General features: G+C 41.2%; 1 protein-coding gene across 1 annotated transcript; it reads left to right on the top strand.

Annotated features, from left to right (window-relative positions):
• Positions 1–15,146: 15,146 nt before the first annotated feature.
• On the top strand, positions 15,147–54,136 carry LOC147889923 (uncharacterized). The gene is made up of 22 exons (XM_087390691.1): positions 15,147–15,288; positions 15,523–16,347; positions 21,794–22,068; positions 22,360–22,449; positions 22,804–22,938; positions 23,040–23,158; positions 23,352–23,513; positions 44,330–44,417; positions 44,524–44,629; positions 44,714–44,827; positions 45,025–45,188; positions 45,361–45,478; positions 45,613–45,841; positions 50,603–50,789; positions 51,012–51,179; positions 51,440–51,545; positions 51,937–52,074; positions 52,178–52,342; positions 52,436–52,642; positions 52,992–53,186; positions 53,447–53,518; positions 53,635–54,136. Exons 1-22 carry the CDS (start codon positions 15,241–15,243, stop codon positions 53,791–53,793), a joined length of 3,870 nt encoding a protein of 1,289 aa, XP_087246817.1. The 5' UTR covers positions 15,147–15,240; the 3' UTR covers positions 53,794–54,136.
• Positions 54,137–72,089: the final 17,953 nt, after the last annotated feature.

The following is a 72,089-nucleotide window of genomic DNA, read 5'->3' as shown; positions in this document are numbered from 1 at the left end:
TCTCTCTCTCTCTCTCTCTCTCTCTCTCTCTCTCTCTCTCTCTCTCTTTGACAAAATGCAAGCTATAGGGATGGAATTACAGCAACTAAGAGACATGCAAGGAGCACTGGAAGGGGCACACAAGGCAATGGAAGATCTGAAATCTGAGAATGAGAAGCTCAGAAAGGAGATGGCATCCTTGCAGACAACCATCCAAGGGAAACATGCTAAATTTACACAACAAATCACCGAAGGGAATGCATATACGTTGGAATGGAAGAATGTGATTAAAAAAGGTGCAATAGCCCCTAAGAAAGAGATCATTTTTGAGGCTATGGAGGAAGAAAAGAAAAGGAGCAGGGCCTAATAGTGGGAGATACCCCTATGTCAGATGCCAAAACCTTGTTCCCCAACCTCACATGTGAAACATCATGGAGAGTTGGCAAGGCTGAGACTCCAACAAGACCCCTCATAATGAAAGTCCAAACAGTGAGCTACTTTCCTCCAGACACATCATCCTATGCATGAGAAGTCACCATTGATGGGCACAACCAATATGAGACTATTCACGATGACATCACAGAGCTCTCTAGACAGGGGGACACTCTCCTCCTTGGTGACTTCAATGCATGTACTAGAAACAGATTGGTTGGCCTGCCAGATTTCAAGGATGATTCCCTCATAGTATCGCAGATGGATGTAGTAGAGCTAGGGATTGTGAGGCAGTCACCAGATGCAGATGCACCAGTGATAGCATACGGGAGGCATATACTCAAGTTGGGGGCTATCCATGACTTGATCATATATGATAGTTTTTGGAGATGGCCATCATCTAGGGGGCTCACTTGTTTTCCACATGGCAGAGGGAGAAGCATAGTGGACTACCTGTTGGCCCCACTAGCCTCTGCCTCATGAATACGTGACTTTATTGTGCCTTGTCCTCCACTCGGTGCCAACCACTCATACCTTGCTTTTTGTATCTCGGCTGCCATGCCAGCCATGAGGAGGGCCCCACTGCCACCCACTCACATTTAGATCAATTTTGACCGTGCTCTTGACCTGGTGTACATGAGCCACTTGGCCTTGGAGCTTCCAGTCTTACTTGGATATGATATGGACCTCGCCCATGCCTCAGATACCCTTGTCTCAACGATACATGATGTTGCCGTTAGATCCTTTCCCATGACTTGACCTGCACGTGTCCCAAATGGTAAGATGCCTACAAACCCCTAGTTTGATGATGAGTATAGAGAGATGAGATCCTACCTCACACGTGAGTGAGCACTGGGACATTTGTCTTCACTAGAGGCACAGCGGGTCTCACATCGAGTGACACTGCACAAGAAGTGGGATTTTCTCATACACAGGATGGATGAGGTGGTCGGATCCACTACAAGTTGGGGGCGCCTGTCGAGGGAGAAGCCACCCATCCCCATCACAGATCCAGTAGTTTGGCATAGATATGCATGCTCCCTCTATGATGTCCCAGGGCAGGCACCACCTGATATATCCTCTATGCCCAGACCCACAACACGTCACTTTTTTATTGCACAAAATGCATGGGCTATCTAGAGATCACCAGATCATGAGGGACTACGCACTGAGCACTTTGCACATGGACATGAGGTTTCCCCAGTTCTAGCACATTTATTCAACCATGTTGTATGCCATGGCTTCTTGCCTACCTGGAGCACTACCACCATAATATTGATACATAAGGCACTTAGGTGATCCTGTGGACATTGGGAACTACCATACTCTTATGATTGGCCACACTCTTGCTAAGATATATGGGTCGCGATACTAGAGAGGGTCACGAGCAGGTAGATTTTCGGAGACAGCACTCCACCCTGGACCACATTTTCACCTTAAGGGCTATCATTGAGGAGGCAAAGTCGAGGCACCAGAAAGTCTACGCTTGCTTTGTAGACGTTCATAAGGCATTTGATACTATCCCATGTTCCCAACTGATTAGGACGCTAAAGAGCTACATCTCCTAGAGATCATGATCTGAGAGTTTATCTGAGTCCATTAGAGGGAGGGTATGTGCCCCAGGTCTATCAGATTGGGTTGAGAGCACTATTAGAGTGAAGCAAGGCTACCCCCCCTCACTGGGGCTCTATATTGATGAGATCGCATCCTTTCAAGTATGAAGAGGGTTCAATTCTAGTTGACCTGATGGTGTAGATACTGCTTTACACAGATGACATAGTCCTCATATCATCCTCAGTGGAGGGAGTGTAGAAACATCTAGAGGCCCTGGAGGTGTTCTACACATAGAGACTTGACAGTTAACCTTGGAAAAATCAAGATTATGATCTTCAACACCTCACGAGCAGTGTCCCATCACCATAGCTTCACGTACGAAGATGATCTAGTGGAGATAGTTCAGTCTTACACATATTAGGGGGGTAGTGTTCATCAAACTAGGTTTCATGATGATTCATGCATATATAGCACGACTCACACGAGGATGGGGTGCCCTGGCCTGGCTAGAGAGGCGATGCAGCATGTACACTTACAAGACCCTCTGACAAAGGGTTGTATTTTTGACACCCTGGTGAGGCCGACTACCATGCATGCAACACCTTTCTTGGGGAGTGACATTTCAATGACAGAGTGGAAGAGATTTGTTCATTGGGGAGATAGTGTTCATCAGACTAGGTTTCATGATGATTCATGCAGATATAGCACGACTCACACGAGGATGGGGTGCCCTAGCCTGGCTAGAGAGGCGATGTTTCCATGTACACTTCCAAGACCCTCCGACGAAGGGTTGGATTTTTGACACCCTGGTGAGGTTGACTACCATGCATGCAACACCTTTCTTGGGGAGTGACATTTCAGTGATAAAGTAGAAGAGATTTGTGAGGCTACAAGTGACTATGGGTTCCAGGATGATTTGAACTAAGCCCTCGGTCCCCCATCAGATTATACAGGCAGAGTTTGCCATGATGCCTCTCTAGGTTGATGCCCCCTTTCAAAGAATGACTTTCCTCCACAGATTCTGGGCCTTACCCCACAGCTACTAGCGAGCGGTGTTGATACAGCATGGTATGCACGGGTATCCACATGGTTTGGTAGTCGCGGCATTCAGATGGACATACTTCCCCCTTTCAGTGCAGCATGGATGCACCACCTGAGATGATCCCATGGATGAGATCAACCATATATATAGTTGGACCTCCTCCAGCTCCACACGTCTAGGGACTGGGGGGAGAGGAATTCCCCACCAAGATACAGTTCTACCATGACCACTTCCTAAGGGTCTCGGATCATGGTGTCGTCATTAGACCTCACTATTTTGAGGACATAAGAGTCTCACATGCACTGAGGATTACCATTGGGTAGTTGCGAGTCTCATCACATCAGCTGAGGATTGAGGTAGGGAGAGCTGCAAGCATACCCTAAGAGGAGGATATGCATACTATGCTAGATGGGAGAGGTCAAGATAGAGGAGCACTTCTTATGTGTCTGCCCAGCCTACTATGAGATCCGAGGGCAATATCACTGCCTCTTTCAAAAGGGGCATGGTTTTGGTCGGCTTACATGGTTGATCCATTTTCTCGATGAGGTTTGTGTTGGGCTCTATCTGATGGAGTTACGATGATAGAGAGATACACTGATGTGACATACCAAAGAGCAGTAGGGATGCCTTAGGTCCCTGAGATCGACAGAGCACATACAAGTGTTAAAGATTTCTATGCATCTAAGTCAGCTACCGAGGAGGGTGAGGGAGAGGAGCTTGATGAGATGAGAGCATCATGGACCAACAGTGAGATTCTCCACCATGATGCTACCAGACGAGAGGCATACACTCCACATGCTACATGGAGAGTGAATAGACCATGCATGATTGAGGTCCGCCGGTCTATTTCAACCCTCCTCAAAGAAGACCACCAAAGATGAGGCATCACCCTTGATGTAGCCCATTGGATATTAAGATAGAGGAGACCATGCCCTCCACCACATCGAGAGACAACTTGATAGATGCTAATACGAAAGCTCCTTACATCCCATCAAAGAACCTCCAGGGTACCTAGATATGTGGAGCCTAGGCATGTACAAGGAGCTTTAGCTCTGAGCACCTAATACTCTTCTGCTTTTTTTTGCTACTCTACTATTTTGCTTACTAGTTTAGCACTTTAGCTTTCAACAAGGGCCTTAGTGAGCCCTTTGCTTCAGCCCACAGTGGCGTATGAGTTACTTTTGGTTTTGTACTTTTGTCTCATAGGTCTACAAAGCCTCCCGTATGTTAAAACATCTTTGTAGGCCTCCCGTACGTTGAAACATCTTTCTCTCTCTCTCTCTCTCTCTCTCTCTCTCTCTCTCTCTCTCCCTCCCTCAAATTGTAAGAACCCTTATTACTTCAAAACTCTAGCCTATGCAAATTGCAAGCTAATAATGCATTTAGATGATTGCGGTGTTTTGCTAATAAGAGTGTTTAATCTCTCTCTCTCTCTCTCTCTCTCTCTCAATATATGTTGATCAATGCAAAGTAAACGGAATGTGAAAAAGATGGGGAGGGAAAGCGAATTCAATTTGTGAGTTATAAAAAGAAAAGAAAAGAAACTCTAAACAAGAAGAAATTCAGAGTAGCTAAATGCAACAAAGTGCATTCAAATATAACTAAACTTACATGGCATTATCAAGCCTATGCTCCTTTAGGAGATCTTGCATCTGTATGAGAAAGTGCAATGTGGCTCCAATATATACCAAACTCTTTCTCCAGCTAAGTGACTCTTTTGACTATTGTGACTCTAGTCACAATGTGAGGGTAAAGATGATGTTATTAATGAGTAGATGATGTGGGATATTCGTCCAAAATTATCTAAGATATTTCCAAATTCTTTTAATGTTGCAAGCAACTACTCCAATTTTAGGATCAAGGGGAATATAATGGGTCCAATGGATGTCTACATTCTTGTAGATAACTATAGTGCTAAGCCATAGACAATGCCACTTTACAGTACTTGATGAACCAAGAACATAAAAAATGAGGTATAAAATGTGATAGACATAACCCCCTTTGCAAAAGGACACAACAAGCATTGTAGAAGTGTTTATTTATGATGTAAGATTACACTATTGAATGGAGCTAGCCATGTAATCACTAGTATTCATTTAATTTTCTCATCTAACTTAACTAGCCTTGGTATTCGAATCATTCTCCTTTCTAGAACTTTCAGCATGAAATGGGAATTTTTAAAATTATTTGGCCATATGGGGTGAGTAGATACCATGCAATAAGCTAGTGAATGCACATCATGCTAGGCGTTGATAGGGTCAAGCAAGGTCGTTTAACTACTAGAGTTAATTTGTCTTCCAATCCAACAATTACTAGACGAACAAGCTAGTCTTCACTAAATTGCACATAGGGAGTAGGTATTATAGGATCAAGGTTGGTATAAAGCCAATCAATCATTCAAATCCATTTCCCTCCCTAATTCAATCAATCGTTATCTTTTCTAGCACTTTTCATAACAACCATCCAATTTTCATTAGAGTTGCCATATGGGAGGTTACCATCCTCTTGGTTAATGGGTATACAAGGACCATCCACTTAGGAAATGGGTATACAAGGACCTAGGCCTTGAAAAGATTACCAAGGCCACTTAACCATTAGAATATATTTGCCTCTCCAACCAACCATCGTCTTTTATATCTCTTTTTAGGTTAAGTGAACCAATTTTCATAAAGTTGGCCATATTGGGCAAATAGATACCATCTAGCTAGTCTATATGGGGGTAGGTAAGTAGCATCTAGCTAGAAACAAGCGAAAAAATCCCTAGGCCTTAATGGGACCAAGGCCATTCATAAAGTGCCTCTACCCTTCAATTTAACCCCTATTTAACCATTCATGATCTTTAATAGTCCCAAGAGGAACTCCATTCGCCCAATGCAAGTATTAAAGAGCTCACCTTTGATCCTCTTTAAAGGATTCCTATCTTAAGCGACACTCTCCCTTCCATTGGCCTCATCATTTCAATTCCCTCTATTATCTCTCCACTCCATTTCCTTACCCTTCCCTTAGGTTGTTACCCTGCCCTCTATTGCCTCTCCCCTTCCTTCTTTCCATTTCTCTCCCCTGCCTCTCTCCCTTTCCCTCTCCCATTATATTCCTCTACCTTTTCTCATCCCTCACCTCTTCAATCTATTCCTTCTCTATTCCCTTGTGTCAATTGCACACTCTCCCCTTTCCATTCCATCCCTCTTACATGTCCCACTTCTTTCTAATTCCTCTGCCTCTCCCTATTCATTCTATCCCTCATATTTCCAAACCTCTCCTCTCTCTTCAATCATGGGTAATACTTCAAGCCAGGGAAAGAGTGAAAATAAAACCTTGATGATATTATCCCTTTAGATGAAGTGACAACATCAAGCCTCTATACCCTCATAGTGCCTTTCCTTGATATTAAAAATTTTAGTACGCTCATGTACTAGATGAAAGCACACATTGAAGCCCATCCACACATCAAGATGGATGAGTATGAAAGGAAAAAGGGGAGAAGCATGGTAAGGAATCTCCCCTTGTTGATCAATAACATATGTGCATGTTTTTTTCTAACTCATGCACTCTCTCATTCATTAATAGTGTTTATTGCATTAATATATAGCTTGCATTCATGCATTCATGCTTTGACAAAAATAATTAAAGCTACATTTCCATGGGCATTGAAACCAAAGCTACATCGACATGAGCATTGCAATTTAATACGACTAAATTGGCATGAATAATGAAAATTGAAAATTTATCCACATGGGAATAGGCATTGCATTGGATGGTCATTGCGTTAGCATGAGTTGTGAAATCGAAGCTACATGGGCATGGATGTTGTATTGGCATGAGCTTGCACTAGTATTGGCATGGCCATGGGCACAAGCATTAGCATTGCATGGGAATGGGCATAGGCATTAGCATTACATGGGCATGGGCATGGGATAGGCATTAGCAAGGGAATGGTTGTGGGCGTGGACACCGTGTTGTTGGGCATGGGCGTTGGCATTGGCAAAGGAATGGGCATGGGCATGGGCAATGCTACATGCCATGTGGACATTGTAATTGCATTGGCATGGCATGGGACAACATTTTGCACTAACATTTTGTTCATGAATTTGGTCTATATATAAGTTTAGTTTTAATTATCAAATGAAACTTCTGAATGGCTAGCTCGTTCATAAGTGCATTATTACCATCCATGAGCTTTGTTGTGTCCATTCTAAAAATCCAACTTTGGATTGGGAAAAGATATTCAAACCACCTCAAAGCCAACAATGGCCTTGGCATTAATTAAGCATGGACAAAGTTTTGAATGGCATAGTATGTGAAGCATCAATGTGACAAGTCGATGCAATCCATGGTTAAGATCCTAGAGCATGAAGCTTGATGATATTACCTAGCATGTCTAGAGAAAGTGCTAGTGGATCACCAACATGGAGGGAAATAATACAAAGCAACAAAAGGATGCAGCATGAATTGCAAACGTGATAGAAATAGTTACAAGGTAGTAAGATGCCACTTGGAGCCAACTAGAAAAATAAAATTTATGCACATTTTGTATTGATCATCCCATTCATTTCATGTCCATGGTTGCCATTCTTTTTTCTTATAATTTACTCAATTTGTTCAATTGTACCTTGCATGATTGTATTAGAAGAAGGTTTTTGGATATGAACTACTTACATATATACATATGAAAATGGGTATGATGCATTAAAGAGCTTCTTAGGTGTTAATGACAAATTACCTTGCACAATATGGTAAACAATTCAATGAGTAATTGGATAATATTTTGATATTTTGTGCTTTATGACTTAATCCTTTGCATCTCACTCAATAATCTTTCTTTGTGGTAGGATAAAACCTGAGGGTGTTTTGATTAGTGACAATGTTGATGCTAGTGATGAAGTTCTAACTGGATGTCCATTTTCTGTTCTATGCTCAGAACTTTTGCATACCCCTTCTCTATCTTGCTGTCCATGGCTAGCATTTTCTAGGTCATCTCATTCATGTTTTTCTTCAATTGTTGAACCATCTTGACCATCTTGACCATAGTCTCGTACATTTGCCTTCTTGTAGACTTGTAAAAACTGGAAAATGGGGGCATTAGGGGCCCAAACCTCAAAGGGGATCTTCTGGGAGTGAACATTTTAGAAGTTGGGGTATGCGGGAGTGGAGAAGGCTTGATTGCAGGCACTTCAACAATGGGTGCAAAAATAACAAGCTCAATTCAATGCTCAGAAGCAAGCACAAGATCTAAACCCTAAACTTGGCCCCACCAAGTATTGACACTGTACTCGAGCCTCTGTTCAACCACAACATAATGTACTGCCATGCCAAGTTGAAGGTGTTGAACTCTCTAGCATTCGAAGTTGCCCTATGTCCATTCCCATTGGAATCCTTTTACAAAATTGTCCCAATCTCTGGGAGAGTTTCAAAAGATGGATTGAATTAGCAAATCCCCCTCCACCTATGGAAGACATAAAAGATATCTCTGTGTGGATGGGTGAAAGAGATGACGTATACAACATCACCGTGCCTTTGATCCATAAAGCATTTGATGAATTCCAAGCCATTGTGGATGGTGGAGCAGGTGTGAATATCCTATCCAAGGATCTCTATGATGAATGGGGTCTCCCACCAATGTAAAAGGCTCATTTCAACATTTGCCTTGCAGGTGATTCATGTGTGCAAAACCCTTGGATATAGTGAATGGAGTATCCACAAAAGTAGCAGGAGTCTACTTTCCTCTTTAGTTCACAATCTTGGATCTCCCAAAGAAATTCTGTCAAATCTTGCTTGGACATCCTTGGTTGCGTGAAGGATCAATCCTCCATGATTGGGGAACTAATAGACTGATAATACAAAATCGTGACACCATAGTAAGATTCTGTGGGGATAGGAGCAATAAAACCCATTGTGCCTAGAGCTCTGGATGACACCTCTTCAACCACAATCTTAAGCAAATTAGCCCTCCTGCAACAACATGCCTGTTGAGAGTTGTGGTGCCATGAGCACTTGTACAGCAAAGGTATGAGTAAAGGGCAAGCTGCCACATGGCACGGAGGAGATATCCCACATGTGAGCAAGCAAATGGATGTAAGTACCCTCACCTATAAAAGGGAGGTTCATTTGAAGTAATATCAATCAAGCACTTTGCACTATCTCAAGATTCTCTTTATGAGTCCAAGCTAATCTATCTTGGAACCTAATTGACTTGAGGTACATGTCATGAGCACTCTCTTCATCATGTTTTCACATAGTCCTCGTTTCTCTGTCAAGAAACCCAACTGAAAGATAGCCATGCCCAGTGGGAAATCCACAACCCCCTGTCCCTTGAGGTCCCAGCTAGTCCTCCATCATACGCAACACATCTGGTGCGTCATCATGACAGAGAAAAGCAAGGGGGTCCACTTTTCCTCTCCGGTGGAGGCAAAGTTGAAACCCCAACAAGGACGAGAGGGGAAACCAACTACTCCCATGGCCCTCCCCTTCTGGGACTGCAAGATCAAAACCGTCATTTCCAAGGCAAGAGGCTAGTCATCCGGGACGTTGGTAGGTGGTCCAGGCCTCGAGAACTCGCACTCAACAATCACCCTAAGGTGAGGGACTCCATTGTCTGTTAAAAGTGATGTTGTTGTGGTTGGTGGGGACTTGAGCACTGTGCCAAAACAATCTCAATGGAGGCTAAGATAGGCCAGTACTCCTTAGGGAGCCTTGGGAAGTAGAGCATCACCAAAAAAAGAGGCATGTGGTGCATTGTACCCATCTCATCAACCGTGAAACCATGATAGCAAGGGATGAAGTACCTCAAATGTGGGCCGAGGAAGAGCGGACTCTGCTCCAACAAAACCTGTGTGATGTCAGGGGAGTCAGCTGGAGAAGAAAGACTCCTCTCCCATAGATATTGACCTCGTGAATGTGGTCATCCTCTAAAGCTAGGCTCGCCTGGACCCAATCACGAACTTGGTTTCTCATGGGTGTGAGGCCAATGATATGCCCCACCAGTGCTGAGGTCAATGATATGCCCTACCAATGCTCTATCCTAAAAGGACTCAATTGTTGTCTTCAATTGCTCCTTGGTTTTAGGGGAAAAGAGGATCTCAATGGGGGAGAGTGGTGGCCATGATGGGTTGGTGACGATGATGATGAAATCAATAGATAGGAATTAAGGTAGATACCTTGTTTGTGCCTTTATATATCTTATGGGGATTGAGATGGTGCCTTATGGGTGCCTTTATGCATGTTGTGGTAATTGAGGCAAATGACTAATGAGACAATGCTGATACTGGCGGCGTGAGGATGGGGAGAGTGGTGGCCATGATGGGTTGGTGAGGATGATGATGAAATCAATAGATAGGAACTAAGGTAGATACCTTGTTTGTGCCTTTATATACCTTATGGGGATTGAGATGGTGCCTTATGGGTGCCTTTGTGCATATTGTGGGAATTGAGGCAAATGGCTAATGAATGCCTTTACATGTATTGTAAGAATTTTTATGTGTCTTGTAAGAATCATGGTGGATGTCTTTTGGGATTGTGGAATTTTATATACTTCTTGATATGGTCATAGATGGATGAGGACTAATCCCTCTCCCAAAACAATATCATTTCTCTATATAAGGTCTTATCTAAAATGTATCCAAAGTAGTAAAGTATACATATTTCATTCAATGGATCTATTATTCATTTTCCTTAATAATATCCTTTCATTCTACAAATTAAGCATTTCAATATTTTTTGGAATCCACATGGACCCCTAACGTGAATGGATTTAAGGATGTGTTGATGTGAGAACATTTAAAAAAAAGAGATGGGCATGTGTATTCCATCTTGCATTCAATCAACACCCACGTTTGCTCTAGATTTGTCACATCACAAAATTGTGTGTGTGTTTTTTCACCCTCTACAAAGACACCTCCAGACAATGTCACATGACTAACCACTTGTCCCGATAGATCCAAATGATTCCATAAAGAGATAATTTCGTGAACTTGTAAGAAGGATAGCTAGAGAAGAAGGGAATGGCAACCACATGTTAGGGAGGGGAATGGATGTGGCTTGCCATTTTCCCAATATCCCTGTAAGCCAATAACGCCTCCTTTGCAATTTTCCTTTTTTTTAAATAGTGTTTATGATAGAAAGAGCAACTCAAGATTTGGCATTAAAAATGTATTCCATTTACAAAGTTCTCCCTTAACAAGATTCCAAATCCTAGTATAGCTCCAAGAAGAGGGTCTATTACTTACCTCCATCCAATACACAAGCCATAATTCGACACATGTGTATGGATATTATAGGTGTCAATGTCCTTCCCCACGTGTTATTGATGTCAAGAGATATTCAAGGGAAAAAAATAGCTAAAGCATAATCAATTATATATTAAAAGGCTTCGATTAAAAACCCTCAATACTAATGATGCCAAGATATTCCACCTTTTGCATCATAAATGCACATTCAAAAGGCTTGGAATAAATATTTGCATAAAATGAGTACCAAGAGGTAAGAGTGCAAGCACAACACTACTGTTCTTTTGATAAAACCATTACTTGACATTGCCTTTAAAAAAATTTACATTACAAGCTTAACAACATATCAATTTGTCACATCACTTTTTCACCATGACTCTGAAGAGATTGCTTCCTACCCATGTGACCCATGTGATGATGTTCCTTTTGATTTTTGCATCAACATAATAGGATTGCTAAGTGGAATTACTCAAGTGTCTCATGTGTCCATTCTTTTGCGTTGACACATTAGCATTGATAAGTGCCATTCCTTAGATTTTGTTCCTTTCATTTCCTAGTAATTAGATGGAATTGAGGGTCACACCCCTAGCTTAGAGTGACCGCAGATGTTGGGTGCCTTGCAAGTGTCTAAAAATGTGCCATACTACATTTCTAGTGAGTGGCATTCAAGCTATGCATACATTTGCTGACCTAACACCCCAAGCTAAATGTCTAGACATGTGTTACATACATAAATAAGGTAGCCAATATCCTATTTGTAGTCTTACAAAAGCCCAATATGGTTTTGAATATGCCTACACTAGAGACCCCTCCAAAACATATGTATAAAGGATGTATTATTGAGAAAGATGCTTAGGAATTCCTTTCCAAGGGATGGATCTATTTGGGCTATAAGAAAATTGCAACGTATACATAGTGATGTGTGTGGTCCTATTTGGACACCATCCATGGTTAAGTATTTGTATATTTGGACCTTTATCGATGTGTGTGTTTTCCATATTTGACATAGATGTAAGATGGTAAATTATTAGCTCCTCTTCCAAGTAGAACACGGTGAGTTGGCTTAAGGAGTCTTAAAGCACTTTTGGAGTGCCATATGCTAACATAGCTTGGGTGAGCATACTTTGTGATATTGATAAATATGAGAGCTTTGAGGATACTCAAGAGAGTAACAAAGAGTCCTGTGAACTAAATTGAATGCAATCCATAGGAACAACATGTGATCTAATGGAGCTGCCCATAGCCAAAAAGGCTATTGAAACACAATGAGTCTACAATATGAACAGGAAATCAATTGGTACCATTGATAAGTACAAGGCAAGGATGGTTGCCAAAAACTATTCTTAGCATAAGGGAATAGGTTATAATGAAACATTTGCTCCCATTTCCAAGATGACCACTATCAAGTGTATTGTTTTATTGGTTGTTCATCATGGCTAGAAAATTACATCAATTGGACATCAATACTTTTTTTTTTTTGGGAAGTTGCAAGAGGAAGTCTTTTTCAAGCAACCCATTGGATATGCAGTGCCTAGTCTATGTTAAAGAATTAAAAGAAAGTAGACACAGAGATTAGAGCCGTATCAGCAGATGCAAGCACACCCACTCAGTGCAACAAGGCGGCTAAATCTTTGAATAAGGAGGCAGCTCAACGCAAAAGGTAGTTGCCCATCAAATCAGAGTTCCAATATTCATTCGCTTCCTTCCACCCACGTCTGTTCACTCACATAATTCTTGGCCGACGAATGACGAATTCCTTAGCAACTTAGTGTTTGCACTCAAACTGCCGTCAGACTCTCGGAAGATGCATGCCATGCCACAATCTACAAATATGCAAAGAGCCCAACAAAAACTAGACCCAAGCAACCTCACTTAGCAAATCACTTCTCTACGTCCAGCTAGAAAAGCGTTCCAAGATACTTCTTTATCTTTGTCTGCTATATTTGGAGCTCCCGCCGAACATCCATGGATGTTGTTTAATGTTGCATAAAATAGCTTTTGTAGTACATGGGCTAACGAGAATCTGCTCCTGATCTCAACATGGTGTAAGCTGGAGCAAAGAAGATACTAGTTGGCTGCTATACAAAGGCGTGCTTAGGTAGACAAGGACATGGTATATGTATCATGCGATGTGAGGGATGCCAACATCAAGAAGACTGTCAACCCTGAGGACCTCGCAGCCACGCACAACAAAAGGAAGATCATGTAATAGGCAGCGACATTTTTGCTCATAAATCGTTCCTTTGATTGAAAATTTATTCATTATGGTTTTCTTAAATGGGATTCGATCAATATTTTACATCGTATCCCCTTCCTCCCTACATTATAGTTCTCCTCATCTTTAGAGTGTATGTCATCTTAGAGTGTGAGAAATTGACTCTAACAGTGAATATATTGAAGCAGGCACTCAGGAGAAGATTGAAGAGAATGCTCGCTTTCAAAAGCCACGAGGATTTGCCACTAACATCAACACTTAGCAAATAGCCTCCTACTACTTTTTGGCCTCCAAAGCTCCATAGGAGTTGATTTCTGCGATCTATTGTGAAGACGACATCCCATGATCATACAATCTACCAAGGGAAAGAATTGAACCAACAAGGAGGATTTGGAAGGATTGGCTATGAAGCCTAGATATTCGGTTTAATGGCCAGATTTATCGGCAGTCAAGGACACACGTAGATTTTTCTTAGGTTCACATTGACAAGTTTTTGGGATATTGTCTCTATTATCAAAGAAATTGCCAAAAGACGACGAGAATGTTAATTTCGCCTAGTACACTGCTCATAGTGATTTTGTCAGCGTTCGACTACGATTATGACTACTGGCATTCGGTAATATGCCAGTATCTTATCCATTTCCAAGACTTATCCTCGGCGCTAATATTCTCAGCGTTATCTCGACACCCAAGAAAGGGCCCATTCCCTCGGATTATAACTCTTTAGGGAAGGAAGCGTGCCATCTCCTCGTCCACACTATGTGTGGTTATAATAATTATATATTATATATGATCATACAAATATTTTCAATTGCTCGTCTATTCGAAATTGCTTGTTTTCAATTTGTAATCTTACAATATCCCTTTCTTTTGTTGATTGATGCATGTTATCGATGTGAGGGAGCAAAGAAATCAAAGCTGGATACAACGTTGAAGGATGACGACACATTTATTCATATGGTTGTAGTCCATGTGATAATATTGTATAGACTACAATGAGGATCAGTTATTGTATCACCTTATTCATGTATTTGTTGGCCTTTAGCTTCCAAAATATCACGAAATCAATAATAAATCACCACCCCTGACATTTGCAGGGAGGATCGGGTCCTAACAGATAATAGACCTTGTGTCATGTCTCTGTCCACCATTTTACTCATTCGCTTTTATCCTTAAAATTTTGATAAAATACTAAGATTCATGTTCAATTTTCGAATTAGTAGTTATGTGTTCCATGACAGATGGGCTGCGTACCGACATCAGATGCGGCCTCATTCGGGGTGTTGGCAAAGAATGTGGCCATAGCTTGATGGAGGGCTTGTCCACACTCTGGGTTCCCGGGTTGAAAGTTTGAAGGGGCTGGAGACGACCGTTGGGAGGAGGGGTTTTGGGATGGCCGTTATCGGGCCCGCGCCCAATGGGGGAAGCAGGGCCGTCCGATGCTCCACGTGAAGGGGCCAGATAGATCACCATGGAAGCCGGGTGGTGTAAGGACGAAGCCACGCGGCACAACAGGCTATGGCCGGTGCGTGCGACGGGCTATGGCCGGTTTACTTGCTGCCGCCTACGAGCGAAGGGGAAGGGACAAGAGACACACACAATCCACGCGTGCTCGACTTCCTCCTCTGTTACATTTCTTGGAGCCTTGCATCGTCTCCCTTCTTCTTTCACGCAGCTCCAATTGCCTTGCTGCCTGCGTTGTCGTCTTAGAGCCAAAAACGTTTCCTAGTGACTCCGGATATTCGCACAATGCAGCACGGCTGAGAGTCCCTTGCTCGCAAAACAGACGTCGAGGCATGTTCACCGACGGTCTTGATCCATCTGCTCTTCAATGGGTTCAAGGGGTAAAATCTTGTTCCGGCTCATTTCTTTAATTCGTGTGCCGCTTTCATTAAGAGGCGCGATTTGTATTTCTGTAACTCTTGCAATGTGGATTCACATTATGATCAAGGCTTCTCTACAATACGCCGAGATTCCATCTGTTGACAGCCTGAAACTAGGCGGAGAGACACAGAGAGAGAGAGAGAGAGAGAGAGAGAGGTCCCTGAATTTCAAAGACAGAATGCTTTAAACTGCAGGGTGTGAAAGAGGAGGAGAAATGTATCGAGCCAATGTTTCCACGTTCAGCCGATGTGCTCAGCCCCGCGCTGGCGATGGAAACCGTTTTGTCAGGGCGCACTGTGGGCAAGGGATGGGGACTCCCTCCTACGCAACTTCACACTTCTCATTTTCACTCCGGTTTACTCCGTGCGCAGTTCGCCTCTTCGGTTGACGACTTGACTGAAAGCGTCGGTTCTGTGTCTGGTGATGCTCACAACCTCGAATACGGAGATTCATTGGATTCCGAGGAGCAGGAGTCCGGCCCTTATTCGGTTGATTCATCACCCCCATACAATGGACGGATACCGGTTTACCGCGCAGTGTACGGGCGTGGCGATAACATTAAAGACGATCCTGATATACAATTGAATGCTGTGCACCTGGAAGCTTGCGGAATCGATGAGTTCTATTACGAGAACGATCGGCGGCTGCTTAATTCTAAGCCAAACTCCAAGTCGAACTCCGTGTGTCATTCCAGAAGAGAGAGCTTTGGACGTTGGGAAGGTCGTCACGCTCAGGAATGTCTCAAAGCCAGATCTCCTCATGAATCAGCATATCCAGGTGGCTGTCTTGGAGGACCAGAACGGACGACATCATGCCATCAACAAGAAGATCAGCCGAAGTTCGATCGAGGAAATTATTCTGATGGGGAATCATTCGGCGATGACGGAAGCCTCGATGAGCGATTTGGAGAGGCGGAGGACGAATTGGTCCGTAAAGGCTTGTCCAGCCAGATGGCAGATCTCAGAATTGGCCGCGATTCAGCAAAGCATTCACCATCCAGTTTGCGAAGTGCCATTGAGGTTTGAGTCTGCTAACACTGTTTTACTCCAGCCAGCCAGTCTCTTAAATATCGTAGATTCAATCCGGAAAGTGCGTGACTACCATGATTTCCATCGTAGTTTGTTGTGTGGTCTTCGGCCAAGAAGTCAGTCGATCTATATCGAACACTTACCTTACGATAAGTCACGGATGCTCATCAAGAGCACGTTTCTTCTGCAAAGGTTCGTGACTCGTCGAAATTATTGTTTGTGGCATTAATAGTTGTCTGAGAGGGTACAATCCCGGATTTCTCCTAACCATAACTCCATCCTCTTTCTTTTTTTAAATGCAAATGATGCACGCACGGTCCACCAGTCGTGAGGTTTTTATGAACCGAGCTCAATGGTCTTTCCCTGCATTGTGTTTTAACTCCTCCCATCGATTAATTTTTTTTATAAAAAAAATCCTTCCATCGAAAGGTAGACAGTTTAAGTACTAGGGGGGACAGCGTAAGTACTATTCTGTCTCCCTTCGATAGGAGGAGTTGCTGTCTTGTGTATGCCTGAGATTGTGATTAGCGTGTTTTTCTGAGAAGTTGCTTCGTAAAGGCAGACTTGTAGAATGTTGATTTTGAGAATGTACTTAATTTCTAATTTTCGTTCAGCTGGATAATTGCAAGTTTTGTTACAAGCTTGAATGTGTATCGTGTGTTCCCATCGACTACTCTTTCTTGCATTGCATTGCATTGCTGTTATGTGATAAGGGTAGTAGCAGAAAGATGAGTAAGGATCATTCAACAACCTATGCCTTCTCTTTCACTGTCAACCATTTCTAATGCCAGAGGCTGCTCCTCAGAGTCAAAACAGCGCTACAGCTTGGAATGTCAGGCTGAATAGATGACAACTTGAGAGTTGAAAGGATGTACTGATGCCTTAAATCTGCACGTCTTCATGGTCAGAACGAAACAGGCATGATCCTCCTTGACATATCTCTTTTGGCAGATTGTGGTGTTGCTGTATAGCATTGTGACAATGGGCAGAGCTGAGGTAAGCAGAGGAATGCCCCTTGAATGTGCTTCTTTTGGCAGCTTCTATTGCTGTTTCCCAGCTTCTGTTGGATGGCCCATAGACATTCCTAATGTTCGAATTTCATATGACTGCTGAGACATAAAACATATTTACTCTTATGAAACATTCATTCTTATGACATGATGTCCATAAGCTGACTGATGACTATGATATCCAGGATGAGTATGAAAAGTTTCAGAAATCTGACTGCTCCAAGGCACATAGAACAAGGCTTCTTAACAACAAAATGAATATCCTATCTTACCATTCCTCTGGAGGAAACTCTGTTATTGTCTTACAGTACGGGGGGTTGTTTTGAGTGATGACACGCATGGGAAAAACAACATGAAAACTGGATCCACCTGGAGAAAGTTTTGAAAGTGTCACGGACATCACTCAGCCCATGGGCACCTTCATAACCCTAGGGCACCCACAAGGGTCGCCAAACCCCCGCGAGATAGACCCAAATAGCAACAGACAGACCTACGACAGCAGCCACATCTTCCATGGCAACCAAGAGGGCTGCACAACAACCTGGGCAGGCTCAGCAGCCTGTAAGCAGCAGCAGGCAGTAGAACTGCCACGTGGGCAGTCCACAGCAGTGGGGGTTTCATGGATATGCATCCTTAGCATTGTCTCCTTAGGAGTAGTACTATGGTGAAAACTTGAAACTCTTTTGCGAATTTCCACGTGTAATTTTAAAGAAACTAATTCTGTTTCAAATTGCTATTGCCTTGCTAGTTGTTCGAGATCTTAGAACTTGGATTTCTTGACAAGTACTTGATAAGCAGCTCTTGATGAGGAAACTCGCAGCCAACAAGAGTTGATAAAGAATCTCTGCAATCTTTGTTGTGCCCTGCACGGCATCTTTTTTTGCTCTCCTTGTGCGCATAGAGCGACGGGTAGGAGCAAACATAGTAGTCCTCTTTCTTCTCTAGTTCTCCGTATCCATGCTTCCTGTGATGGCCCTGCCTTGTGGCCTGACGTATAAAAATTCTTCTTCTTCTTCTCAAACTCTAGCGCTCTTCTTGTAGCAGTGCACTTTGCAAATATTTATTCTTTCTTTCGTTTCAGCGTTGAACGGAATAATTTTGTGACTAGATGCTTATGCCTGTCGTCTACAAAGGCAATTATAGTATTCTTATGCCTGTCGTCTACAAAGGCAATTATAGTATAGAACTATGCAGAACCAAGCTAAGAACTATAGCATATGCCTAAAATAGTCACGATTATCTTGTGGTTATATTGAGACAAGTATGATTTGTTCTTATTGTTTGCCATGAATTTAAGGATGACAATCAAGCTCAGTCCTAAGCTCCCATCAAAGAAACTCCTTCTCAAGAAGTGTCTAGTCAACTTCGAGCTTTGGTCACCAACTATGCCACGAGTCAATCTAAATTTCCAATTCCAGCATTTACTAGTAGGTTTATAAAGTGTATTAATTTGGTAAGTTCATATATCTCTTACCCAACTTGTACTATTAAGTAAGTACTCTTGTGCGTAGAATACCTCTTGGTCTTGCATGGCTCCATCTGGGATGGTAACAAATAACGTTAGTTTTGGTGAAAAAGTTACAAGTAACTAGTCTTTGTGCATTAGCCATTCTAATCTACTCGCTCATCAAGAGATCTCAAAGTCAAATCTATATCTAACTTAGCCCACTTACTAGCTCTTCTTGATTTAACCTTCCACGAGGTGTTCAATTTCAACAACCACTATCAAATTCAAGAATACCAAAATCGATGTTGTAGGATTCTTGACATTCATCTGCTTTACATACGACTGGTTAGGTTCCCACTATAGTGCTATAGTCATTACATGTCCACAAGCAAAAGGTATCCATTTCTCCATCTCCTCATGAAATCTCATCAATCGAGAAGAGTAATTATCCATAAATTCAATAAGCCCATCCAAATACATTTCACTATATTTTAATTTATTTTTCATTATTAAGTATATTAATATTCAAGGAGAGATTTACCAAGTGTCGAAATTACTTTGCTAACAATGTAGCGACAATTTCAATTCTCTTTTAGGTCACCCTACGTGAAAGTCAAGACATAGGATGTGTACATGTGTGCTAAAATATATTATTTCTCTTAGGGAAACAAGCCTTTTATTTTTCTTCGTTCAAGATATCAAAAAGGAAAAACATGCTAAAAGAAATATACCAATAAATAACAATAATTAAAATTTGGATAAATTATCATATTTCCAAACAATTCACAAGTAATTGAGATTTCAACGACAGATTAACTCCCAAAGTCTATATCACATTTAATAATAGAATCTATCTCTAGAATACGTCATAAGATTTATCATTTGTCTAACCCCAATTTAACTCAAACTTACATAGACATGAAATAATTTTATCCCAAAGTTATGCATCAATGTCAACACAAGTTAAATACATAATAAAGAACTCAACTTTATTTCTTTCCAAGAAATAGAGTTTTTAAAAAGAAAATTTTGTTTTCCTAGGGACACACAAGCCATATAGAGAGCCTAACACATGTCCTCCTAGACTTTGCCCATGGATACAGTTTCTATCAAAATATTTCCCTCTCTTCATGAGAGTTGTTTGTTTTAAATACAAAATTTGTCGAACTAATTAATGTTTCAATAGACCCAAAATTTAATATATTTTCTCTCTCCATTAGAGTCGTTTTAAATACCAAGGACAAGTTTTACTATTCCAAAGTCATACTCACTCAATTTATCCATGCACAACAAGAATTCTTGTTAGATTACTTTAATTCAACCAAGTCTTACTAATAGAATGGTTCCAATTCTAGCACAACTCTTCACATAAATAAAATTCCAAGAATCTATAAGATTCTTCTTTGGGCTTATTATACATTTCACTACACTTATATATATAAGTATGTGTCCAATCATTGTAGAAGGCATAGTAGTGCTGGCAAGACAAGCTAACCCATGACCCCTATGTGCTTAGGGGTGAATTGGAAGAGCTTTATCGTTGGGTGGTGAGTTCTAAAAGTTTGTTCCTAGCCTTCAACTTGTGAAGATTATTTGGGTTTTGACCCAAGGAAAACTACTTGGCAATGGCCCATTTGAGCAAGATGAAATTAGAATGTTTCATGCCCATTTGAGCAAAATGATAGAATTTTCTCATTACTATAATAGGTCCACCAGACGTGTGGAAATGCTATTTTCCACATGCATCCTGAATGCAAATTCCTAAGGTACGAATTCTTGGGCAATGATACACATCGCGTGGAGTCACTTGAGATAGACTTGGCTGTAAAATATATAGACCTGCAATGAGATAGGGAAAACTACTTGGCAATGGCCCATTTGAGCAAAATGAAATTAGAATGTTTCATTGCCCATTTGAGCAAAATGTTTCTCATTACTATAATAGGTCCACCAGATGTGTGGAAATGCTATTTTCCACATGCATCAAATTCCTAAGGTACGAATTCTTGGGCAATGATACACCTCGCGTGGAGTCACTTGAGATGGACTTGGTTGTAAAATATATAGACGTCCATGCTATTTGGAAATGATTGAAAAACACTATGATGGGTCATTAATGGATCCCTAGACCATCGGGGAAGGTGTCTCTTTAGGTCCTCTTTACATGATGGATTGGAATAGGATAGACAATCTTTTCGTACGTTCTGGCCCATCCTACATATTGGATTAATTTGTTTGTTTGATGACACTTTCACGAGGCTTGCTAGCTCTTTGCCTTTGATAGCAATGTTATTTTTGTGCAAATGTTAGAGGAGCTCCTATAAGATGACTTGATTTTCATACATGTGGCCATGTACGATAGGTCGAAAGTTTCCCATATACAAAAGCAGTCTATAAGTGAACGTTTCATTCCAACATGTACAATGAATGAAACCTCACATGGGTCTATGAGATCAAATCGGAGTGCCCATGTGATACCAATAGGCATGGTGGTATGAAGCTCTTGTAAGGTTCGGTGATGTTTTGACAAGAGGTCATGTCTCCACCATTTCAATAGAGAAGATCAAGGCCTAATATATCACCAATGCAAGTGAATGTGTAAGAAAACTTTCATTGCAATGTGTGCAAAGCATAAAACATTTTGTGATACAAATAGCCATGATATGCAGGGCAGCAAATCACCACCAAGCAAACTAGTGACTTAGTATTGAAGGTTCACATGATAGAACACTACTTGAAACTCAAAGATTACATCAAATTAAGACCAAGTATTATCCATGTGATGCATAACAAAAAATATAAATTCAATTTCAATAGTTGAGTTTAGAGGGAGGAGGGTGTGGAAAAGAAAGAGGAGGAATGAGGCATCGTCCTTGTAGTAGTTCATAAACTGTTTATTACAATTGTATTATAATTGGAAAATAGTAAACTTATTTAATTGTTTCTTATCAATTAGCATATTGACCAAATTCTTTTGCAGGATCACTTTTTTGGAGGTGGACAAAAGGGCTTATCTGAAAACCTTGGGGCCTCACCAAGTGCACCACCTATAACGGGTTCAGTCAGCATTGAACCTAGTGCTGATGCTGACAGTTGTATCCCTTCCACTTCAGAGTCTGTTGGCCCAAAATACAGTCATGATTTGGAGACAAAACACAGGAGCTTCTCCAGAGCAGCAGAGCCAAGTGCAGCTTTTACTTTTGGATTATATGAAGGACCACAAGCAGATGGTTCTTCAGCTGAGCAAATTGGAAGGTATGATGGTCGTAGAGGCATAAAAAAAGTTGATGTTCCTGTAAGAGGTTTTCAATTTCAACTGCTTGTATGAAGCAAACAATACTGAGGTGGGAATCGGTAGACAGCTGTTAAAAGAGGAGCAATAGCTGCCTGAGTGAGAGTCACTGACTTTAGCAGGGTTCCAGAACTAAAAGTGTGTCGTTTCACATCACAGCTGCATTTGTTAAGGAAAACGGTTGAAGTTACTGAAGTGATTAAATTCCCAAGGACAAACAGTTTCGAATCTCACACAAGGCTTATCTTGCTCAGGACTGCCTTTACAAATGGAACAGAGGAAATTGGTTCAGCGAGCAGGCAAACACCTACCTCAATAAGTCAGCCTAATGCTGTCCATCTGAGGTCTGTTTAACTATGAACAGGATAGAGACTTTACAGTATTATTCCGCTCATAGGATACACACATAGGATACACAATTCATACTCCAGAAAATATATTGTGCACTACCTTTGTTCTTTGTCTTGGTGACCTGGTGAAAAACTGGTTGCAATATGTTGTCATGGTGTCCTCTCTGGTCTCCTGATGATGAGGGCTTGCTTCTTCTTCTGCAATTTTATTTGGTTGACTTTCCTGGCAATGCAGCCTGGGTAATTAACAATGGGGGAGAGCAAGCTATTCCATATATATTGTCATTGATTTGTCTTCCATGGTTAAACTAAACTAAGTGTTAGATCCTTGCTTCTGTTGTTGCACAGTGGTTATGCTGCATGGCAGGCACTAGTAGCTTACGATGCCTGTGTGCGGCTTTGCTTGCGAGCATGGGCGAGAGGCTGCATGGAGGCTCCTGAGTTTCTACTGAACGAGTGTTTACTTTTGCGAAAGTCATTTGGGTGAGTCTGCAATCAATATCGGCGTAGCGCCCTGTTATCTATATGTACACATATAGACTTTGTGAATGCTTGCTTTTCTTATGTGTAGTGCTGGTGTTTAGACTGCAGCGTCTGCTATTGCAACCACAGGAGGATGGGATCCAAAATCTTGGCATTGAGTATTCGGAAGCAACCACTGTGAGCAAACCCAGAGGGGATGTTGGCAAAATTAATGTGCAAGGTAAGGCTGTGAACTTGCTCTCATTATTGCTGCATTTACTTTTCAGATCTCAATTTAAGGAATCGCTGACCAGTGCGTAAATTGAGGGTAATTTTGAGCAAGGCATCGAGATGCGGTTTACCATCTCTGAGTACAGTCTGTACATATATTGATTCTAACATAAGGTCCTCTCTTTTGCTGGGATGGGCCACAGTGAGAAAAGTCCGTGTCTTTCCTCACCAAGTCTTGCAAGCTAGTTCGTCACAACATGGTGCTGCATATGTGCAAGCTGGAGTACAATACATGCGGCAAGTATCAGGCTTGTTGAAGGCAGGCGTGAAAAGCTTTCGAAGCACAACGTCTATGGAAACCCAAGGTTTGATTATTCTCCACACACTGAGAATATGGGGTGCATCTTGTATAGTTTTTGTTGCCATGTCTCCTAAGGTTTTGAGGCACCTTGGCCTCTTTGGATTGACAGATTTGATTTAACTGCTTTACTCTTGAGTCTTCGTTGACTGATCATTGCGACAAGGGTGACGATTGCATGTTATATTAATATCTACAACTACCAAAGCATACCCTAGGGAATAAAAGACGAAAGAACTTAGATGAGAGAACATGCATTGTGAACTTACGCAGTTTGCAAGAAAATGTGCATTTGCCTCTATGTTGATGATTTGAATACTTTGGATTAGGTCCATCCGATAGCTATGCAGTGCACCACCTTAGATGAGAGAACATGCATTGTGAACTTGCGCAGTTTGCAAGAAAATGTGCATTTGCCTCTATGTTGATGATTTGAATACTTTGGATTAGGTCCATCCTATAGCTATGCAGTGCACCACCTTTGAAAATCACATGCATCATCTAAGTTTTTGTATTCCTTATGGTGAAACTGGCAAGCTGTTTCATGCTAATTGTACTATCATAGGTTGTACAACCTATCGTTAGGTTTAGCTTGATATAGTGTATGGCTTATCTTGGGCACTATGAACAATCACTTCTTATGAGAAGCGATGGTGCATCATCAACGTGGCTAAAATTTGAGTGGCCTTCTGTGACCTACTCCATGACCTTAGCTATGGTTGAAGAGTATGTGCGAGGCTTGTTAAATAAAAATTACCCATGTGGTCATCAAGTTGCACTCAAAACAAGGTCCGCCTATCCACCATGAATGATGGCTATTTATTGCAAGGTATGTTCCCTTGCACATGATTTTTTGCTAGAATCTTACAAGGTGGCTATCCATTGACTTTTTCTTGTAACAATTGTGATGCAAGAATAATGGTTTTGTTGAGCTTTTCAGCATGCAGCATAATGCTGCATAGTTTAAAAAAATAATTGCAATATGTACATCTACATATTTGACCCGTTCCAATTCGGGAAATTGTACTTCTTGAACCTTATTTCTCTATTCACAATGACAATCTACTCTCCACAAGGAGTTGGGGGCAATGTGTTATAACATTTTGAGAAAGATAATGACATGGAAGGCAATGGTGCTCTGTCATTGTCGAGTCCTTTAGTAGCCAAACTAAACTATTCATGCCATTTTGATAGTATAGAGCATTCTCTCAAGACCTTTTGGTTGACTTCAATTATGTTGTGTGTGTGTGTGTGTTTCCGTACAGTCCTGAGTTCTCACTCCCGTGCTTTTCCGTACCCTCCTGTGTCTCGCTTGTTTTTGATTCTCTACTTCTCCGTACAGTCCCTCTTGCCTTGTGGTATTTCAATCATGGCTTCAGGTTCGGATGTTAGTACATATGCTCGAAAAGAAAGATCTGCAGATGCTAAGCGCCGCCCTTCACAGCCTGCAACACAAGATGATGAACTTACTATGGAGCAATATGTGTTTGATACCCTCAAGGATGACTTTCAGCAGTCACGACAGGAATGGGGCAAACCAGTTCCAGAGGTCACGTACAAATTGAAATTGCCCTCCCTCGTGAATCCTCTCGGGAAGTTATCTCAAACCGCGGTTATAATTTTCTTTCCAGGAAGAATCGCAGCAGCCAGTGATGTTGTACAGATTAAGTCCATCCTTGGAGGATGCTTTGTAGAGGGAGTATATTTTGCATCTAGAGGCTTTTATGAGGTGCATTTATCAGATGCTTTATGCAAGCAGACGTTGCTTGAGCTTTCTCCCCTTTTTTACGGGAAGCAGATGGTACATGCTATGCCTTGGTCCCCAAACAAGGATTATCAAAGTCTTATACGACATCATTGTCCCGTATGGGTTGAGGTTGTTAACTTCCCAGACTATATGCATGAAGAATTGCCTGGCTTGGCTGCTACTTTGGGACAGGTCATTTGTCTTCCACGCCCTATGGGAAACCGTAACAGGTTCTGCATTCTCTAGGACACTGATTCACCCACCCCTCCTTCTATTGCAGTGGAAGTTGAGGGAGTGCAATTGGGAAAAAAGTATTTTGAATTGAAATGGGGTGTGTTTGCAGGAGCTTGTTTTGCCTGCCACAAGTTTAGGCACCTAGCCTCTGAATGCCGAATGGTTCTACATCAGCCCCCTCCCAATGCGTTACCGCCCCAGACACGGGAAAAGAATGAGAATTTGCAAGCTAAGACAGCAAATAGAAATGGAGCAAAGAATGCCAAACCAATCAATCAGGTGCAATCACTTGTTGGAAAAGGAAAAAGAGAAGATGAAGGAATCTGTGGGAACAGATCGGGATGGTTTTCGACAGCCTAAGAAGGTGGTTGTATTGAAGCAACGCCCCTTTCAATCTCGTCAATGGGATGCTTCTTCTCCCTCACCAGGACAGGCTTCCACTTCAGCTCCTGTCCTTCAAAATTGGGTGGGGGGTTTGAAAAAGGGCATCCCCATATGTGATTCTGAAGAAGGGGAGAATGCTATATCTTTCATGGATCATGAAGGCATGCAGCCCATGCAGGCAGAGGCTTTGCCTCTCTGATATCTTGTTTCATACTTATACTTTTCTATATATACCTCTTTCATGCATCAAACACTTAAGTGCTTTACATACAATGTACAGAGCCTCTGCAATGTCTCAAAGTGGAGGTTTTTCTGGAATTATGTACATAAAATGCAGCCAGATATTGTTTGTTTGCAAGAGCATAATCAACACTCTAAGGCTGGTCATCATGATTACTTTGGCGGTTATGATATATATTATGCTGGTACCATGATTACTCTGCAATGTCTCAAAGTGGAGGCTTTTCTGGAATTATGTACATAAAATGCAGCCAGATATTGTTTGTTTGCAAGAGCATAATCAACACTCTAAGGCTGGTCATCATGATTACTTTGGCGGTTATGATATATATTATGCTGGTACCACTATCTACTCAGGTGTATGCATAATGGTTAGACATGAGCTAGAGCCTCAGTTAGCCTTCAATGACAGCAGTGGCAGATGGATGGTCATACAATGTAATGTCAATGGTGATATTCTTGAGTTTGCATCAGTCTATGCCTCCCAGACCTCTGCCATGAGGGCTTCTTTATGGGATTCTTTAAGCAAATATCCATGGAGATCTAATGCATTTATCTGTGGAGATTTTAATAATTCCCCTCTGCCAAGAGATAACACCACTTCAAGATCTCATATGCTATTATCGGAAAGGCAGAAATGGGATAGCATGCTTCTTTCTGTGCAGGCTGAAGATTTATGGCTGCTTCTCCATGGGTCAGTGCCTGGATATACTTTTCATCATAATGCATTTACTACATACTGGGCAAGGCTTGACAGATGGTATTTGTTTTACCCACAACAATATGCAGATTTTAGCCCTCATCTCCTCATAGATTTCTCATTGGGCTTGTCAAATCATGCCCCATTGAATCTGCAACTTGGTATGCCACTGGATGATTTGCCACCTCTTTCCAATAGATTACTACATGTTAATCAGGCTTATTTCCGACATCACTATTTCCAGCAAATGATTAGACTTGCAATTCATCCCTTGCCTTTGCATGCCCAGGAGGACATGGATTATGCTTGGGACAGTTTTGTCTCTCGTATACAGAATGTCATTAGGGAGTATGGAAACTGGCATATGACTAAATGGAGGAATGAGGTTAAATGGGCAAAAAGGACAGCACAACAATTGACTGAATTTTCACATTTAAGGCCTCTCTCTGAATCAGAAAATGATTCCCTTTCACATGCTCGGATCAAACTGACTGATAATGATCAGAGGAAATTGCACAAATGGCAGATTAGAGCAAGAATGAAGCCCCTCATGGATAAGGGCTGCTCATCAAAAGCCTTCTTCCAGGGCCTGCATGCTACTCGAAAGAAAAACTCATGTCTAAGGGTAAGGAAGCTAGATGGCTCTTGGATGCACTCGTTCTCTGATCTCCAAGATGAATGCCAAAATTATTTCCAGAAATTGTTCTCTGCTCCTGGCTCCCCATCAAATCAAATGACTGATGCGAGGACTGAATTTCTTCAATATGTTTCTGAGATAGTGGAAATGGATGATGCTCTTACATTGGAGAGACCTTTTACTGACACAGAACTTGATAATGCATTGTCCCACCTCAGCAAATACAAGTCCCCTGGCTGGGATGGCCTTATGGTGGAATTTTATATTTCTTTTTGGGATGATTTGAAAGATGTCCTTTTGCAAATGATCAATATTGCCTGGCAAGAAAATCACTTGCCGCACCCTTGGAAGCATGGCATAGTCAAACTTGTGTCCAAAAAACATCTGTGTGACCATATGTCAGATTGGAGGCCTATTACTTTGATGCCTGTAGTTTACAAACTCATTGCCAAAATGATTGTGTATAGGCTTCACGGGATACTGAATGCGGGCCTTCATTGTTATGCTCTAGCCGAGATAGCATGACCTCGGATAGATCGGTGGGCATTTTCTCTTAGATGACCAACTTTTGTAGTAATTAATGTGCGTAATTAAATGGTCAAGAGAAGTAACTGCCAAGGTCCTAGGTGAGGGCGTAATGGCATTGACTAGATAGTTCTAAAAGGGCTAGGGCCTAGGTGCATCTAATATGTAAATTGCCAAGGGGCAATTGTTTTAAAAGGGAACTCCAAGAGAGGGGTGAAAAAGGATGCATCTAAGTAAGGGCCTAAAATGTGACATGTGGCCAGGAACTATCTAGGGAGATTGGGGTCTCAAGGAAGTTTCCGAGAAAAAAAAAAAAATTAAAAAAAAAAAAATCCCTTTCAACAAAATGGAACCAGAAGGGCAGAGTTCAAGGGTGAATCCTAGTGAGTCTAGAGCTCAATCTACACAACAGATGTCACATCACGCAGCACCTACATTGATTGGTAGGATTTCGATATTAGAGGATGCTTTACAGCAGATTATGAACCAGCAGCTTCAGGTGAATGCTAGTCAAAATGAGATTAGGGAGATGGTGCAAGCCTTGTCGGCTAGACCGTCTAGGATTGACAAGGGCAAAGCTCCAGCAGAGCCAGAGCCCAGTGTACATTCCTTAGAGCGCGCTAGGGTCAAAGTGCCCAATATTGCTAATTATAGACCGGAGAAGTACGCTGGTCGGATGACCGAGCGCAGCTCTGATGTGATCGAGGTTTGGTTGCACAAGTGGGAAGAAGCCTTCGCCATTTGTGAGATTAAATCCGATCTAAAGAAAATCCGCGAGGCCACACACCTGTTTATTGAGGCAGCGGATAGATGGTGGATAAAGCAACAGAAGGATCAAGTTGCTCCAACCACCTGGGAAGGGTTCAAAACTGAATTCAAGAAACACTTTCTCCCACCTGATGAAGAATCCCGAGCTTGGGATGCTTATAGAAATCTTCGTCAGAGGAGCTTGTCAGTGGCAGAGTACACTGACAAATTTAGGGAATGTGTTATGAAAATAACAGACCCTCTCCCTATGTCGGTTCAGTTAAAAGACTATATCTATGGACTGAACGACAAAATAAAAATGGAAGTTCGGGCTAAATATGTGACTACACTAGATGAATCTATAGTAGTAGCCCTGAACTATGAGGATGCTAGAGGTAGGTCTGGTGGATTTGTGCAGGCAGGGACTCAGTATGAGCACCCGAGGAAAGGGGGATTTCAGAGGAAATGGGTGTCAAAGACAAGTGTCTCACAGCCAAGTGGCCAAACCAAGTAGGTGAAGCCGGTTGAGGGACCAACAAAAACAAGTACCACCGTTGGGGTGAAAAGGAAAATAACTCCAATGGCAGCCCGGGCTTGGTCAAAGTCCTCATTGACCCCTGAACAAAAAGAGAAAGCTAGGAAAGAAGGATTGTGCTTCGGCTGCCTTCAGCGACATCAGTGGAAGGATTGTCCACTGAATAAAGATCGTCGCACGGCTAATATGATAATATCTGAATGCGACGTAGAAATGCAGGAGAGTCCCAGTGCGGAACATATGCAGATGCAACTGGCGGGACCTTCTCAGAGGTTAGTACCTTGTTTGTTATGTGTATCTGTTGCTAAGTTAGTGACGAGTGCACCTGATAACATCCTATCTAAGCCCGCAGCAACGGGGTATACAGCCTTCAATGATACGGAGCTAATCAAAATGAAAGGGCAAGTGGCCAATCATGATGTCATTGTGTTGTTTGACTCAGCGTCGACTCACAATGTGATTAACTCCAAGCTCGTGAAGAGGCTGAAATTAAAGACAAGTCCATCTGACTATGCGTACACAGTCAGGATGGCAGACGGAAGTTCAACTGAAGTATGGGACCAAAGGGTTACCCAGTTGGAGCTTCGGATTCAGGACTATACTGAGAAGCTTGATTTTGAAATGACCAAGCTTGCTCATGCGGATATAGCCCTGGGAATGGCGTGGCATTCTAGTAAGAATCCAGCCATTGATTGGAAAAAGCACGTATATCAATTCAAGATGAATGATGTGCTTTATGTCTTGCGAGGTGAAAAAGATATACCTCAGGGACCGTTGGTTTCCGTGATGGAAATCAGGAAGGCTCAAGTAGAGTTTTTGTACCTTTGCACCGCATCGGTAGAGCCGGTGGATGAGTCTTCGGCTAGCACTGATGTTACGCAAAGTGGTGAGATGGCCAAGCTGGCTAATCTTATAACAGAGGAGTTCTCTGAATGCTTTAGGGATGAACTACCCTATGGGTTACCTCCAGAGCGGAATGTTCAGCATAAGATAGAACTGATCCCGGGGGCAGAGCCTGTAAATAGACCTCCCTATAGAATGAGTTTTACTGAAGAAGCAGAGGTGCGTAGGCAACTGGAAGAATACCTCAAGTTGGGGCAGATTCAACCAAGTTTCTCACCTTTTGCTTCACCAGTGATATTAAAGAGGAAAAAGGATGATACGTTTCGCCTCTGTATAGATTACAGAGCATTGAATAATATCACTGTTAAGCACAGGTATCCGATGGCTCGGATTGATGATTTGCTAGATGCATTACATGGAGCCGTGATTTTCAGCAAGATAGATCTTAAGTGCGGCTATAATCAGATCCGGATTAGAGCCGAGGATGTGCATAAAACCGCTTTTAGAAGCAGGTTTGGTCATTATGAGTTTTTGGTAATGCCCTTCGGACTTACCAATGCTCCAGCGACTGAACGATTTACTACGTCCGTATATCGGAAAGTTCGTAGTACATTTTATTGACGATATTTTGATATTCAGTAAAAGTGTTACTGAGCATTGTGAACACTTAAGGATAGTGTTCAGTACTTTGAGGAAAGCCAGTCTTTACGTGAATAAAAAGAAAACTATACTGTGTATGGTTAGGCTTGAGTATTTAGGGTTCATAATTACTCCACAGGGGGTAGAAATGGATCCGAAGAAAGTGGCTGCGATACTAACTTGGCCAATCCCTCAGAGTCTGACCGCGTTGCGATCATTCTTGGGATTTGTCCAGTTTTATAGAAGGCATATCAAAGGATATTCCGAAATAGTATCGCCATTGACTGATCTGACCTCAGATAAAGTACCTTTTATTTGGGGACAGAATCAACAAGAAAGTTTTAACACCATAAAACAAGCTGTGGTCTCAGGACCGGTGTTAAAAATAGTTGATCCCCAGAAACCGTTGTTCCTAGAAACCGATGCAAGTGGCATTGCGGTAGGAGCAGTCCTCCTTCAAGAGGGAAGGCCAGTAGCCTTTGAAAGCAAGAAGCTTTCTCCCTCTCAAAGGAATTGGCCAACTCATGAATTGGAGTTGTATGCTGTTATCCATGCTTTGAAAACATGGAGGCATTATCTGTATGGTTCAGAGTTTTATGTGGATGTGGATCATGATACTCTGAAACATTTCTGTAAACAGCCTGACTTGAGGGGCCGCCAAGCTAGGTGGGCAGAGCTCATGCAGGAGTTTAATCTAACGATTCGGTACCGAAGAGGAAAAGACAATAAGGTAGCTGATGCGTTGTCTCGCATTATGCACAATCTGAGTTTCACGGTATTAGAGAGTGCTCTAATGACCGAGATCAGAGAAACTCAGAAGGTGGACGAGTTTGTCCAGAGCTTATGGCCTAAGGCTCATGTGTTAAAACCCGGGGAAAATGAAAAGGATGACCTGGCATCCAGAAAAGGCCAAACTTATGCAAGATATACCATAAGGGATGGTATGCTAGTTAGAAATGGCAAGGTTGTAGTACCTGGTCAGAATGATCTCAGGCAGAGAGTCATTCGACAATGCCATGATAGCCCGTGTGCGGGACATCCAGGTGTCGAGAAGACATATGATCTCGTGAAGCGAGATTTCTTTTGGCCAAAGATGAAAAAGCATATTCATGAATATGTGACACGGTGTTTCTCGTGTCAGGTAAGTAAGGCCGAGCGGGTGAAGCCACCCGGACTTTTACAGCCCTTGGAAATACCACTAAGTAAGTGGGAGAGCATTTCCATGGACTTCATTGTAGGGTTACCTGCAACACAAGGTGGGTATAATTCTATCCTTGTGGTGGTTGATCGTCTAACCAAGATGGCTCACTTCATTCCGACTAGAGAGTCTATTAGTGCCCCGCAAGTAGTGGATTTGTTTATTAAACATATATTTCGTCTGCATGGATTGCCTAGATCCATAGTGTCAGACAGAGATGTCAGGTTTACCGGTCATTTTTGGACAGCGGTATTTGAGACACTAAGGACTGAGTTGGGAATGAGTAGTGGGGATCATCCTGAGACGGATGGTCAGACGGAGAGAGTCAACCAGACTTTAGAGGATATGCTGAGAGCATATGTGTCATTGAGGCAACATACATGGGACAAGTGGTTGCCATTGTTGGAGTTTGCCTACAATGATAGGAAACATTCATCTACTGGGTTCAGTCCGTTTGAACTGAACTATGGTTATAGGCCAGCCAATCCAACTATAGTTGGAGTACCTCAGAAAGTGCCTAGTGCCGCGAACTTTGTAGTTCAGATGCGGGAGATGCTAGCACTTGCGAGAGCTAACATCCGCCAGGCTATGGATAGAGCCAAGGTGTATGCGGATGAAAATCGGTCTATAAGAGTATTTGAAGAAGGAGAAAAAGTTTTTCTCAGAATTCCTTCGCACTCGAAGTCGTTGACTTCAGGAGAGTGTGCTAAGTTATCACCTCGATACTGTGGGCCGTGGTTAATTCTAAAGAGAATAGGCAGTGTAGCCTATAAATTAGAATTGCCACAGGGGTGTAAGGTGCACCCGGTTTTTCATGTTTCACGTTTAAAGAAATTTTTGCATACAGGTGACTCACTAGTCGAAGGTGTGGTTTTGTTTCAGGAGATAGAGGATATTGCAAGGCGCAAACCAACAAGAATCCTGGATCGAGGAACGATGCAAATACGAAATCGAAAGATACCCACGGTGTTGGTTGCATGGCATGGTCAGCCTCTATCGGAAGCTACCTGGGAATCCGTGTACCAGTTGCGGAGAGCATTCCCAGATTTCATCATCGAGGACGCTGATGCTTGAAGAGGGAAGGAATGTTATGCTCTAGCCGAGATAGCATGACCTCGGATAGATCGGTGGGCATTTTCTCTTAGATGACCAACTTTTGTAGTAATTAATGTGCGTAATTAAATGGTCAAGAGAAGTAACTGCCAAGGTCCTAGGTGAGGGCGTAATGGCATTGACTAGATAGTTCTAAAAGGGCTAGGGCCTAGGTGCATCTAATATGTAAATTGCCAAGGGGCAATTGTTTTAAAAGGGAACTCCAAGAGAGGGGTGAAAAAGGATGCATCTAAGTAAGGGCCTAAAATGTGACATGTGGCCAGGAACTATCTAGGGAGATTGGGGTCTCAAGGATAAGGATGAGGAATAATCAAGAAGATATATGTAATCAGACGAATCCTTCCTTGAGAGTTGGGCTGGGTGGATTAATAACTTGCCATCGCCCGTGACTGCGCTAGCATAGGAATAGTTGGTAAGAAGGGTATGACATTCATCCTCATCAGTATGGGTTTGTGCCGCGAAGACAAATCCATGACAATATCTCCAATGCATTGACTGCAATTGAATATGCTAAGTACTCGCATCAAGATGTGCTCATATTGCAGGTAGATATTGCTAAGGCATTTGACACAGTTCAATGGGATTTTATCTCTCAAATCATGACAAAGTTGGGCTTTGGTCCCTTCATCCTCATCAGTATGGGTTTGTGCCGCGAAGACAAATCCATGACAATATCTCCAATGCATTGACTGCAATTGAATATGCTAAGTACTCGCATCAAGATGTGCTCATATTGCAGGTAGATATTGCTAAGGCATTTGACACAGTTCAATGGGATTTTATCTCTCAAATCATGACAAAGTTGGGCTTTGGTCCCTTCATCCTCATCAGTATGGGTTTGTGCCGCGAAGACAAATCCATGACAATATCTCCAATGCATTGACTGCAATTGAATATGCTAAGTACTCGCATCAAGATGTGCTCATATTGCAGGTAGATATTGCTAAGGCATTTGACACAATTCAATGGGATTTTATCTCTCAAATCATGTCAAAGTTGGGCTTTGGTCCCAAGATAGCAAATGCAGTTTATTGGCTTTATTCTGGCTCTACTTCTCAGTGCATTCTTGGGGGTCATCTATCTCGGTCATGGACATTGGGTAGATCAGTTAGACAGGGCTGCCCTCTTAGTGCTCTCTTCTATGCCATTGCGACCCATCCCCTCTTGATGTATCTTGATCATCTTACAAACATAGGACAGATGACTGGTCTTAAAATCCCTGGGGCTGCATCTTTTTTGGCACAAGCATATGCTGATGATTCCTTCTTTATGCCATAGAATTCTCCTCGGGAAGTTCACATGCTTATGACCACACTATCATTGTATAGATTGGCAGCAGATTGCATGTCAATTTTGACAAATCTAAATTGCTTCCCCTGAAACAATGTGACTGGCATTCTATTCTCTGGCCAGGTCAGGTGGTGCATTCCAAAGATGTAGTCAGGCATTTGGGATATCCTATAGGATGGCATATCACCAGGAAGCAATGGTTAAAATGGATCTTCCAAAGACTTCAACATAAACTGGAATATTGGAAAATTTCTACGTGGCCACTTCACGTCAGGCTCAGAATAGTACAGTCTATTGTAATGTCCTATGTCCAGTTCTTTTTGCCTTTGTTGCATTGGTCCTCTAGAGATATTTCAATCTTTACGTCTCAAGCTATGGAGATGTTATGGAGAACAAAAACTGCTGTGAAAGCATTGAGATTGATGAAGATGCAAATGGTGTGCTCTCCTAGGATGCATGGTGGACTTAATGTTCTCAATATAAGATATCATGTACTTGCAAGGAAGGCGACTATGCTCCATACTTTTTTCCGTCAACAACAGCCATGGACTTGTATGATAGCATCCATGTGTGTCAACATGAGGACATCTGCTTATGGTCATTGGACTACTGATCGTTGGGAGGTTGTCATTGGAAGATTTGCAGGGAAGATACCCGGCTGTCTTTTCTCTACTGCTCTGATACTTGACTGGAAACAAGTACTTTCTAAGGTCAAATGGGCTCCTGATAATTGCTCGGGGACAAACTCAATGAGGAAAGAAAGTATTCATTGGAGTGTCATCTTTGACATTCCACTTGCTTTACAGGAACCTGTTCGGGCATATAATCTCATGAAATTGGGAATTAGATACATAAATGATGTGGTGGATGATCAGGGCTATGTCTTATCTTTTCCTCAGGCCACTGCTTCCTATGCATTGGGAATGCATCATAGGTCGATATGGAAGAAAATTGCTGATTTGTTACATCCTCTTCTACCTGTTCCTCTTGTGGCTGGCACAGACAGGCTTATGGATTGGCAATTGCAACCCTTTGCTACATGCTCTCATCCTGTTCCTCTGCCTGCCTTGACCTCCATCAAAGCCTACAAGCTTCTTCAGCTTGCTCCATGGATTCAGCAATATGCTAATACTTTGTGGCATATCAAGAAGCCCCTCTCATGGTGGCGGAAGAATCTCCGGATATAATGTCCTCTGCTACATGCTCTCATCCTGTTCCTCTGCCTGCCTTGACCTCCATCAAAGCCTACAGGCTTCTTCATCCTGCTCCATGGATTCAGCAATATGCTAATACTCTGTGGCATATCAGGATGCCCCTCTCATGGTGGCGGAAGAATCTCCGGATATTATGGAAGTGTAAAATGCCTTTGAAACAAAGAGTTTTTCTTTGGAGATGCATGACCGGCACATTGTCAGGGGGAATCACACTTGCCAAACGTCACATTGCACCATCCACATGTTTACGATGTCAGGCTCCTTCAGAGACTGTCCCTCATTTGCTTTGGCACTGCCCGTGTTCTAGGAACCTCCTCGGGAGAATTTTAGATCATCTTCGGCTCCGTTTCCCGAGTCACAGATTTGGGAAACATTTTTTGTTATTTGGCAGATTTATGAGGTCTTTGTCTCAATACTCACTATTTCTCTCATGGGTGAGATATTGGGCTCTTTGGACAATCTGGAGTGAGCATAATTTGGCATACTTGGGTCGGCAGATTCACAAGTCATATGAATCTTTCCGAGCCTCATTGCGGCAATCCTTATATGATGCCAGCCATGAGGGTGATATACATGCTTCTTGCATAGAGCTTTCTTTTCATGTTTCTGATCTTTGTGATACTCTCCATTTTGGAGACTTCACATCTTGTAAATTTATGAGAATATAAATACACTGCACTGGATTTTACTTCAAAAAAAAGTGTGTGTGTGTGTGTGTTTTCTCTTCTTGCTTTTTGATTGCTTGCAATCTCGTGCCTTTGATCGTGATGTATATTTGTCCTACAGTGAGATTTTCTCTTGATGTATTATACCTCTCCCTTTCTGTTGAGATTTTCTGTATATTTGTCCTACAGAGATTGGCTTCCAACTTCTTCAATTGTGTTAAGCTCTTGTTGACAAATGCCTTTGCTAAGGTTTGTGTCAATGGATTAATGGCAGAATCCTTTTTGTTGAAGAGATCCATAAGATAGGGATGCCCTATGGCCCCTTCTCTATGTGCTATAGCTACTGACTCTTTCCGTCGGCTACTGCTAGACAGAACCCAGCAAGGGAGACTCAAGGGTATTGAACTTCCCTCAAGAAAGGAAATGGTTAACCAACAGTTTGCTAAGGATGCCAACTTAACCCCAAGGATTTCTCAATAGGATGTTTAAACAAATTTAGAATTCCTTGACCTCTTTTGCAAAGCTTATGACTCTCAAATTAACCATTCGATGAAGTTTATCAGAAAGGCTCTTTATAATAATATCTTAAGAGATTATAAGCTTTGTTACATCCTCTTCTACCTGTTCCTCTTGTGGCTGGCACAGACAGGCTTATGGATTGGCAATTGCAACCCTTTGCTACATGCTCTCATCCTGTTCCTCTGCCTGCCTTGACCTCCATCAAAGCCTACAAGCTTCTTCAGCTTGCTCCATGGATTCAGCAATATGCTAATACTTTGTGGCATATCAAGAAGCCCCTCTCATGGTGGCGGAAGAATCTCCGGATATAATGTCCTCTGCTACATGCTCTCATCCCGTTCCTCTGCCTGCCTTGACCTCCATCAAAGCCTACAGGCTTCTTCATCCTGCTCCATGGATTCAGCAATATGCTAATACTCTGTGGCATATCAGGATGCCCCTCTCATGGTGGCGGAAGAATCTCCGGATATTATGGAAGTGTAAAATGCCTTTGAAACAAAGAGTTTTTCTTTGGAGATGCATGACCGGCACATTGTCAGGGGGAATCACACTTGCCAAACGTCACATTGCACCATCCACATGTTTACGATGTCAGGCTCCTTCAGAGACTGTCCCTCATTTGCTTTGGCACTGCCCGTGTTCTAGGAACCTCCTCGGGAGAATTTTAGATCATCTTCGGCTCCGTTTCCCGAGTCACAGATTTGGGAAACATTTTTTGTTATTTGGCAGATTTATGAGGTCTTTGTCTCAATACTCACTATTTCTCTCATGGGTGAGATATTGGGCTCTTTGGACAATCTGGAGTGAGCATAATTTGGCATACTTGGGTCGGCAGATTCACAAGTCATATGAATCTTTCCGAGCCTCATTGCGGCAATCCTTATATGATGCCAGCCATGAGGGTGATATACATGCTTCTTGCATAGAGCTTTCTTTTCATGTTTCTGATCTTTGTGATACTCTCCATTTTGGAGACTTCACATCTTGTAAATTTATGAGAATATAAATACACTGCACTGGATTTTACTTCAAAAAAAAGTGTGTGTGTGTGTGTGTTTTCTCTTCTTGCTTTTTGATTGCTTGCAATCTCGTGCCTTTGATCGTGATGTATATTTGTCCTACAGTGAGATTTTCTCTTGATGTATTATACCTCTCCCTTTCTGTTGAGATTTTCTGTATATTTGTCCTACAGAGATTGGCTTCCAACTTCTTCAATTGTGTTAAGCTCTTGTTGACAAATGCCTTTGCTAAGGTTTGTGTCAATGGATTAATGGCAGAATCCTTTTTGTTGAAGAGATCCATAAGATAGGGATGCCCTATGGCCCCTTCTCTATGTGCTATAGCTACTGACTCTTTCCGTCGGCTACTGCTAGACAGAACCCAGCAAGGGAGACTCAAGGGTATTGAACTTCCCTCAAGAAAGGAAATGGTTAACCAACAGTTTGCTAAGGATGCCAACTTAACCCCAAGGATTTCTCAATAGGATGTTTAAACAAATTTAGAATTCCTTGACCTCTTTTGCAAAGCTTATGACTCTCAAATTAACCATTCGATGAAGTTTATCAGAAAGGCTCTTTATAATAATATCTTAAGAGATTATAAAAGGTAAGTTTCTATTTATCTCCCTTTCACGTATACAGGATTTCAAATTTGATTATGGTAAATATTCTCTTTTACTCTTAGAACATAGACCCTCTTTCCTCCTTATACTAAGTATTCAAAGATTCTCTCTTACTCTTAGAACGGGACTCAAAGCGGAGATTCAATAATTATGAGAAATGATCACGCTTGTACATGCTAATCATCAGCTCCAAGATCTTCTCGGAAACCCATCTTTTGTTCTCAAGATGTTTGGTAGGGAGGAGAAGGAGAAGCATGCAAGGGTAAAAAATAGGAGAGAAACACAATTATGGAAGTATATAGGTCATAGGGCAAAATTTTTTAAATGTAGAGCCACAATTTTCATGGCTTTAATGCGTCTAAGTATACTTAAACTTCATAGACAAGTTTTTAAAAAGCTAGAATTTGCAAATTTTAATCTTGTAGATGTCTCAAATGACTTGTACCATGATCTGAGTACTTAGAGGGCTAAGTTCGAAATCATATGAAAATATTGTATTAATTGTTCGATGAATTTATCAAATTTGAAGCTCTAAATATTATCCCAATCAACTTAGAGAAGCCTCCAAATTCGCCTTTGGGCAAATATTCATCACTACTTCTTCCCTTGGAAGCATGCAAATCGTGTAGAGTCATGGTTGAATAGATGGACAAATTGTTTTTACTCATATGATTTCAATGAGCAGATACGACTGACAGGGATATTTGAAAGGTAAACTCTTATATGGTGGTGAGATTTGAACAAAAAACCCTCACATGGGATGAATTTCTGTAAGACTTTCGTAAAGAATTCATTCAAGAAGGAAATGCATTCGTTCACTTTAACAAATTGACAAGCTTGCAAATGAACTCTACGTGATGTGAGTGCTAAAGTTTCTATTATGGATTCTCTTATAATTCTTAACATGTTTATACGAGGATCTCAACGGGATTATCATAATGAAGTTCATAGGAACAAGACTTTTTTTTTTACAGATGTAATATGGTTTGCTAAATCTATGATGACACAATTGCAGCCACCTGCAAGTCTAGTGATCTCAATGAGATTTCATGAAGAAATGTAAAATTTTATCCATTTTTTATAAAGTTAACACGAATCCTATGTGTTTGAATAAGAGAACTGATCTTGCGAAGCTAGCCAAGGCATGCAAATGCATGCAGTGCGGAAATTAAAGCAAAACCATTCCATGAAGAATAACAAAACCATCCAAAAGATGGAAGTGGTGAGTCTATGATTTCTGTATTGAAATCTTTCATTTGGAATCTACTCGTGTGTTATGTATGCAAACCTAATTAAAGGGTATAATCTTAGGTCATGTAGCAAGCATCCTTTTGACTTTGACCATTCATAATTTCATTGATCATAAACTGGTGTAGAGACTCAAAATACAATCACTTGTATAGAGTTCAAATGGTGTCAAGTGATGAAGAGTCAATTTGGGATCCGAAGCTTTCAAATCTTTCTTATATATTCAAAACTACATGGAAGAATTACCTTTACTTCTTATGAATCTAGATAAGGTATAAAGTTTTCTTTGTTTTTTAGAAAGTTAACTCGAACCCTATGCGTTTGACTAAGAGAACTGATCTTGCGAAGCTGGCCAAGGAATGCAAGTGCATGCAATAATGCGGCCATTAAAGCAAAACTGTTCCATGAAGAACAACAAAACCATCCAAAAGCTGGAAGTCATAAGTGGGTCCATGATTTCCTCTGTTGAAATCTTTCATTTGGAATGTACTCATGTGTTGTGTATGTAAACCTAGTTAAAGGGTATAATCTTAGGTCATGTAGCAAGCATCCTTTTGACTCTAACCACTCATAATTTCATTGATCATAAACTAGTGTGTAGAGACTCAAAATACGATCACTTGTATAGAGTTCAAATGGTGTCAAGTGAAGGGTCCCAATTTGGGAACCGAAGCTTTCAAATCTTTCATTATACATTCAAAACTACATGGAAGAATTACCTTTCCTTTTATGAATCCAAATAGGGTAGATCTTATGAATGGTTTTTTTACAGGAGTTATACTAAGAAGATTGATTGAAAAATACATTATTCAATATTGGCACAATGTATATCTTCAAATATTGTAAACTATTTGGAAGTACTTAATGTAGCCCATGATGCTAACTTTAAAAATTTTGTATAAATTCTTTAGACGAGTCATCAAAAGAATAAAGAATGATTGCGTTGATGTATTTCCAAAGGAATTGCCTTATGGGTGGTTACCACTTGCTTGAGGTGTTCATCATAAAATTGATCTACTTCTCGATGCTCAACCTATCTTTATGAATCCTTATCAATTAAGTTAGAAGGATTAAAAGGAGATAGCAAGGCAAATTAAAGAATATTTGACAATGGGTCAAGTAAGCAGATCCCCATGCTGTGCACCAGCGTCTTAGGAATCCTTATCAATTAACTCAGAAGGAATAAACAGAGATAGCAAGGCAAATTAAATAATATTTAACAATGGGTCATATTAGACCAACATGGTGCACCAGTGTTATTGGTCGATAAGGACAGTGGTATACGCATGTGTCTCAATTACAAGAAATGAATAAGTTAACAATTAAGAGTAAATATCATATTCCTAGAATGGGTGACCTTATGGATTGATTCATGGGCGGTGCTAAATATCTTATGAAACTTGATCTACATACAGATCATCACATAAGAATTGATAAAGAAGATGTTTACAAAACTAGGTTTTAGAACAAGGTATGGGCTCTATGTATCACCATTTGGTCTCACGAATGCTCTTGTCACTTTTCAACAAATGATGAATGATAAGTTTGGGCAAGATGAGATCCTAGTTTGTCGGAGTATGATACCCATCTTAAAATTGTTCTTGATATTCTTAGGTGGGAGAAACTAGATGCTAGAGTCTCAATGTGAGTTCTCGAAACGTGAGATCTTGCATCTTGGCCATATAATTTTTGAAGTATGGCATTTCATAGTGAGAGAGGGCTTCTATGTGGGTGTGCCCGCTCGGAGAGGATAGGATAAGGTAGGTCTGGATAGGCTAGGTTAGGTAGGAGTCAGGGCTGGGTTGGGTGCCCAAATTGGGCCCCAACCAGGTCGGGTTTTCCACAAGGAGAGCGTGCTCATTTGGACGTTTATTTTCTTCATCCTTTGAAGAGGTTGTATCTTTCTCTTTTTCCTTTTCATTCTCCTTCTTGAAGCAAGTCGTGTCTCCTCCAAGATGAGAGCAGTAGCAACATCAATAAGTGTTAAGGTAGATTGATTTGCTAAGGTAGACACACATGCTCCATGAGTCTGAGACATATTGGCAAGAAGAACACTTACAACTTCCTCATCACTTAATGTCACCTCAGCACCAGCAAGTTGATCCACCAAGGCTCGGAGATTTCGGCCACTTTCACACTTTGATTCATTTCGAGGCGATATAAGCTCTTTCATAGAAACAATCGAGAAGCGGCATTTACTTAACCAAATACATATCAGAGATGTTCCCAAGCTTCATGTGAAGAACTTGCCGAAGCTACTTGATCTATTTGAGAATTAGCCAATGCAGAGATAAGAAAGGCAAGTGCCTCCATGTCCATGGTCACCCAGCTTGCCAAGTCTGCTGGTCGACTAGCAAATTGCTTCTTATCGGCTTTGGATACTATTCCCCACGTCTCTCTCGATTAGACCCATCTTCATCTTGACGGACCAAGTGTGATACTTAGTTCTGTCAAGCTGATCTTTCTTATCAAAGTATTTTCCTTCGGGAGCCATGAGCCTCTCCGGTTGATCACTAAGACTACGATTGCTGACAAAGTCTTCAATTAGGAGACTGATTTTTAGAATAATAGGAGAAATTCACGTATCCCTTGTAAAGAAATGCTCACAAGACCCAAACCCGACCCAACCAGGGTTAGGTCAGCCAACCTCGGGTCAGGGCTGACCACCTGGTCGGTTCATCTTGCCAGCCCACCAGGCTGCTTGGGGGCTATATAAGACCCCTTCCACTCTCCACTCAGTGTCTCACATGCGAGGGCCTTTCTTGGAGTATTCTTCTCACACTGGACCAGCCCTGGATATGGATTGTATCCCTTGATCTAGATATACAGTTGTTATTGCCTAGCTTCTCTCTCTCTCTCAAGCTCGCAAGGAAGGTAAATGGGCTGTTTATAGAGATGGGAAAGCACTCATCAGAGACTTCAAGTCCAAACCCACAGACCCTCAGTATTAAACTGATGTAATGAAGTGTGGTGGGGGATAGACTATCCTCACTCTCTCTCCTGCTCAATACTAACTGCAACTGCAAGATGATGCACTCAATACACAAAGTGATGCTGTGGATGTGAGTGAGATAATTAGAGGGAGAGAATATGACTGAAATGTATGAATGTCCAAAGGGCCGAATACAACTGGATGGAACCCTCAATTGCAAAAATGGAAAGAAACTAGACTACCTAGAGGAGGTGAATATTTACTAGATCCATGAAGAGGCTGAGGCTACCCTGCTGGTCTGCTGCGGGGAGGCCTGGGCTTTGTTGCTTAGAAGGCTTGAAGGCCTGAGGAGTGGGCTGACACTGGACCAGCCCCTTGGATATGGATTGTATCCCTTGATCTGGATATACAGTTGTTATTGCCTAGCTTCTCTCTCTCTCTCTCTCTCTCTCTCTCTCTCTCTCTCTGTGAAGCTCGCAAGGAAGGTAAATGGGCTGTTTACAGAGATGGGAAAGCACTCATAAGAGACTTCAAGTCCAAACCCACAGACCCTCAGTCTTAAACTAATGTAATGAAGTGTAGCGGGAGATAGACTATCCTCACTCTCTCTCCTACTCAGTACTAACTGCGACTGCAAGATGATGCACTCAATACACAAAGTGATGCTGTGGATGTGACTGAGAGAATTAGAGGGAGAGAATATGACTGAAATGTATGAATGCCCAAAGGGTCGGAATACAACTGTATGGAGGGGTTGAAACCCTCAACTGCAAAACTGGAAAGACTACCTAGAGGAGGTTGTTGTTTTGTTGGAAAATCCCTTTGGATAGTGGTGCAATAAGGGGTAGAGAAAGGTAAGGGTGGTGATTTTATAATATCAAATCAAAATCAGAGGTCTTTGTCTCAATGAAAATTCAACAAGGAACGTAAGGGAGCTATGCGCATGCATAGCCCTCCTCTTACCTCTCTTCCCTTACTCTCTCTGTTTCTACTCTCTCACTCTCTCTCTTTCTCTCTCTCTCTCTCTCTCTCTCTGTGTCTGCAATGAAAAGACTGAAGTATCACAATTGGGCATTTGCAATACCTGATTTAGTCGCACTGAAGTGGTGCTTCTATCTCATAACCACAAGCAGCTCCAACTGGGGTTTCCGTTTTAAGTGTTTAGTGGGGAAGAGATAGTTTTCCTGATGGCTACATTTAGATGTCGATTTCTTCTACCGGTGCAATGAAAAGACTGAAGTATCACAATTGGGCAATTGTAATACCTGATTTCGTTGCACTGAAGTGCTTCTTCCAGCTCAAAGTTGGTTGCACTGAAGTGCTTCTTCCAGCTCAAAGAATCATTTTTTTCTACTCATAACCACAAGCAGCTCCAACTGGGGTTTCCATTTTAAGTGCTTAGTGGGGAAGAGATAGTTTTCCTGATGCCTATGTTTAGATGTCGATTTCGTCTACCGGTGCACTGTATATAATAGAGAATTCTGCTTAACACACACATGCAACCCAAGCATAATTTTGTGCGGTCTTTGTTTAGATTTTCATTCCTTCTATATGATTTAGAAGTTTTCTTAGACACAGGCAGGTGGCACGCTCGAGTAAGCACACAAGTGTGTGAGAACGTGCACTTTTTTGTGTGGTTTTCTCTTTGGGTTCCTATGTATTGAGAGTTGAGTTATTGAAGTTCATTTTCATGACAGTCAACCTAAAAGTCTGGCAAATGTCAGGAAAATGTTACATAGTTAGATTCTTTATATAGCACAACCAAACTGATATCATTGGTTTCCTTGTGCAGAGAACTATTCTTGCATTTTGAGATTGAAAAGTACACCAGTTGAAGAGGCTGTGCAAGCATACCCAGGGTCTAATGACACACACGTTTTGTAAGTTTGTCTATGTTTGTTTAAGCCAGCTAAGTTGGAGCTGCAGTTAAAACCTTTTTGGTCTTTGTATCTATGCAATCCGGTAATTTATTGTCTTTCTTTCCAGCTACCCACAATGCCCCAGTGATGATCTGTTGCTTGAAGTACGTGATTCTAAGGGCGATGCACATGGTCACATTATTGTGCAACTGTGCTCTGTTGATGATGATCCGGTATAGGCTATTACATTCATAATCTATCTATTTTTCATATAATTTGCAGGAGTCCTGAGTTGTAACACTGAGCTTTATGTGCAGAATGATCGAGTACGTTGGTGGTCTATATATAACGAAACAGATCATGAGTGTGTTGGAAAGGTTCAGCTGTTTATCAGATACTCCTTGAATTCAAGCGAGGTTACTTCCAATAAGGTATAATATGAGGAAATGGTTTACTCGAGACGGTATATTTCACCTTTTTACGCACTTGAACTAGTAAAACCCATTCATGTGTATTCCTAAGACACTTATTACATCTGCTTTTAAGCATTTTAATGCTTAAGTGGGTACTCAAGCTGTGCCAAATTTTGTGCCTGTGGGAATGTAATTTATGAAATTGTTGCTGGCAGTGGGGTCCGGTTAGAGAAACCCTTGCTTATGACATTGTTTTAGAAGCCGCCATGCGAGCGCAGCATTTTCAGCGAAGGAATTTGAGATTACACGGGGCATGGAGATGGCTCTTGTCCGAATTTTCTCTTTTCTATGGTGTCTCCAATACCTACACAAGTCTAAGGTAGTAACATGGGATGGTGTGGATCAAACTCTTTGTTTTACTCATATGGAATTTTATTCAATCCAAAAGACAGAAATTTGAATTAAAATATGTTGCACATGGATATTGGATGTTTTGGGAGTTTATTTAATCTCAAACGAAAGAGACTTGAGAATTTTTCTGCACTGCCCAGATATCTCGCATGTATCATGGAGGTTGCCACTCCAACAGAGGATTGTCTTGTGCTTATCCATGATCTATTGTGTCCTATAGTCAAAGCTCGAAATGAAACAATGCTAAATCGCCAGGAAGTAAGCAGTTGCCCTGGGCTTTTCTTATAAAATGCGAACTAAGTTTCTAGTGTACCTTGGAATTATTGTGGATTGAACCGCTGATTTCATACTGTCTAAAGAGTTTAGCTGCTTAAAGAACATTTTTACTGCAGAAAAGAATACTGTTGGATGTTGAAGATCAAGTGGAGCAGCTGCTGTCTATGGTTTTTGAGAATTACAAGTCGCTGGATGAGTCATCACCATCTGGTATGACAGAACATCTTATTCCAGAAAATGGAAAAGCAGCTCCAGCCCTTATCCCCGCAGTGCGCATCTTCACACTTGTCCATGACATTCTTTCTGTGGACGCCCAAAGAACACTCTGCAACTATTTTCAGGCAGGTTTGAGGGAGCTATCTGGATTTCTTTATGAGACCGTATAGTTGTATATGTTAATGCAATGAGTGTCAACAAATAATTGATTATAGTAATGGGTGCTTTCATATATGTCCAAAAGGCACTGCATTTCTGGACAGCAATGTCTGACATAAAAGATTTCTCCTTTGATCTTGTTACATAAATGAAAGAGGCAAACATCTCGCATTCCGCAACCTCTTGAAGACAAATTACTCCAGTAAAAAGTCATCAAATCAAAGTGATGGGCAATTCGAGTGGCCTCTTCAGTGATCTTCAGTTTTGAATCATACAAGTCAGCATTTGTCTACTGTTTTTCTGGCTGACGTGTCACATGCAAGGGTGGCTTCATGTCACAAATGATGCTGGCTTTGTTTGCTTTGCATTGCTGAAAATAAAAAATATGTTGTGTGGCTGCCTGTGGCAGTATTTTGGCCATCCTCATTTCTTGCAAAATACGTATGCAAAGGTAATGCTACTGAAAAGTTACACATACATCATAAAAGCATTTGGACGTAAGAAACGATCTTTACAAGATCTTGTCTTGCATTACCATCATCAGCATTGAATCAGCAATTAATGTATTGATTCCAAGAACTTTCAGCTGCTGCAATGAAATCACATGAAATTCTTTGGCACAAGTAGCAATTCATTGAGGATATCCCACTTGGTACTGAGAGACTTTGTCTTTATGAGGGTATCCCTATAAAGTATTTTCAATGGGATTCAGGTGGGTGGGAGTTGATTGTAGTAGGCAACCACTCAAAGGGTCAATAATGCCAGATCATTTCATATTACGGCAAAGATTGGAGCTTTTCAATTGATGAGTCTAAATGGCAATATGGTCAAGGATGCAGGGACCTTCTAGATTTGCTTTGTATAAGAGGACGATTTCTCTCAGAGAGTGGAGGGGATGTCCTTTCTTTATGCGATAATCACAGGCATGATGTTGCATTTTCAGCCAAGTCCTGGTTCATGTTTGTTTTTCCATTTTCTCATACTTCTTGATTAGTATATTATCATCGGTTTTCATGCTTGATGTACCTATTCCTTGAGTTTCTTCTCTTGGACTGTTTCTTTCATACTTAATAGAAGTCTATTTCAAGAAAAAAAAGAAGGGCATTAGCTACATATATTACAACCTACAAAGAAAGCCGGCCAAAGAGGAATCCATATTAGGATTGGTGAGGATTATGAGAGTGGGACCCCTAATCTTTTATAGCGATAGAGCAATAATGGGATGCATTGTTGGTTTCACGCCTACACAAAGCCAAGTTTGAGATTGGATCTAGGTCACATTCATGAGACAACATAATTTTGTTTATCTAGGCTCACACTGAGAGTGTTCTTCATACTTTGGTATCGTGTGTTGCTAAAAAATTTACAAGTGAGCACTCTAGAGAGCGAACTAGAATGTCAGTTAGCTACGGATGTTAGAAATCTCATATGGCAGCATCCAAGAACAAACAATAGGTTCAACAAGAGGGATACTTGGTTGTATCACACCTACACAGAGCCAATTTTGTAGAGCAATAATGGGATGCATTGTTGGTTTCACGCCTACACAAAGCCAAGTTTGAGATTGGATCTAGGTCACATTCATGAGACAATAGAATTTTGTTTATCTAGGCTCACACTTGGTGTTCTTCATACTTTGGTATCGTGTGTTGCTAAAAAATTTACAAGTAAGCACTCTAGAGAGCGAACTAGAATGTCAGTTAGCTACGGATGTTAGAAATCTCATATGGCAGCATCCAAGAACAAACAATAGGTTCAACAAGAGGGATGCTTGGTTGTATCACACCTACACGGAGCCAATTTTGAGATTTGGTCTAGGTGAGCTTACAACACTTGAGGGTGAGCACATTTAGAAGGTCATATTCGTGGGGCAATAGAGTTTTCTTTATCTAGACCCATGCTTGGTGTTCTTCGTCTCTTGGTATTGTGTGTTTATTATAGTATCTTTGGTATTGAGGACCTCACTCTCTCCGAAGGAACGAAACGTTGAACAAAGGTGTGTTACGCTCAAGATCTCTAGCATCATGCAGAAATTCAGGTTTGCGATTGGGCTCATGCAAGCTTATTGTTTGAGAATGACATCATTCAAGAATTCAACATGTATGGGAGGAGGCTTCTCCTTCTCTAATCTCATTGGAGACCGTCGAGTAAATGGTACTCCTACAACAAATGACCCTATTTTTTGACATGCCATCAGAGCTCCAATGGAGACTGACATGTGGGTTGTGAGAAGGAGGGTGACCTAGATTTGGATAACTATGCCTTTGTTAATTAGCGATTGCAAAGTTTGTATTCATTGCATATTTGGTGCTAGGTCCATTCCAGGTTGTTCATTCCAATGGCTACATGGATGCCTTTTTCATTCTTTGGAGAAGGAGGCAAACTAGATGGGGACAATTATCCAATCTGGAAGCTGAATCTAGTGTCTCAATTTCGTTGGCGTACATTGGAGGGTTTAGGACACCATATCAAGGAGATATATGTAGTTATTCCAAATGTTTGGAGAGCAAGCTTGAGAGGGAAAATAGAGCTAGCAGTTGTTGGAGGAACATCTCGTTTGTTGGCACACATGCATGGGCCATGATAGTAGATCAAGGATATAAATACAAACATTTTAGAGGTTTGGAGAGGGGACTTGAGATGAGAGAATGATGAGCTTACATGGAGGTCATATTGTGAGGGCTTGAGAGTTTGGTGGCACCTCTTGATTGAGCGCATTATTTGGCGTAGGAGGTCGAAGATCTAGAGGGCTTTATACGAAGACACAAGACACATATTGGATGGGTACAACAAGATAGGAGCCTACATAAGGAGATGGAGTTGTCTCCAACAGCATTCCGACGAGTGTCTCAGTTTCGTTGGTGTACATTGGAGGGTTTAGGACGTTGGATCAAGGAGATATATGTAGTCATTCCAAATGTTTGGAGAGCAAGCTTGAGACAAACAAAGGGAAAATAGAGCCAGGAGTTGTTGGAGGAACATCTCGTTTGTTGGCATACATGCATGGGCCATGATAGTAGATCAAGGATATAAATACAAACATTCTAGAGGTTTGGAGAGGGGACTTGAGATGAGAGGATGATGACATTTGGGAGGTTCGCTAGATGGGATCCTTGTGCATCAATTTACGACCTACCATTGCAGACGGTGTGAAGATGGGACCATGCGATATATATGCCTTTATTAGTCTTCTATAGCATAATGTCTATAGGGGCCCTTACACGTAGAGACCACTGTGACACTTAGGGGACCTTGGGTGATCAATTGCTTGCTTCCCTATAGTGGCAAAACGTTGGCTGGTTGAACATGGTATACTCCCCATTGGAATCCTATTTGGAGCAGATGAGAAGGGATATGGCTGGGGATAAAGAGATGATGTCCGACTATTTAAGGAGCTGCCCTTTAGGCAGAGGCATTGGCAGGGACAGTGCTTGCCTAGATGGTAACATCGTATACCATGATTTAACTTGTGATGAGGGGCAACCTAAGTTTGTTTTGCTAAGAAAGGAGGCTAGCAATGGGAGGGATGCATGGAGCTAGGAGGAAAGAGAGGTTTAAAGTACGGTTGAAATGAGAGGCAAGGCTTGGGAAAGGGGTATTTTATAGGGCATTTGGGAGCACACGTGTCAATGTGAGTGAACTACATGGCCTCAATGTCACCAAAAAGCTAGGCATGATAGCCTAGTTGACAGAAGGACGCTCACTTTCTCCATAGATGTGTAACCTTGTGATGAGGGCAACCTAGGTTTGTTTTGCATTGAAAGCTAGGAGGAAACAGAGGTTTAATGTATGGTTGAAATGAGTGGTGAGGGTCGGGAAAGGGGTTTTTTTTAAGGGCATTTGGGACCATGCATGCCCATGTGAGTGACTGCATGGCATACATGGCCCTAAAGACCTCAATGTCACTAAAAAAGTACGGCAACATGATGGGGAGCCAAAATGTAGCCTTGATCTTCTATGATACTCTCATCAACTATCACTGGTGAATGATCGGAGAGAAAAGGTATAGAGTGTTCCAGGAAGACTGCTGAGTGGTGTGATTATTTCTGCAAGGCTTGGCCTGCAGGTATCTTTTAATTCTCAGAGGCTGATTCATTTACAAGTATCTTTTATGGTGTGCCACACTGGTTGTTGGCACTTGCTATCTGGTTACCCTAGGCAACAAGCGCCGGGACCTAAACAAGCAGGCTGCAAGACAGCAAGGATTCTTTATCAGTTCCTCACAAACAGCTCATATTTAATATTGTTGTCAATGATAGCAATGTAAATCAAGGTGCCTCTGCTTTTCAAGGAGTTCTTCCTTTGCATTTTTCTTGTGATATAATTTGGTTTGACCATGCTAAGGCAGTGAATTGTGCATTTGGGACTGGGTTTGTCTTTTGATAGTCAGGAGCTGACTTTCTTTTTTGCCTCATATTGTATATAGACATTACCTTGCACTCACAAAAATGCTAGGTCAAAGATTTGCTTCTATCACATCAACGTTACTCTATCTCCTGTCCTCTGTGCTGATTTCACACTGCTGCTTCTGTCATACAGTGTAATGCTTCCTGTAGTTTAGAAACCCTCAATGGAGACCGAATATCTCCTGTCCTCTGTGCTGATTTCACACTGCTGCTTCTGTCATATGGTGTAGATGCTGCATTGGTTCGATTCTTCAGGTATGCCAGTTCAGAGTTCCAATTAGAACAACTTTTAACACTTGTTCTTTGTCACATTATTTTCAGACAGCAGCCAAGAAAAGATGTAGGCACCATATGGTGGAGACCGACGAGTTGGTTTTAGGTAACAATGAAGGCTTCTTGATGGATCCCATGACCACATCAACAGCTTATTCCAAGATGAAAATTTTGTGCATGAATATACGTGATGAAGTGCGGACAGACATAGAGGTGCATAACGAGCACATTTTACCAAGGTATGCACATATCAGGAATGAGGTCTATTTAACAGAAAGTGCTAAGAAGGATTTAATCGGCTCCAACTTAAGGTGCTACAAAGATTTTCTTGCAACTCAATATTCAATGTGATCTTGATAAGTGTTCTCACGATTGTATTTCAGTTAGAGGATTACTCACCAAATTCTGACATGCAGGTCTTTATGGTTGAGAGGTTGAACTGTGTGACCTGTATTCTGCAGCTCAGTTGATTTGCCGAAGATTACTGCTGAGATCTACGGCATGGAGCTTTGTAATAGGATTAGGGCGTTTCTTGCTGCTTGTCCTCCATCAAGCCCATCCCCACCAGTCGTGGAGCTTCTAATAACCACGGCAGACTTTCAACAGGACCTTACATCCTGGAATATAAGGTAGGTTTTATGCCCTATTGACTAATACAAATTCCCTTATCATTTGTGTACCAAATGTGGTTATAGCATGTACGGCTCTTCTGCCCAAAGTGCACTAATATAAAAGATTTCATGGAATGTCATTTGAAGTATTGAAATGTTTAATTAAAGACATTGACTGATTTGATTGATAGCTCTATTTAAGTCGAATCTGAAGCTATGGATCATATGGATCATGGAATTTTTCAATTTGACTTGACTGATGATGTTTGTTTGTATAGTCCATTCAAAGGGTGTGTGGATGCAAAAGAGTTATTTCAACTGTATATAGCTCTCTGGATTCAAGAACAGCGGCTCAATCTGTTGGACTATTGCAAACTTGACAAGGTAAGGAAGAAGACGATGTGAAGAAACTCTCTCCTATTTTGAAGGCAGTAAAAACGTAAAATCCTATTTATTCATATACCTTTTCAGCGAGTAGGATAGCTGTCAGCTTATCATCCTATCCTTGCCACTTTGCTGGATAGTTTTTGCTCTACTTTCAAATGACAATATTCTTTTTTGGTTAGCATTCAATTCATTCAGCCCTTGTAGAGACACAACTCATTCAGCCCTTGTAGAGACACAATCTTTGCCTGCCGTGAGGGACTATGTTCATTTTTGTTTATCATTTAAGTTGTGCTTCTTTTATATTCTTTTTCCCCATTTTGCTTGCCTTTTTTGTCGTGAACTTAATTTTGGATGTAGTGTGACGTTGGACTAATGCTGGATGGAACAGGTTCGATGGACAGGTGCTACTACTAGTAATGGAACGTCTCCTTTTGTGGAGGAAATGTATGATCGTATCAAGGACATGCTCAATCAGTATGACATTTTGTTAAATCGCTGGCCAGAGTACACATTTGCTTTAGAAACTGTAAGTCAGTCGTATCTTTCACTTTAGATATATCTTGTGTATCATTTGCCTTGCTGGCTTGCTTACTTTACAAGTAACACTGCGTTCAATGGGGAATGTATAGGCTATTGCAGATGTAGAGACTGCGGTAATAGCTGCCTTGGAGAAGCAGTACGCTGATGTCCTGACACCTCTCAAAGATGTGATGGTACCAAAAAAATTTAGTCTGCAATACATGCAAAAGCTTACCAGACGACGATCACTTTCTTTATACATTGTTCCACACCAGGTACATGCTTTTGATTCCTTGGCATGTATCTAAGCCGATGGTGATTCTAAAATTATGGAAGCCTCAAATCATACTTAATTGCCTTTGTAGCAGCTTGGAATCTTTCTGAACACCATCAAGAGATTGCTTGATACGTTGCGGCCTAAGGTGGAAATACAGATGAAGTCTTGGGTCGCTTGTTTTCTTGTTGAGAGTGGTGGGAAAGTTTGCTTTGGTGAGCGATTGAATGAGGTTACTGTACTTTTACGTGCCAAGTACAAGAACTTTCTGCAAGCTATCGTGGAGAAACTGGCAGATAATGTACAATCTCTCTCTCTTTCTCTCTCTCTCTCTCTCTTTCTCTCGTGTGCACGCGTATGCTCTCTCTCTCTCTCTCATTTTGAGCTGTGACAACCTCTCAATGGACTAAAATGTGTAAGCTCTGTTTTGACATGGCTGCAGCTTAAGTTGTTTGCAGAGAACAACAAAACGCTTGCTTTTATTAGCAAAATCTTTTTTGCCTTCCATCATTATTGATGCTTCCAACATTCTAAAAAAAATCTAAAATTCTGCAGTCAAAGATAATGTTGAGTTTTTTAATTGGGTTGATGTATCAAACTCCTGCATGCCACAAGTGAACATTGTACGTTGACACAGTTGCAATGATCAGGCACATTTGCAGGGGACAACAAAGCTTAAGAAAATACTTCAGGATACCAGGGAAGCAGGTGGAGAATCTGAAATACGTGATCGGATGCAGCCCTTGAACACACAATTATTGGATACCATCAGCCATCTCCATGAAGTATTTACAACAAGAGTTTTTGTGGCGATCTGCCGTGGCTACTGGGATAGGATGGGTCGGGTGAGTCATCTGTTCTTTCCCAAAAACTGCAAGCAAGATAATCAATTTAGGCAATTCGGATGTGGCCATGATTGACTGAAGTTCCAAGCATAGAAGAATGAAAAGATGCGAGAATGCAAACTGATCATTTCCATCCTGAATGTCGAAGTACTGCGCACAGTAACTCACTCACTTTCACTCTGATCATATATATTCTTTTGTTACTGTGTTTCTAACATCCTATACTGCTTTGATGGTTTTTGATAATATGGGGAGAGCAGGATGTTCTACACTTTTTGGAGAATAGAAAAGAAAATAGGTCTTGGTATAAAGGCTCCTACTTTGCATTGCTGGTAAGTCATTGGCCTTGCATGTGCTTTTGTCTGTTAATGCTTGAAAGTTTATTTTTGTCAACACAGCCGACTCAATTCTGGGAGATTGACTTAAGCTCTTCTATTGCATTCAACAGATTCTAGATGACATTTTTGCATCGCAAATGCTGAAGCTACAAGGTCATGCTTTGCAAGAGAAAGACTTGGAGCCACCCCGCTCTGTTATGGAGGCCCGTTCTATGCTTTCTAAAGATGCCCCCAATGGTCTGGATTCTTCAAGCTATTTTTATTTTTGAAATATCAATTGTTGTGCGAGCTTTGCGCTCTGTAAAAACTGTATACAGGTTTGTAGAAATTCTTAATTCTTTTTGCCCTTGGAAAATAAGCAAAGATATTTTCTTGCCACTACTGTAAAGTGGCTGATCACCATGTCTCGGGAAAGGGCACACTTTTTCCGGACCTATGACCATGGGTTGAGGTTACTTGAGGCATAATTTTCCTCAAAAGGACCTTCTGGTAAAGTCCAAGGCTGCTAGCAGCTGTACATTAGAAAACAATGTAATATGATGCTCATAATTTGCGAATTGAGCAATCTTTTGACTACTACAATTCAATGGGTCAAAAAGACTTGAATTTCAAGAGTATGCATTTTTCAGGCTTAATGTTTTGTCATTGTCGAGAACAATGACGAGTGAACACTACAAGTTGAACAGCCCCTAGAACTTGAACTAAGAACTGCTCAAACTCACCCACACATTACCCCCCAAAAAAAAAAGCACACTCAATTTCAAAAGCATACATTTTCTCAACTTAAAGAGCTATCGTTATCAATAACAATGACTTAATAGGAGGGTTGTAACACACACACCAAGTCAACGTGTTGGCATCTAGAAGAGATTTAATACGTTGACCTCCGGAAGATAATAAAAATGTGCCAAGTTTTGAAAGAGGATGTTACAAAAATTGGGTAGAGCTTGTGACATTCATCATGGCTTGATTGGTTGAAGTATCACGGCTACTGATGGGGTGGCCCATCAGGCCCATCAACCAACCACATTCCCCTAGCTGAGTTCAGCAGTCTGTCCAATATCAATCCCATAGCTCAGTTCAATTCCAACACGATCTTTACCTTTTCATTGCATTCTTCCAAGTATCAAATTCCTTGGTCTCTCCTTCAACATTTATCTAATATCTCTCGTATTGTAGTTTGACTAAATTGGACATTAAAACCACTATGAATAGGAGGGATTGTGGGATGGAGGCATGGAGGGAGAGGGATTGTGGGATGGATGGAGAGGAGAGAGAGTGGATTTTGGGAGGGATGGAGAGGAGAGAAAGGTGACTTTGGGCCAATAATCAAGAAGCATTCACCCTCTAGTTGAGACATCAATTGTTGTGCCAAATTGCCCTCCATACGAACCCAAGCTAGGCAACAATGAGAATCAAAGTCAACACGAGGAGGGCCATGATCATCTAGGTAGTTGGGCTACATTCTTTCCGATATCAATCCCATAGCTCAATTGATTCTCCTCGTTTCTTCCTTTAGCATTTGTCCATGATCTTTCCTTTCTTATTGCATTCTTCCAACTATCAATTCCCTTAATCTCTCTTTCTTTCTTGAACATATATCTAGTATCGCTCATATTGTCGTTTGACCACATTGCACATTAGAAGCATTAGGAATGGAAATACATTTTGGAAGGACTTGGCACCATGATTAGGAAGCAATCACCCTCCAATTGAGGCACCTATTGTTGTGCTAGATCTGCCCTCCACTCAACTATCAACTTCCTAAAATAAACCCTAGCTCAATCACCCTCCAATTGAGGCACCTATTGTTGTGCTAGATTTGCCCTCCACTCAACTATCAACTTCCTAAAATAAACCCAAGCTAGGGGGCAATGAGACTCAAGTTGACACAGAGAGGGCAATGATCATCTGGGAAATTGGGCTATTAATTCGATAGGCACTGATCTGCCCTCCACACAACTATCATCTTGGCGGCAATGAGACTCAAGTCGACATAGAGAGGGTGATGATCATATGGGAGAGTGGGCTATTAATTCGGTAAGTGGCACACATCTTCACCACATCTTTCATCGAGTAGTTGGATGGATGTACCCCCAACACACACCATGGATCGATCATGATTCTCTCACCATGGAGAAGTTGCTTGTGGAATAGTGTTTTAAAATGCTTGTGGAGCAGAAGGGCGATGATCATCTGGGAAGTTGGGCTATTAATTCGATAGGCACCGATCTACCCTCCACACAACTATCATCTTGTTGAAATAAACCCAAGGTAGGCGACAATGAGACTCAAGTCAACACAGAGAGGGCAATGATCATATGGGAAAGTGGGCTATTAATTCGATAACTGGCACACATCTTCACCACATCTTTCATCGAGTAGCTGGATGGATGTACCCCCAACACACACCATGGATCGACCATGATTCTCTCACCATGGAGAAGTTGCTTATGGAATAGTGTTTTAAGATGCAAAGGCTTGGCTGTATAGTCAAGGTGTTCGAATTGTGTCATTTAGAATGGTCATCAAGGCTTTCCATTTGGGTAGCAGAAAGCCTTACTTACTCATGAACCCTTATTTCTTTACGAAATGTAATGAGATTTCATCACAATCTTCAACACATGTATATCGAGTATGATGATTTTGTCTAAATATGTGTGTAGTCAAGACAATGGGATGCATGCAATTGCAAATAGGGTGTCTTGGTGTGTACTGAATGATGCATAGTGCAAGTATAAAACTTCGTGGTATGAACCCTACCATCTTGGAAAGAAGGCAAAAAAAAGGCATCAAGAAATGTTGCATCGAGTTCAGATTTGACATCAATGCATGTACTACCAGAAGATGTATCCATCGAGGCATAAAGGAATGACATAATCAACCAGTTGCTATGGAAGAATCTGAAATGCTTTCGATTTTCCAAAAGGTACCAACATAGTTAAAGGCATTTGCTCCATAAAAAGTGGGAAGCACCCCATTAACTAACCTTAAGCAAAAGGCAAAGGCAAGTGTACCAACAAAAAGAAGCAAGAAAACTAGACTATACACATTCGCTCCATAAAAAGTGGGAAGCATCCCATTAAATAACCTCAAGAAAAGGGCAAAAACAAGTGTACTGACAAAAAGAAAGAAAATAGAGAAAAGAATAGACAAGACAATAATCAAGGCTAAGCAAGTCTTATGATGGAAAGACACCTAAAGAAATGGCATGGTAACAATTTTACACATAAAAAACATAAGCCTTCCACACCCTTAAATGTGCAACTTTCCTCTTCAAGAACACATTATGCTGCCCAAGAGGTCCGGCTCAAGAAAGTAACGAAAAGAACAAAGATCACAAAACAACTCTGATAACAAATAAAGAAACACTTTTAGTCCCATCCTTAAAGAAATTTGCATTGAAGTAAATCCTCTAGCTCCCATACTAAATTCCCTCTTTACACCTTGATCCTAGAGTGACTAACATTTCTATGTAATATCCCTCTCAATACAAGTTGTCTTTATTTGAAAACAAATTTCTAGCCTAAGCTCTACATAGAATTCCACCTCCCCTAGCATCCTTGGTGTGTACGAAATATTTGCTAAACCAATGTTTCTTGGTTCGTGGTTTAATTCTTCCAGTGATGACTAGATCTGCAATTTCAGTGTCATAAACCCTAATTGGAATTCTCCTAATTTGTGTCAAGTCTTGGTGGAAAAAATTATCACTTTGATTTTCAAAAGGCCTCATGTCTAATTAGTACCTAAGAGCTCTTAAGCTTCGTTAGACTTTGAAACAAGCCTCTTGAAATCTAAAATAAAACTTTGGTTATTATGATCAGCCACATGGAGAAGAACCTAAGATTATTTACCTTAGATAAATCATGATACTTAGAAGAAGAAGCTAGGAAATGTTACCATAGTTATAGATAGTTTGAAGTTCGAAATAGGAAGAGTTGGACACAATTAGCCCTTTTGGGTTAGATTAGGCATGCTCCCACTCAAAACTTTCACAAAAAATCGATCAGTCTCAATGTTGTACCCTGCTAGGGAATCCCACCTCGGGTTCTTTGCACCTTTATGGGTTTGCAACCCATTGCCTTGTATACATGTTCAGCTCCTTAGCCCATGTTTCATGAAAAGTTGGATGGAAAGCCTAGAATACCAGTTTGCAGCTGCATGAAGCCCACCGTGAGTGGCATATGCTTCATTTCATGCCTTAGCCGATATGACACTAGTGGAATGGGTAGGCCGCCATCAAAAGCCTAATCTTCGATCATCCTGCTAGGTTTTGTTGGCCAATGACTCACCTCAAGCAATGGACTAGCTCGTGCTATTTACACTAGTTTGGGGCACAATTATAGCCTCCATTCGCTGCTCTTTTATAAATTTCAAGCATTTGTTCACTCTATTTTCAAATTCCTTTTTATTTTTTTCTCACAATAGTTGTTTTTGTCAATCCCTTGCCCATAGTTAGCCTTGGAATGCATTTACCACCTGCTAGGGCTACATTTCCAAAAACATGACTCATCGAGGATGTTTGGTGAATTAATACATTCTAAGCTTGATGAGGTTCTCATCCTCTTCAATGCCTCTTTCTAGCAGCAAAGTTGGGCTCTTTGACAATGCCTCTCTAGACTACAACTCATGAGCACGGTTCTCAAGGTAGGCTCTTTTTAGTTCACTTGCCCCACTACTAGGGAAATCCTTGTTAGGTGAAATGCTTAAAAGCAACAAGTAGCCTTACTTGATTTTAATATTTGAGGTTCCAATTTTGGGAAAGTTCTACGACATCCCCCAAGATCGATCTTCACAAGTGTGCCTTTCAATGGTTCATCCTTGCCCTGTGAGGGCAAGGACCACCTTGCAAGGACTTACCACATAGCGTCATTGATCCATTTCAATCGCAAGCGCCACTCTGACCTAGACAAGAGGGAGCATCATAGATCTACCCTAGCCGCCCAAAGATGAAGGGGAGGGACATGCTTGTGGCATGGATTCTTAGACAAGCATGCCCTTAGATGAGCTCAGACATAGTTGCATTCAAAGCCGCAATGATTCACAAATTTATATAATTCATAATATGTATCACATTTCATTACATTCTTCGTTATCATAAGAACCCAGATGTGCATTGTTGTGAACCATTTTTACTTCTGTTACATCCTCCACAAGGGAGGAGACTTAGAACATTATGTCTCTTGAGTGATTTGCACCCCCCAAGAGGGTCAAAAGGTTTATCATGTGGCCTTGTGCTAAGGCACAAAGGAGGGGGGTGACTTGGATGATGAGAGTGTTGACATATCCTTATTGCTATAGACACCAAAGAAAATTGGTGTTAACACTGAAGAAAAAAGGAGGCCAAAGACAGAAAAAAGATGAAGACCTTAGAATAAAAACCGAAGACCGAAGGACCCAATGCTAAGCCAAAAACCAAAGGGGAAATGACAAAAGACAAAGGACAGTTCCAGAGACTGGACAGATGGATGGCAAACAAAAGGGTGAAAGACAATGTTCACAACTGATGGACAAGTGGCAAGTTGAAGAATGAAAGAAGACCAAGGATAGACTTCCCCAAGACAAACTTGCAAGGCCGAAACAAGTGGGCCTTAGAAGGGATTGTCACCTGACAATGACCATAGGGCCCTCCAATCGAGACCTCACCTGTGTTAATAGTTAATGGACATGTCATGACCTAAGATGGTAGCATAAGAAACGTGGGGGGAAGGGGCTAAGGGCCTTAGCACATGGATGGGGCCAGCATGGTTTAGGATGGGAATCTTTTGGTCATCATTATTCCCATCCTAGACCAAGTGGTGGAGGATGGATTTAGAAAGGGAGTAGCCACTTTTTCTTGCATCCTGGACCATGGCCTCTAGACCCTGACAACCAAAACGAGTTAGCTTTTTTAGGGATTCAAAAACATGGAAGAATGACATGTATCCTTGTCCCCATGTGGTCCCCATCTCCTAAACGCATGAAATGATGCCATGTGTCCTCTTCCACCTAAACCCATCCCTAGTTCTTTTTTTGTTAGCACATGTTGGGATGGGAATAGGATAGAAATATGCATGGGACTACCTTTTTCCATTCCCATCCTATTTCTTCTCATGTTCTAAGCCCATAAGTGTGAGTCGGTGGTCCAAAAATATATAAAAGGGCATGGCCTTCTCTTTGTAGGGCCTTCTTCCTCTTCCAGGGTAATAGACAAAATCATTTGATGGAAGCCAATGTAGACATTATTGTTTCAGCATTTTGCTTGTGTATCTTTGGGATCCTAAGCGTATGTTTTGCACCACCCTTTAGGAATGCACTACTCTCTCTCTTTCTCCCTCTCTCACCTTAGCAATCGTGATGCTTGTCCGTAAATCAAGAACACGGGACAAGATTTCTTGGTTAAAATTTGGTGATCCTGCTAGGGATGGGTAAGAATATGCCTTGCTTTGGTAGGAAGGGAGTGACCCTACGAGAGTATGCATAGATGGGGTGACTAATGAGTGTGGGAATAGATATTGAGGACACAAACCTTATTGAATTTATCTCTTTGCTCTTTGCACATCTTTCTTTTAACCCCTTTGCCTTCCATCTAATCCATGCTCTTGTGCAAGGAGTAGCACCATTGCATCAAGCCTAGAGAGAGAGAGAGAGAGAGAGAGAGAGAGAGAGGGGGGGGGGGATGAGAGAGGGGAGGGGAAAGAGTGAGAGATGCAATTGAGGGAGAGAAGGACACACACACACATAGAGAGAGAGAGAGAGAGAGAGAGAGAGAGAGAGAGAGAGAGAGAGAGAGAGAAGCGAAGAAGAGAGCACATACTCTCTCTCTCTCTCTCTCTCTCTCTCTATCTCTCTCTATCTCTACACACACACACACATGTACGTACGTATGTACATACCTATATGCATACATGCATGCATGCATATATATATTTCTCATGCTTGTAATGAGCATACTAGAGAGCAATTGAAGGCTGGAAGGATTACTTATGAGACCTTCATGCAAGTGCCTCAATTCCAGTACCACTTGGTCAACATATATATCTTCAAGAATGAAAAAATATATTTGTTTGAGTCTGAAAGGCTTGATCATGATATTCATGCACTACAAAGGGTCACCTCTACTTATGATATGTTGGAACATTAAAAAGGCCACCTCTACTTACAAGATGTTGGAACATTAAAAAGGGGGCCTGTTGGAAGGCTGAAAGGAAAGGAAAGAGTGGACACAAACTTAGAATACTTGCATTACTTGCTTGTAGAATGAAGAAGAGTGAGGTTCTTAAGTAGGCACCTCATACATGCTCATTGACATCACTGATGACTTCAGAGCTCCACAATCATCTCCTCAATCTGCTCCTAGATTCTCTCAATCATCCTATGTGGCTCTCCACCACCTAACTGTGCTTGTGGGCACCTAACTGTGCCTCTAGCACTCACACATAGAAACATAAGGTGTGCCTGAGGCATACACCTTGAGATATCCCAACAAACCCCCCCTCAAGGAAATGCCTCAGGCCATGTCAAGGATACATCTAGTCTCATAGTTTCTCATGCCATCTCATGGTGGTCAAGGATAAATCTATGGCTAGGTTCTCATGCTAGCAAGGGTTCCCTTGGGTGTAAGGTAAACAAAAGGGATACAAAAAGACCTTCCAATGGTTATCTCCCCTGCATGTACATGCACACAATGTCTGCAGGAGGTACCATGGAACAAAACATACACATGGCCTACATCATAAGGTGACCAGAGGTGTTTACAAAACACACAAAGCACAATAGTTTATTTTCATTCATTTTGGAGGACTATCCAGGCTGAGTACCTTGACATAAAAAGAGAGATCTAGAGCATACATAGAGATGTGTTTAAAATGCATAATCTTCAAAGGATGCCTCTTGTGGAGGCTCATTAACTGTAAGTAGATTTGCATTTTCTGTCTTTGCTTTGGCTCTGCAAAACTTCTCATTATGGTTGTTCTTGCCACAGTGCTTGCATGGATTAATTTTGAAGCAGTCCTTTGAAAGGTGATTTGTCTTTCCACAGTGATTGCAAGGGGTATACTTGCCCTTCTGGACTTTTACAGCATAAGCAGTGTCATTGCCTTTCCTGAGCTCCATATGCCTTTCTTCTTCTTGGAGAGCAGAGATAATACCTTCAAGATTAGGATTAGGAAGATTTTTCAAAGTGCTAACAATGTGATCATAATCTTCAGGCATACTCTTAAGTAACACTGCCATAGCATCATCTGGAGTAATAGGAGAGTTGATAGAAGCTAATTGAGTCATAAGACTCCGCATATAGTTGACATGAGCTGCTAAAGTAGTACCACTAGCCATCTTCAATTCAAAGAAAGAGATTTTAAGTGATACTTTAGAGATGTGAGAGCTAGCACCAAAAATCATGTCAAGCTTCTGCCAAGCTTCCGAAGGAGACTCCAAGTCAGAGATATGGTGAATATAATCATCTCCTAAAGCAAGAGCAATGATACCGTATGCTTTTTCTTCTCTAGCTGGATCCCTTGCCGGTCGTGTCAGAGTTGAGGATTCTCCAGCATTGGAGGCAGTAGAAGAAGTGGTAGGAGTCGGTTTGACAAGTCCCCATAAGTTCTCCCTCATCAATGCAAATTTCACCTTCATCTGCCATGTGTGGAAGCCCTTTCCATTGAACTTCTCGATATTAAATAGGGTAGCCACTTCGTCTTGAGGTCGCCCATCTACTCCTAAGAGGGCTCAGGCAATGGCGGAGCAGGCAGGGAGTATTGAGCAACAGAAGAAATTCACTGTTTGGAGAATGGCAGCCACCACAAACGTTTTTTTTTCAATTGCTTGCAGGTGGAAGTTTGCCCATACTAGAGGAGTTTCCATTTCACAGGGTTTGGGCAATGGTCGTTTGTAGGTGGAGAACCAAGCTCTCAAAGATTTTGGGAAGAAAGAGGAAAAATGGAGAAGAAGAAGATGAAGAAGAAGATGATGATGTGGCAAAAATGGGCTCAAGGGGGATCAAAGGGCTCTGATACCATGTTGGAAGGCTGAAAGGAAAGGAAAGAGTGGACACAAACTTAGAATACTTGCATTACTTGCTTGTAGAATGAAGAAGAGTGAGGTCCTTAAGTAGGCACCTCATACATGCTCATTGACATCACTGATGACTTCAGAGCTCCACAATCATCTCCTCAATCTGCTCCTAGATTCTCTCAATCATCCTATGTGGCTCTCCACCACCTAACTGTGCTTGTGGGCACCTAATTGTGCCTCTAGCACTCACACATAGAAACATAAGGTGTGCCTGAGGCATACACCTTGAGATATCCCAACAGGGCCCTGTAAGAGAACCCTTGGTTTGGTAACATGGAAGAATACAATGAATAAAATTTAGTATAATGTTGGCTAGTGGAGGGCAAAAAAATATTGGAAATGGCCTAAATTTCCTATTTCTTTATTCAAACGGACCAAAGTTTGATGTAGAGCCTCCCACTTGCTATCACACTCTCCCATCACGTTTTTGAATTGTAACCAAAACTAGGAAACCAATTTTCTCAATCAAACTTGCATTATTTGTCCTAAAACCAAATCCTCCCATCATCCAACTACCACACTCCTCTCATTCTCTCTCATTTCCCCTCTCCCTCATTTCTGAGCTCTATTTTGAATTTTTCTTACTCCAACCTTATTTTCAAATAATTTTTCTTACTCCAACCTTATTTTCAAATCAGTTTCTTTATTTTGAGCGGGAAGCTTCTTTCTCTGGTCATTTGATCATGGGATGGAAGATCACGCCAAAATCTCGTCATTTCCCTTATTTACTGGAGTTTCCCTCCCATTTCACTTTTGTTCTTTCAAACCTTTTAAGATTTTAGCACAAATTCACCCTTCCTTCTTCTTGCTCTATCTTGGATGCTTTTCTTTCAAATCCTACCTCTTCTTCTCTTAGCTAGATTCTCTTGTGATCTCAAATCATTTCATGAAGAAACTCTTGGCAATTAATGTTCTTGATGAACCATGAATGATGCAAGGTGTTTCAAGCTTAGAAGGAGCTAATGGATGATATTATTTGAGAAGGATGCAATAATATTGACATTCAAGCATTACACTTGCTTATGCATGAAAATTAATCTTTCTACTATCCATCTCTCAACACTGGTTTGTAAGGGGCATGATTTCAAAGAACTTGTGAATTTTTGGGTTCTATCCAAGTAGCTTTCATGGAGGTTGAGGTGATATATCCTTTGGAGCAATGCAAGACAATGGAAATGATGAGATTTTGAATTTAATGATGCAACTTTGAAGAAACAATTAGTTTGTAGTTCATTTTGTGTCATTAAGTTGTTTAATTTTACTACATTGTTTGAAAATGTTGAAAGATTTGTTTGTTTTAAAACAAATTGCAGGAAAAGTGATCTCATAGAGGATTTCTATAGTGCAACAGTAAAAGAGCAGTCACTCTTACTAATAATGTATAGTTTTCTACAAAGGATTGTTTGAAATGAGTTTGAAATAGACTTTGAGATATTTGGGAGCATATAATTTTTTTTGGAGAAAGATCTATGAACTTCAACCTCGTAGAATACAAGAGGGCAATTGAGGAGAACAAGTCTGATTACATTTTTTCTCCAAAGATCGTGTTTCAAGAATCAGGTGCTATTTATTCACAAGTTTTTGATTTATTTTACATTTGATAGTTTAACAATTTTTGTAGTATTCTGATGTGATTTCTATTGTTTATTTATGATTTACGATGTCAAGTGTGTTTGCTAAGTGCAAGTCAATTTATTTATTTTTTGTGTGATCTCTTCTTTCAAAAATGAGAGTTTATATTATAGAAACAAGAAATACTTTTTACATCTCTCCGCTTTGTTGTTCAGGGGTAGAGAGAATGTCATTTCTTTATTATTTTCTGTCATTTTACCATGTATATGTGTTAATGTTATTGATATTCATTATTTCTTAAAGTATGTTTGATATAATTTTCTTTCAATTTTGATTTATTTTACATGCAATAGTTTAACCATGTTTGTGATACTTAATTGCATTATGTGTTATTCTCTATAATTTACTAAGCTAAGTGTCTTACTGATTTTCTAAGGCAAAGTCATTTTATTTATTATTCATGTGACTTGTGTATGTGATATTAGTTTTGTGTGTTGAACATATATGTTGATTGTTGATGTCAATATTATATTATGTTAGGTGTGAAGTGTATGAAACCATGGACGTCCTCAGGAAAAAGAAAATTCCATTTTCAAATAAATGAAGAAAATGCACCATTTCCAAAGAGGAATTACTCCTCCTTAGCAAGTGAAAGTGATTTGGTAGCTCTTTGAAATCAAGGAAAAACACATGGATTTTTGGTAGATGGAAAGATATATCCAGTAGATCCACAAACTTGTCAGGCCCCTCAATTCCATGGAGTGACCAGCTTCATAAATTTTATATGTAAGGGTGAGAATGGTTTGCAAGGAGCCTTCACACCTAGTATGAATTTTTGCTTGATAAAAGAGCCAAAAGGATTGTGATGTTAGAGTCTTGGAATCAACTTTTGTTATCATCTATGCAAGCTAAAAGTGTTCAGATGGCTGCAAAAAAAAATCGGTATGATGGCATAGAGAATAAGTGTTAGGCCTAGTCACAGATCTCTTGTCAGTGGCGCAGTGTGTTTATTAGAAGATTTGGACCTTCTTTGACTACGAGAAGGTACTCTTGTTTACTCAAAAGGAGATAATTAGACATGGTGTGAGGGATGGCATTTTCTACAAGTTTGGAGTCTTAAACCCTAGATAGAGAGTTGCATGGTGGTACATATAGATTCTGAATTATGGCATCAAAGGTATGGGTACCTTAATTTCATATCCATGCAATTGCTTGCATGTAAGAACATGGTGACAAGAATTTCCTCAATAAGAGAGGATGATATATGTGAACGATGCCTTTATGGGAAACAACATAGGGAGCCTTTTCCCAAGGGTGAGGCCACAAGATCCAAGAGACCATTGGAGTTGGTGCACTGTGATATTGTAGGGTACATGACTGATACGCCATCACTTACTAGTAGCAAATACTATGTCACATTTAGTGATGACTACTATAGGAAGATATTTGTCTACACCATGAAGAAACGGTTTGAGCTTCTTGTGAAGTTTAAAGAGTTCAAGACTATGGCAGAAAACCAGTTAGATTGTTGAATCAAATGCATGCAATCCAACAATGGGGGAGGACAATTTTTGAATTTGCAAGGAGTATCTTGTAAACAAAGGATATTCGGGACAAGTATTGGGCAGAAGTAGTTTGCACAATGGTTTATTTTTTGCACTAATCGGCGGTCCCCTACTAGTGCTTTATGTGATATGACACCAGAGGAAGCATGGAGTAGATGTAATCCAAATGTCCAACGTCTCAGACTATTTGGATGAACTACCTATGTTCATGTGCCAAAGTACAAGAGAGGTAAGTTTGATACCAAGAGTAAGAAATGGATTTTGGTTGGGTGTGTAAAAGAACACAAAACTTATAAGCTATACAACCCTATAACTTGTGAAATATTTGCTTCCCATGATGTGGTGTTTGATGAGAAGGTAAAGCAAGATTGCCATGATGGTTTTGTGGAACTAGATGAAAGACCAGGTAGAAGAGATGACAATGCATGAGAAGTAGATTTGCAGACATCCACAAAATGTGGGATATTGGATGACATGCTACCTAACAGAAATAGGAGCTATCCATGGAATGGGGGAGTATCTCCTAGACATTCTGTAATTCAAGGGGAAAACGCATCTCAGGATGATGCTGACCAAGAAGCCTCATTATCCAAATAGATGCTAAGGTGGGCTAGATGAAGTAGAGGGCATTGTCAAAGACTTGAAGCCCAGAAGGGTGCAAACAACGTATAGGTGCTATGTGGCATAGGCCAGAGGACTTGCTAACTTTCGAGAGGCAATAAAATCCAAGGAATCAGTTGATGCCATGGAGGAAGAGTATAATGGCATTTTGAAAAATGAAGTTTGGAGTTGGTAGAACCACCCAAAGGAAAGAATTTCATTGGCTACAGATGGGTCTACAAGGTCAAGAAGAAAGTTGACGGGAGTGTAGACAAGTATAAGGCAAAACTGGTTGCAAAAGGATATGCTCATTAGCAGGAGGGAATTAATTGACTATGAGTAGATATTTGCACCAGTTTCCAGGATGGAGACCATCCATATCATCCTGTCTCTTGCTTGTAGTATGGGACTACAATTATATCAAATGGATGTCAAGTCAATGTTCCTAAATGGATACATGCAAGAAGAGGTTTATATGCAACAAACACAAGGGTTTGTGGAAAAAGGATCTGAGCACTTAGTGTGAAAGTTGAAGAAGGTACTCTATGGTCTCAACAAGTAAGCCCCAAGGGCTTGGTACACCAAGATTGATAGTTACCTCAAAGAACAAGGGTTCGAAAGAAGTGACCTTGATCATGGAATGTATGTGATGAGGAATGCAGATGCTCTCACAACCATAGCACTCTATGTGGATGACCTCATTATAGCATGCAAAAACAACAAGCTGATCAAGGATGTCAAGGTCAATCTTCGTAGATAGTTTGAAATGCATGATTTAGGATTCTTGCTTTACATATTGGGTGTTGGGATATAATAGACAGAGGAAGGCATATTTTTGAGCCAAACAAGGTACATTGATTCCATTTTGGAACAACTTGGGATGTCGGATGCCGTACCTTTGAGTACAACTATGGAGATCAGTCATAATATGTTCTCAGGGTCCAGTCCACCTTATGTAAACCATGTATACAATGTGCGTTCAAATGGTATTTTTAAAACCCCTCTGTAACCCCTTTCTCCCTCTTTTATAGACCCCTACTCTAAGTTTTGGGGTCAATAATTATATCCCTTCTATAAATGTGAAATTTGAGAGCATTTAATTTTTGCCCTCCTCTTGTATATTTTAGTGTAAGTTGAAGCGACGCCACCTATGAGAAGTTGTGTTGTGCAACCAAATAAAATTCTTTATTTTTAATATCATGGGCACGTGCATGCATGCACACACGCACGTGCATGCATGCATGCACACACACACACACACACACACACACATACACACACACACACACACACACACACACACACACACACACACACACACACACACACACACACACACACACACACATACACATGCCCAATAGGACCTATTTCCAATTATGCAACTAATCAATTCTCAAACTCCCATGCATTTGCTCCTCCATTTTCCTTTTTATCTCCCTTTTACACTCCCAAACTTGTCCTTAGTAAATAGTTTTTCATGAAGTAACTTGAATTGAAACATGGATAGAATGAAACTAAAATATAAGAAGATGTACACAAACAATTTTCTTTAGCCTCATATGTTGATTGAGCGAGACTTTTTATATCCAATATGATGCATAGACTAGCATTTCATTGTTGGAACTCATTAGGCATCATACTTAAAATATAAAGAGCACACAAATCACTTGCTATCACTCAATCAGTATCATTTTCTCAATTGGTCTCCCTTGATTTTTTTTCGAGTTATCTGGTTCTATATCTATGCAATCGCTTTATTTTTAAATAAATTTTCAGAGATCCTAACTTCCAAAATATACTCTATATGAAGATGATATAAAGGGCAAAGTTGTAAAAAAAAGAAATACTACAATTCTTTGTTGAACTTAGATTCTGGTTATTCATGCACATGAATATATTTTAGTCTAGAGACCACTCTTTACTCCATTTCTACTCTATTTCAAAGTTTCGAATAGCCCATGTTTTCCCTCTTCATTTGACACCACAAATAAATTAAAAATGATTTGTCTTAGTACTAGAGTTGGGATGTTAGTCAAACCCTAGTAGACAACCAAGATCACAAGCTCAAGCAATAGGTAGCAAAAACCTCATGAAAAGTACCACAAGAGAAGATAGAATTGGATCAAAAGTACAGTGGTATCAATAATTGAAAATAGATTTACAACTTAGAATTGTCATCAAGGGTGAATCCAAAACCTACTTGAGATGTGGCAAAATTTCTTATTAATGTAGCTAGACTAAAGGCTACTACAAATTTATGGTCCTCCTTGATGGAACCCAAAATAACTTTAGTAGGATTAACATGTAGAGGGGAATAGTGTCCTATTTATAGTGCAAATAATATAGCCAAGAGAGGACCTTAAAATTGGTCGCTTCTCCTCAAATCTACTCCAAATCTAGCCCTCCATCCGATACTACCCTGTGTTTTCATCAACAAGAATTTGAAATGCTTAATGTAAGAAGAGAAAGCTAGAAAAAATTCAAGTCTATCTAAACGTATTCAACTTACAAAAAATGTAGAAATTTGCCTCAAGATTCAACCCATCTCCTTATGCGGTACATGTGAAGTATCATTATCTGAAACCACAATCAGCCAAGGATGAGCTAACACATCATAAGACATTTCTTGAAATTTTCCACATACACGAGAATGAATGGTAAACTTACTTAGCAGTTTTTAAGAAGTCATTAAAAACTTTGTAATCATTCTCATCTAGTTGGTACTTATCCATTCTTGCATTATATGTCAAGTTTTCCAATGCAATAATCATCTTGAAGTCCACCATGTTTAAGTCAATCAAATCATATGTGAACATTTGTGCTCCTTTCACCCTTTGATACCAGCCAAGCTGAATTTCCAAACCTCGGGGCCTATCTGTTAAATCAAAACCACGGATTATACATATCTCCCTTCCACTCCTCATCTTTTGAACTCTTCCTAAGTACCATGTACGATGGGTTGCACCCATCTTCCTTGAGCTTATAGCTTTTCCATTTCTTTTGTTGTGCTAACTTGTTTCTCCTTTTGCATCCTCATGAAACTAGACAACGCAATCGAGTATTTCCCACCATTTCTAGACTTTCCCATGATGTGGGCATATTTACACGTCATAAGGAGTAGGTCGTCACCCTTTTCCCACAAATACATCAAGCTCAAATGATCTGGGGAAAGGTGGGAAATGACACCCTGCCACATAGGATGAATTTCCCACCAAACTCCCAAAAAAAGCCCTTTAAGCATATGGGAAATACGATTTCCCACAAAACCCCTACCATGTCATAAGGCCTTTAGATTGGCGGGCATCTTGTCACATCTAAGGATCAGGGCCTATCCTTCTTTTACAACCCCCCTCATAGGTTGAGACACACCAAGTCCTCCCAAGTGCCACTTTAGTGCGAATTTATGAATTAAAGCTAGAGCAAAATATACAGCGACCTCCTGGGAGCACTATCTGCCTGATTTTTTTGCTCTCATCAAGACCCTCCTCTCAGCAAACTTATACACTAGTATCTCACCTATTCCAAGCTCGTGGATGCTGCCGAGCTACTCTCTGTGCTAAGAGAGTTTCTATCTACCACCAAGTTGTTGTATCCCTCCAAACTATTGTATACCACCTGTGGTGTATGTTGTTTGCCACACCTATGGGAGGGAGGAGGGCAAGAGTAACGGAGGAGGGAGGAGGGCGAGAGTAAGGGAGAAAGGGAGTAGTGAGAGTGGAGGGTGAGGGTACAGGAGCATCGATAGAGGAGGAGCAGAGGGGAGTAAGAGAGTAAGGAAGTAAGGGAGGAGGGTAAGAGAGTAAGGGAGGACAGTAAGCGAGTAAGGGAGTAAGGGACTCAAGTAAGAGAGTAAGGGAGCATGGGAGGGAGAGGGTAAGAGAGTAAGAGAGTTTACAACCTAGCTAGTTGACAAACTAAGTAGACTAGTTCACTAAACTAGTTAACAACCTAGCTAGTTACTAGTTACCTAAAGTAGTTAATAAGTTAACCAACTACTTAGCAATCTAGTTAACTATATTAGTATTAGTTTAATGTTAATATTAGATTTTTATTAATATTATATAGGGTAATAGTTTGATTAATTTTATTATTATTAATCAATATTATTAAGGTGTTGCTAGATTATTAAAGTATTTTAGACATTGGGTTAATATATATAAAGTATTCAAATGTTCGGTACTTGTATTGATGATCTTAAAATTACATTTACATTTATATTTATATATGATATATATGTCATACACAAGCACACTTTTTTTTGGGGGAAAAATTACACACACACACACACATATTTATTTAACTTAGAAAAGGAGATGAGCCACATGGAAATATCGCCCCCTAAGAGGTGGACTTTTTGTGAACATCAATGGTCGCCAGCATTCACATAGATGGATCTTTTCAGAAGGTCACCTTATGGGGAAGGGTTCCCCCATAGGGTCAGGAAAAGATTAACATGGGGCCTCCATAGGGTCAGGAAAAGACTAGCATGGGGCCTCATCCAGGCTCAGCCCCATTGTTGTAGAGAGGAGTTTGAGTGCCAATCCCTCATCTAGCACCTAGAGATCAAGGATCAGGATGGACTTATGCTCAGACACAGCGAACTCACATTGGATGGACATAGTGGGATAGTGGCCTAGCTTAGTCTTGTGGCAGATGGAGCAAATTACCCATGGAAGTAGAGGTGAGGCTTAGAGACATAGCACATATGCAAGGGGCAGGGCAGCGGACGGATAAGGGAAATTGACCTAGCCATCCCCGAGTCTTGGTGGGAGGACTCCGCGTGTGGATGGACAGCAAATGGTTAGGTCAGTTGTCTTGGACTGGGGTCCCCTTGAGGATGATGATTCAGCAAGGTAGCACACAGCCTAGCTTCTTCCGTTTAGGGATTGGCAGCCTACTCTAGGCACTCACTAAGAGAGACCCAGAGATGGATGGGAGTCTAGATGGGATTCATTGGTAGATGATCAAAGTGGTGGGCTGATTAGGGAAGGAGTGGCACATTGATCCAACTAGCATCCCAGAGCAAGATGCCCCCAGATGGCACCTCTAGCTTTGGGAAGGTAGGCCCTAGTGGGATCCGAGAGAGTGGTTTTGTCCCTCTAAGATCGGCCTCGTCGAGCAGGTGGACAGGGTACCCTTATTCTCATATACCACTCGGATTGGCAAGAGATTTCAAATGGACTCTTCGACTTGGACCCCTTCGAGGGAGAGGCATTGGGTAGCTGAGAGGGTGCCCCAGGATGTCTGTTCCAAATTTTGGATGCATCTATGTTCTAGTTTGTGGCTGAGGAGGATCTCCTACTTCCTCTAGCTGGCTACCCATAGATGGTTGCCCATAAGCCCATGGTTGGAGCAGATGCGGGTGGAGGGGTAGTGTCGCTGCTACTTTGCTATATTTCTAGAGATGATCCTCACTGCCTCTAGAGCTATCGTAGCACAGTGAAGATTTGGATGGAAGCCGTCAAGATTATAACCTCCATGTAGAGCCTTCAGAGGGACTACACCTAGGGATGGTGGCCTAATTAACTGAGGGAGATTATGCATTCCAGATTGATGAGGTCTCTTCAACTTACTAGATACATGGTCAAAGCATTCAGAGGATAGAGCTCCATGAGGTGGTCCCTTCTGATAGCCCGGATCCTCATCCTCCTCCAAAGGATAGCGTGTGGGAGGTAGCAACCAGTATCACGATGTGGAACATTTAGGTTGCTCGTTGTAGTCTAGTGATGGGTGAGCATCTGATTCCACCCTCGGCCACCTTGGTCGCCATTTGG

Source organism: Dipteris shenzhenensis, chromosome 19 (assembly GCF_047967505.1).
Source record: "Dipteris shenzhenensis isolate YYH24624 ecotype China chromosome 19, Dip_SZ_1.0, whole genome shotgun sequence".
In the NCBI taxonomy this organism is placed as follows: Eukaryota; Viridiplantae; Streptophyta; class Polypodiopsida; order Gleicheniales; family Dipteridaceae; genus Dipteris; species Dipteris shenzhenensis.
The sequence above is the reverse complement of the archived record's forward strand: the minus strand, read 5'-3'. Positions and strand labels throughout refer to the sequence as shown.

What these genes read in the sequence shown, in the direction of transcription:
- LOC147889923 (XM_087390691.1), top strand. Translation starts at nt 15,241, where the DNA reads ATGTTCACCGACGGTCTTGATCCATCTGCTCTTCAATGGGTTCAAGGG. An exon ending in CCTAATGCTGTCCATCTGAG is followed by an intron (nt 22,450 to 22,803) that starts GTCTGTTTAACT and finishes GTTGTTGCACAG; the next exon opens with TGGTTATGCTGCATGGCAGG. An exon ending in GCGAGGTTACTTCCAATAAG is followed by an intron (nt 44,828 to 45,024) that starts GTATAATATGAG and finishes TGTTGCTGGCAG; the next exon opens with TGGGGTCCGGTTAGAGAAAC.